The sequence below is a fragment of the Gorilla gorilla genome, chromosome 20 (genome assembly GCF_029281585.2).
Source record: "Gorilla gorilla gorilla isolate KB3781 chromosome 20, NHGRI_mGorGor1-v2.1_pri, whole genome shotgun sequence".
NCBI lineage: Eukaryota > Metazoa > Chordata > Mammalia > Primates > Hominidae > Gorilla > Gorilla gorilla.
Window position 1 is genome coordinate 29,218,503 of NC_073244.2, and position 72,089 is coordinate 29,290,591.

General features: G+C 40.4%; 1 protein-coding gene and 1 long non-coding RNA gene across 3 annotated transcripts; one reads left to right on the plus strand and one right to left on the minus strand.

Annotated features, from left to right (window-relative positions):
- The first annotated feature begins 13,938 nt into the window (after window positions 1-13,938).
- ZNF723 (zinc finger protein 723) lies at window positions 13,939-40,814 on the plus strand. Of its 2 annotated transcripts, none has more exons than XM_055372333.1 (4): window positions 13,939-14,030; window positions 29,943-30,069; window positions 30,858-30,953; window positions 38,809-40,814. In XM_055372333.1, the coding sequence occupies exons 1-4, from the start codon at window positions 14,028-14,030 to the stop codon at window positions 40,122-40,124; spliced, it is 1,542 nt and encodes a 513-aa protein (XP_055228308.1). In that variant the 5' UTR covers window positions 13,939-14,027; the 3' UTR covers window positions 40,125-40,814. The 2 variants fall into 2 exon arrangements, with proteins under 2 accessions (XP_055228308.1, XP_055228309.1); XM_055372334.1 differs by lacking the exon at window positions 13,939-14,030 and having other exon boundaries at window positions 29,941-30,069; window positions 38,809-40,085; window positions 40,562-40,645.
- A 2,073-nt stretch (window positions 40,815-42,887) lies between these two features.
- On the minus strand, window positions 42,888-47,879 carry LOC129528963 (uncharacterized). The gene is made up of 2 exons (XR_008674315.1): window positions 47,808-47,879; window positions 42,888-43,532 (listed from the first exon to the last, which is right to left on the minus strand). It is a non-coding gene; the product is annotated as an uncharacterized lncRNA (long non-coding RNA).
- Window positions 47,880-72,089: the final 24,210 nt, after the last annotated feature.

The window sequence follows — 72,089 nt, forward strand, 5'->3', positions numbered from 1 at the left end:
CTCTCATACATGGATCCAGTCCACAGGTGTGTTGATGACTAAGACCAAGATAGACACACCTTAGAGGCTGCAACTTCACCAAGGGGACACAGTTTGCAGGAGGGATTGAGTCTCCCATGCAAGGGTCCAGTCTACAATTGAGACTGTGACTCATGTAATTTTATCTGACATACAGGAGATGTTGATTCTCATATCTAAATCCAGGACATTTGGGAGACTGTTAGTCATATCTATGGACTTTCTTGCAGGTGTAATCGTGGCATATGTTTCTGCCCGGTACCTGAGTGATTTTACTTTCCTGTATGACCCAAGCCCACAGATGTGATTGTTACATATCAGTGGACCCAGCACCTAGGTGATGCAATTATATTTTTCTCCCTTGGTGCTGTTTGCAGTGGGGCTTTGTGATGTATCACTGAACCCAGCACCCAAGTAATGAGACTCTTCTGCCTGTGCCCTGCCCAGATATGCCACTGTGCTATATTGCTGCATCCAACACTATGGTCATGTAACCCACTTGCCTGGGCTCTGCCTACAGAGGGAATTGTGACATATCTCTGCACCTATTACTCAGGTGATGTGACTCTTCTCCTGCATAGTCCCTGCTCATCAGAGGGATTTTGACTAATTATTAGGCCCAGCACCTAGCTGATATGATTCTTCTTTCTAGGTCCTGCCTGTAGGGGAGATAGTGACATATCACTGGGCTCAACACCAAGATGATGTTTTTCTTCTGCTTTGGCCCTGCCCTCGAAAGCCATTGTGATGTAGTGCTGAGTCCGGCACCAAGGTGATGCCCGGTTCTTGCCTGAATCCTGCCCACAGGAGGCAATGTGACTTATCTCTGGGTCCATCAACAATTTGATGTAACTTTACTCTTTTGCCTGGGCTTTTAGCATAGGAGAGATTGTGATATATCTCCATGACCTAGGTTACATGACTGTCCTCTTCTGCCTGGGCCATGCCCACAAAAGGGAGAGTGACTTTTCACTGGGCCCAGCACATAGGTGATGTAATTCTTCCTCCTGGTCACTGCTCACAGGGTTTATTATGACATATCTTTAGGCCCATCACCTAGGTGATATGACTATAGTTTTCTTCCTAGGACCTTTTGACAGAGAGGACTGTGATATGTCACTTGGCCTAGCACCTATGTGATGTGACTCCTCTCATAACTGACCCCTACCATCTAGGGTGATTTTGACATACAGCTGATCCCAGTTTTTAAATTATGGCACTCTTTTTTACTTTGTGAGTCCTGACCACAGAAAGCATTGCAACATATCTCTTGGCCTCTGACGTACAATAGGTAACTATCCTGCCTAAAACCTATTTTCAGGGGGTGTTGTAACATATTGCTGGACCCACCATCTAGGTGATGTGACTGTCCCATACTGCATGGGCTCTGAGCAAAATGGGACTGTGATGTATCACTAGGGTCAGCACCTAAGTGAAGTGATTCTCCTCTTTTTCCCAGGCCCTGCATACATTGTGTATTGTGACATATGTGTGGGTCAAACACCTAGGTGATTCGACTCTTCTGCATGGAGCTTTCATACAGCGTACTATGACATGTCTTTTCATTTATTACCTGTGTTATGTGACTCTCCTTTTCTGCTTGGGCCATGCCAAAAGGGGGGATTGTAACATATCACTGGACCAAGCACCTAGGCGATGCAACTCTCCTATTTTATCCGGCCCCCACATATTTTTAGTATTCTGATACATGGCTGGGCCCAACACCTAGGGGTTGGAAATCTCCTTTCTCTGCCATGCTCACAGTGGACCTCGTGACATATCTCTGCACGTGTCACTTAAAAGATGTGACCCTTTTCTGCCTGCACGCTGCCCATAGGAAAAATTGTGAAATACTCATGGGCCCCCAGTCCAGGTGGTGTGTCTCTCCTGCCTAGGCCTTGTTCACAGGGAGAATTGTGACATATCACTGGACTCAGCACCCAAGTGATTTGACTCTGCTGCCTGTGCCCTGCTTTCATTAGAGGATATTCACATATCCCTGGCAGAAAACCAGATGATGTGACTCTTCTTCCGGGTCCCTTCTCTCAGAGAATATTATAATATATTCCTGACTCAAGACCCAGGTAATGTGACTCTCCTGCTTCCTTCCTATCCACAGGTGGGATTGTGACATATGTCTTTGTTCAGATCATAGATGCAATAATGACTCTAATACCTCAAACCGTCCAATAAGAGATATACTGTCTCTTCTAGCTAGGTTTAGAGAAACAGGTAAGATCCTGGGTCTCCTGTTTGCATAAAAATAATATCAAATTACCACTCTCTTGCTTATGGTATAAAGCAGTTGGATGGTACAGAAAGTGTCATCATATGGCCCGGCACGGCACACAAGTGATACGGTGTTTCTCATATGCACACCCTGTGAACCATTAGAATTGTCACCCTCACATATGAACAGAGCCCACTTTTGAGAACACAGGTAAAACTGTGACTCTCCTATGCACACTCAGCCAACAGTAAACATTGTCACCCTCCTAAATGGAAACCATCCACTGTTGAGGCTGTGAATCTCCCACGTGGAGGTAGTCAAAAGTTCGAATTGTGACTCTCATACATGGATCTGGTCCGTAGGTAGAATGGTAACTCAATGAACAGGATTCAGCACAGCTGTGAGGCTGTGATTCAGATATTGAGACTCAGTTTGCATTTGAAATTGTGTCTTCACACAGGAATACAGTCCACCATTAAGATTGTGATTCATGTACTTGGACCAAACATAAAGGAGGTCTTGACTTTCATACCTGGAGCCAGAAAATGTATGGAATTTTGAATCTCATTTCTGGACCTGCTTGCAGGCGTGATTGTGACATATACGTTGGTCCAGCACCTGAGTGATTTGACTATCCTGCCTGGGGAAAGCCTCAAAATGGAATTGTGACACATGCCTGGTGCAAGCATCTAAGGTATTTTACTCTCCTGCATAGACCCTGTCCTCAGGGAGAATTGTGACATCTTGCTGGACCCATCGCCTAGGTTATATATTCTCTCCTGCCTGGGCCCTTTACACAGGGTGGATTGTGACATATTGCTGTGTCCTGCATGCAGATAATGTGACTTTCCTGCCTGAACCCTGCCCACAGAAGGCACTGTGAAATACTCCTGGGCCCAGTACCCAGGTTATGTGACTTTACTGCCACAGCCCTGCCCACAGAGTGGACATTGACATATTTTTGGTCCAGCATTCAGGTGATCTGAATCTCTTGCCTGCTCCATTCACACAGCTTAAATTTAGACATATGCATTTTCAAGCTCTTAGACATTATAGTCAAGCTTATATGGGAACCCAGCCAATAAGAGTAATTTTGACTCTCTTAGCTAGATTTTGGACAGTGGGTAGAGTCCTCGATCACCTACGTTTAGAAAGGTCACAGAGGTTTATAAAATTTATGCATAACTGGTCAGGTGCGGTGGCTCATGCCTGTAATCCCAGTCCTCTGGGGGGCCAAGGCGGGTGGATCACCTGAGGTCAGGAGTTCAAGACCAGCCTGCCCAATATGGTGAAACCCCATCTCTACTAAAAATACAAAAAAATTAGCCAGTTGTGGTGGTGTGCGTCTGTAATCCCAGCTACTCAGGAGGCTGAGGCAGGAGAATCACTTGAACCCGGGTAGCAGAGGTTGCAGTGAGCTGATATCATGCCATTGTACTCCAGCCTGGGTGACAAGAGCAAGACTCCATCTCAAAAAAAATTATGCATAATTTAGAAATACTTTGTGTGCTACAGAGAATGTAATAATAGGGTCTACCACACAGGTAAGATTGTGACTTCTCGCAGGCATACCAAGCCAACAATTAGGATTGTCACTTCCAAACATGAAAGAAGCACACTGGTGATGTCCTGAACCTCACATGCAGATGCAGTTCACAGTTAAAATTCTGACTGTCATATCTAAATCGGGGAACAGGTTGAATAGTGACTGATTTCTGGACCCAGCTCAGAGGCACAGTGATTAGCTGCATACCTGGACCTAGCCAATAGGAGATATGTTGACTCTTATAGGTAGCCTTCAAGCAATGGGCAAGGTCCTGGGCTTTCTACTTGTATGAAGGTCACAGAAGATTGTAAAACTCATGCATATTGTATGATCCCTTCCAATGGTACAGAGAGTGTCATAACAGTTTCCAGCACACAGTTAAAATTGTGATTCTCAGCTGGGGGCAGTGGTGCACGCCTGTAATTCCATCAGTTTGGGAGGCCAAGGCAGGCGGATCACGAGGTCAGGAGATCGAGACCATCCTGGCTAACATGGTGAAACCCTGTCACTACTAAAAATACAAAAAATTAGCTGGGTGTGGTGGTGGGTGCCTGTAGTCCCAGCTACTCAGGAGGCTGAGGCAGGAGAATTGCATGAACCCGGGAGGCAAAGCTTGCAGTGAGCTGAGATTGCGCCACTGCACTCCAGACTGGACAACAGAGCGAGACTCCATCTCAAAAAAGAAAAAAATTGTGATTCTCATAGGCATACCCAGCCAACAATGAGGACTGTCATTCTCACAAATGGAAAAAGACTTCTGGTTTGGTCCTAAATATCACATGTGGATGCAGTCCACAGTTGAAATTGTGACTGTTTTATTTGGATCTGGCCACAGGTAAAATGGTGACTCACTTCTGTACCCAACTCACAGGCACAGTGAGAACTCTCACACCTGGATCTAGCCAATAAGAGAGATGTTAGCTCTCATTCCTGGGCTTAGGACAATGGGTAAGATTATGAGTTTATACCAGCACATAGATCCAAGAGTGGGTTGTGGCTCTCAGGCATACCGTACAAAGCCCTCAGGTGTCACCAAGAGTGTAGTAACAGGGCCCAGTGCACAGGTGAGATAGTGACTCTGGTATGCACGCCCAGTTCACAGTAAGAATTTTCACCTTCTTAAATAGCCACAGTCCACTGTTGAGGTTCTGAATCTCAAACTCAAAGGAGCTGAAAGTTAGAATTGTGACTCTCATATGAGGATCAGGTCCACAGACGAGATAGTGAATCTTGGACCAACATTCAACACACCAGTGAGGCTGTGACTCTTCTACCAGGACACAGTCTAAGAATTGAGGCTGTCATGCACAAATCCAGTCTACTACTGAGATTCTGACTCACATACTTAGACCAAACACTCAGAAGATCTTGACTATGATCTCTAGAGCTGGAAGTGTTTGGGATTGTTTATCTCATCCCTGAATCTTTCTGCAGGTGTGATTGTGGCATATGTCTTTGCCCATACCCTGAGTGATTTTAGTTTCCTGCCTGAGCCCAGCCCACAGATGGAATTGTGACATATACCAAGGCCAAGCACCAAGGTAATATGACTCTTCTCATCTGCCTGAACCTGTCACTTAGAAGTAATTGTGACATATTTCTGAATCCAGTACGTAGGTGATGTGACTCTCCTCTTGTGCCTAGGCCTTGCCTACAAGAAAGGTTGTGTCATATCACTGAGCCCAGCACCTATGTGATGTGCTTCTTCTGCCATAGTTCTCCCCACATAAGACATTGTGACATATTTCTGGGCCAATTACATAAGTTAAATGAGTCTTTGCTTATGCCTGGATCTCACCCTCAGAAGAACTTATGACATGTTGCTGGACCCAGCACCTAGGTAATTTGAGTCTTCTCTGCTGCCTGGCCCCTGCCAACATAAGGGATTTTAAACTATTGCTTAAACTAGCACATAAATTTTGTGACTCACTTCTTTTGCTAAGCCCTGCTAACCGTGGGAATTACAATATATTGCTGAAACCAGGATAATGCAACAATCCTCTCTTGCCTGGGCCTTGCCCACAGTGGGCATTGTTACATATTACTGGGCCCATCTTCTAAGTAATGTGACTGTCCTCTTCTGCTTGGGACCTGCAACATGAAAGATTGTGGAATATCGCTAGACCCAGAACCCAGCTGGTGTGACTCTCTTCTTTCTTGATCCTGCTCATAGTGCAGATTGAGATATTCCTGTCCTAGCATGCAAGTGATGTGACTCTTCTGCCTGGTTCCTAGCTACAGGTGGGATTGTGACATACGCCTGGGACGTGGTCACTGGTACAATGATGACAGTCATACTTCAACCCACAAACCAGGAGAAATATTGATTCTGTCTGCTAGGCTTTGGGCAACAGGTAAAGTCTTCGTCTGTTACTTGCATGAAAGGTCAGAGAAAATTACAATACTCATGCAAATTGTATAAAGCTTTCAGCTGGTGCAGAGAGTGTCATAACAAAGCCCAGCACACAGGTGAAATTTTGACTCTCAAATGCACACCCAGCCAATAGTTAGAAGTTTTACCCACACACATGTTTTTAGCCTACAGTTAAGGTCCCAAATCTCACATGTAAATGCTGTTCACAGTTGGAATTCTGACTGGTATATGTGGATCTAGCCACAGGTAGGATAGTAATTAACTTCTGAACCCAGCTGACAGGTGTAATGATGACTCTAATACCTGGATGCAGCAAATTAGAGAGAGGTTGACTCTAATACCTGTGCTTAGGGCTAGGGTACAATCATGGGTCATAACAGCACAAGAGTCTCAGAGCAGATTGTGACTCTCAGGAATATTATACAAAGCCTTTGAGTGGTACATGGAATGTCATAGCAGTACCAATCACGGAGGTGACGTTGTGATTCTTATATGCACACCCACCCAAATGTAAAAGTTGTTACCCTCCCACAGGGACACTGATCACCTTGAGGTTCTGAATCTGACACTAAGAGGCAATCGAAAGTTAAAATTGTGACTCTCATATGTGGATCCCATCCACAGGTGGGGTAGTGACTCTTGAGAAAGAATTCAACATGCCCATGAGCCTGTGACTTTCATACCAGGACACCGTCCTTGGGTGGGATTGGGACTCTCATTCACAGATCCGATATATCATTGAAATGGTGAGTCCTGTACTTGCACATAACTCACAGGAGGTGTTGACTCTCATAACTAAAGCTGAGACATGTGCAGAATTATAAATCTAACCACAGAAGCTTCATGAATGTGTGATTTTTACAGACCCATTTGCCTAGCATTTGAGTAATTCCACTCGTCTGTGTAGGCCAAGCCCTTAGATGGTGTTGTGACACGAACTGAGTCAAGAATCTAGGTGATGTAACTTTCTTTCCTGGGTGCTGCCCTTAAAGGAGATTTTGACATATTGCTGGGCCCAGCATATTAGTGATGTGATTCTTTTCTCCTGCCTGGTTCCTACACACTGGGAGCATTGTGGCATATCACTGAGCCCAACACCTAGGTGATATGACTCTCCTCCCATGTCTGGGCCCTGCCCACATTAGGGATTGTGACATATCACTGGGCCCAGCACCCAGGTGAAGTGAATATCCTCTCCTGTTTGGCTTCTGCATACAGGGGGCATGGTGACATACTGCAGTGCCCAACATTATGATAATGTGATTTTACTGCATGGGCAGTGTTCACAGGATGGTATTGTGACATGGAAGTGGACCCAGCACCTAGATAATGTGACTCTCCTCTCCTGCCCAGGCCCTGCTTATAGAGCAAATTACGACATATTGCTGAGTCTAGCACCTGGGTGATGTGACTCTCCTGCCTTAGCCTTGCTCACAGGGGACATTTTGACATATCTTTGGGTTCATCACCTAGATGATGTGACTCTCTTCTTCTGCCTGTGCTTTACCCACAGGAAAGCTTGGATCATATCACTGGGCTGAGCATCCAGGTAATGTGATTCTGTTTTTGAGCCTTGCCCACAGGGGGCATTGTGACATTTCACTAGGCCCAGCATTTAGGTGATGTGACTCTCTTGCCTGGGTCATGCCCATAGGGGAACTGTGACATATTTCTGGTCCAGTGCCCAGGGGATGTGATGCTCTAGCCTGGTCTCTGCTCCCAGGTGGAATTGTGACATATACCTATACCCGGCTAACAGGGATGAAGATGACTCTTGTACCTGGACTCAGCTAATAGGAGAGATTGTAACTTTCATAGCCAACATTAGGGCAACTAGTAATGTCCTGGGTTTCCTAATTGTATGAATATCAAAAAGGATTACATCACTTACTCATATTACATAAAGCAGTCGAGTGTACAGAGAGTATTATAACAGGGCTCAGCACAGAGGTGAGATTGTGACTTTCATATGCACACCCAGGCAACAGTTATAACTGTCACTCTCTCACATGGACACAGCCCACTGGCAAAATCCTGAATCTGACTCATGAACACAGTCCACAGTTGGAATTGTGACTATCATATGTGGATACAGCCACCAGTCAAATGCGGACTCGTGTATGAACTCAGCTCACAGGAATGGTGATAACTGTCATACCTGGATCCAGCCAATAAGAGTTCACAGTTTTCTAATGGCTCTACGAACAACAGAAATAAAAAAGATATCTCTTTATGGGGTATACTTATATGTAGAGACTTTTTCTGCCAACTTATATATAACAAAACTTTCACCTTGATAGGTAAAAGATGAAGGGCTAATGTGAGTGAGAAGTTTTAAAGAAACATTTGTTGCCTCATAATATCAGAAACAGAATATTGATCCACTGCTTTTAACCTACTTCATAAGTCAAAAATAACTTCTTCAGAATAGGTTAAAGAGCATTGCCAGCAGGCTATTACTCTTCTGAATGGGCGTCATTTGTTAGATCATTTTTTCCATGGCTTAGCATAAATGAAGCAATGGTTAGGAATTTATCCCCCAAAATAAGGCTGTATAGCAGATTCTAATGTAAAGGCTGTGGTTACACAATAGGTATTAAATGTTCTAACTAAAGTTGTGCTAAATAATAGAATTTATTTTGATTACTTACTGGATAAACAGAGAACTACTTGTGCAATTGCTAATACTTGTAGTTGCACATGGTAGAATACATTGTGTATTACAGAGATGCAGCTATAGGGGATTAATGAACAGGCTGCTTGGTTGAAATGAGTAGATCATTATCTAGCTAATTATTTAATCTATTGGATTTTAGTTGGTTGTTCATGGGGACCTTGGCTAAGAAGCATGGTTTCAACTTTTTTTTTTTTTTTTTGGTTTTTTGTTTGTTTGTTTGTTTGAGACAAAGTCTTGCTCTGTAGCTCAGGCTGGAGAGCAGTGGCATGATCTTGGCTTACCACAACCTCCACCTCCCGGGTTCAAGTGATTCTCCTGCCTCAGCCTCCAGAGTGGCTGGGATTATAGGTACGCATTACTGCACATGGTTAATTTTTAGTATTTTTAGTAGAGACAGAATTTCACCATGTTGGCCAGGCTGGTCTTGAACTCGTGACCTCAGGTAATCTGCCTGCCTCGGCCTCCCAAAGTGTTAGGATTATAGTTGTGAGCCACTGTGCCTGGCCTGTTTCAACTTTTGGCATTATTCTCCTGCTAGTCAAAATAGTAGTCTCCCAGGCCGGGCGTGGTGGCTCACACCTGTAATCCTAGCACTTTGGGAGGTTGAGGTGGGTGGATCACCTGAGGTCGTGAGTTCGAGACCAGCCTGACCAAAATGGAGAAACCCCATCTCTACTAAAAATACAAAAAAAAAATTAGCTGGGTGTGGTGGCACATGCCTGTAATCTCAGCTACTTGGGAGGCTGAGGCAGGAGAATCACTTGAACCCGGGAGGCGGATGTTGCAGTGAGCTGAGATTGCGACTTTGCACTCTAGCCAGGGCAACAAGAGTGAAACTCCATCTAAAAAAATAAATAAATAAAATTGTAGTATCCCTACTGCACCGTATTCTCTCAAAAATTATAAATGTTTGTATGCAGTCATCTCTAGAATGTCAAATAGTCTCTCGTTGACTGGCCTGACAGAAACTCAAAGACATATGTGACTATGAAGACACCATAACCTGTGAATAACATTATAAGGACAAAAACCCAAAATAATGGAAATTGAGAGTGGCACTAAGGCCTAGAGTTTTGGTCACACTCTGACCTACGTAAGAACTTTACCAAAAAGCCAGGGTTTTAAAAAACAAAGTTGGTGGGGGGTGGTGGCTCACGCCTGTAATCCCAGAACTTTGGGACGCCGGGGCGGGCACATCACAAGGTCAGGAGATGGAGACCATCATGGCCAACAAGGTGAAACCCCATGTCTACTAAAAATACAAAAATTAGCTGGGTTTGGTGGCACGTGCCTGTAATCCCAGCTACTCAGGGGGCTGTGGCACGAGAATCGCTTGAACCCAGGAGGCAGAGGTTGCTGTGAGCTGAGATTGCGCTATTCCACTCCAGCCTGGTGACAGAGCGAGACTCCCTCTCAAAAAAACAAAACAAAACAAAGTTATTGGAGGCCATCGTTCTAAACTGAGCTTGTACACTAGTTCCAAACAGACCAAACCAAACTGAGTCACCTGTGCTAAATGTGACATAATCCAACTGAAAATTTAAGAAAATAGGTAGATCCTAAAACAGGCCAGGTTTATATTTTTCTTCTGGAAACAGCAGATTTCAACACAAGGAAGCCCCTTCTAACCTTTTAAAAATAAATAATAGGCCAGACACGGTGGCTCACACCTGTAATACTAACACTTTGGGAGGCTGAGGTGGGTGGATCACTTGAGGTCAGGAGTTCGAGACCAGTCTGGCCAACATGGTGAAACTCCGTCTCTACTAAAAATACAAAAATTAGCCAGGCATGGTGGCAGGCGCCTGTAAACACAGCTACTTGGGAGGCTGAGGCAGGAGAATCGTTTGAACCTGGGAGGAGGAGGTTGCAGTGAGCTGAGATTGCGCCCTTGCACTCCAGCCTGGGTGACAGAGTGAAACTTCATCTCAGTAATAAACAAACAAACAAACAAACATAATAAAATAACCGGAAGCCCATGTTTCTACTTAAAAAAAAAAACACAGTTCTGCTATTTTACAGTAGGATTTGACACTACATAAGTACTCTTTTTTTTGTTTGAGATGCCATCTTGCTCTGTGGCCCAGACTGGAGTGCAGTGGTGAGATTTCCGTGCACTACAACATCTGCCTCCTGGGTTCAAGTGATTATCCTGCCTCAGCTTCTGGCGTAGCTGGGATTACAGGCACCTGCTATCGTGCCCGGCTAATTTTTGAATTTTTGTAGAGACAGAGTTTTACCATGTTGGCCAGGCTGGTCTTGAACTCCTGACCTCAGGTGATCTGTCTGCCTCGGCCTTCCAAAGTGCTGGGACTACAGGCGTGAACAACCACGCCCGGCCAATAAGTACATTTTTGATGACAACAGAGTGATATCAATATCTAAAGTTTTGATATATCTCTCAAAATTGAGAAGATGACCAAAAGGGAGAAATTGTTAAATTAATTATATTCGAATGCTGCCACTTTCATATTTAATTTTTTTAATAGGTTTTTTTTTCATACTAAACTGAAACCTAACTTGATAAATAAATAGACTGTACCCATTCTTGTACCAGCCACATTGTATTGGCAAATATAAGAATGTCAACTGTTCAAATCATGTTCAAATAAGGCAAATTCTAAGCTGTAATCAATCTGGCTCTTTCTGTGTACATCCTTGCATCTTCTGTATGCCACTTTGCTTTTTCCACCATGTAGCTATGCTGGAGTATCTCTGAGCCTACTCTGGATCCACAGGGTATCTGATTTGCAAATCATTTTTTGCTCAGTTTAAGCCTGTTAAATTTAATTTCTCTAAAGTTTTTTTTTCTTTTATAAGTTTTGAAATTATGTCTGTGATGAAAAATAAATAATATTCTTGGGCTTTGACTTTTTAAGCTTATCTCTCAGCTTTTCTTTCAAATTATCCTATGTCTGTTCAAAATGCTCCTGCAATTTTTTTTGAGACAGTGTCTCACTCTTTTATCCTGGCTAGAGTGTGGTGGTGTAACCAATTATTTCTCATTGTAGCCTTAATTGTCTTGGCTCACACAATCCTCCTGGTTCAGCAACCTGGGACTACAGGCAGGCAACATCATGCCTGGCTAATTTTTAAAAATTGTTTTCATAGACATAGGATCTTACTATGTTGCCCAGGCTGTACTTGAACTCCTGAACCCAAGTGATTCTTTCAACTCAGCCTCCCAAAGTGCTAGGATTACAAGTGTGAGGCACCGTGTGCTTCTGCAATTTCTTGACAGGACTATTCTCAATAATAAAGAGTACTACACAGGCACAAATCTAAAAAAAAAAAAATCCAGCTTCTAGTGTAAAAGTATAATTCTCCAGTATTTCATGGGTCTGCAGAAGCCCCATCTATGGGGGAGCATAGATCAACAAATTCAGTTTATTCTGAGTTTCAGCCCAGCCACTTAGTAGGTGTGGGTCTTTGGACAAGTTTCTTGATGTAAAAGAGTTGTATAAACCACATATGCAAAAAAGGCAGAATAATATTGATTGTAAAAATTGCAGCAATTTTTCTTTTTTTCTTTTTCTTTTTGAGATGGAGTCTCATTCTGTCGCCTAGGCTGGAGTGCAGTGGTGCGATCTTGGCTCACTGCAACCTCTGCCTCCTGGGTTGAAGCAATTCTCCTGCCTCAGCCTCCTGAGTAGCTGGGATTATAGGTGCGCACCACCATGTCCAGCTAATTTTTGTATTTTTCTTAGAGACAGGGTTTCGCCATGTTGGCCAGGCTGGTCTTGAACTCCTGACCTCAGGTGATTCACCTACCTCGGCCTCCCAGAGTGCTGGGATTACAGGCGTGAGCCACTATGCCCAGCCATAGCAATTTTTCACCCCTCCTATATCCATGCCCATTGCCAGATGCTTTTACAGCTGCTCCCATTGAGATACAGAATCTGTTTTACAAAGCTTAAATCTGGCTGACCTTGTTTGCTCAGGACAGTAGAAACCTGAGAACTGACAGTGTGCTAGTTTGGTGAAGGGCTGAAATGGTCTTGAATACTATCTTTTTCTTTTTAAAGTTTGGCAATGGCCGGGTGCTGTGACTCACTCCTGCAATCCCAGTATTTTGGGAGGCCGAGGCGGGCGGATCACCTGAGGTCAGGAGTTCGAGACCAGCGTGCCCAACATGGTGAAACCTTGTCTCTAATAGGAATATAAAAATTAGCTGGGTGTGGTGGCGGGTGCCTGTAATCCAAGCTACTCAGGAGGCTGAGGCAGGAGAATCACTTGAGACTGGGAGGCGGAGGTTGCAGTGAGGCGAGACTGTTTGAATGCACTCCAGCCTGGGCAACAGAGCGAGACTCCGTATCAAAAAAAAAAAAAATTAAAATTCACATGTGGCTCACATTTTATTTCAGAAGATTGCCTTTTTAAAAAAAATCTTGGCCGGGCGCGATGGCTCACTCCTGTAATCCCAGCACTTTGGGAAGCCGAGGCGGGCGGATCACCTGTCAGGAGTTTGAGACCAGTCTGGCCAACAGGGTGAAACCCCGTCTCTACTAAAAGTCCAAAAATTAGCCGGGCATGGTGGCAGGCGCCTGTAATTCCAGCTACTCAGGAGGCTGAGGCAGAAGAATCGCTTGAACCCGGAAGGCAGAGGTTGCAGTGAGCCGAGATTGTGCCACGGCACTCCATCCTGGGCGACAAGAGCGAGACTCTGTCTCAAAAAAAAATAATAATAAATAAATAAAATCTTAGGCTGCCTCTTTAAAGAACTGAAGCCAGGAAGGTCATAAAAGCCGAAATTTTAAAATAGCTGTTATTATATTCTTTTCCTTTGTGAATAGCCATATAGTATATTATTTATAAATGCATATGACCTTATACACAAAGTTAATGGCAAATCCCCTCTGAGGTGGGCCTGGCTCATTTCAGGGAGGAAGCCCTGCCTGAAAACGCCACAGCTTAGGCTGTCACTCTTTCTTCATTGAACCCAGCATCTGATCGCATCTGATCACTTCTTCTGTCACTCCAGGCCTGAATGGGCGGGGCCTTAAATGGCATCCAATCAGGGATGCTTGACTAAGAGCCGTCCAATCAGACCCGCAGCTAGAGCGGACAGGGCGGCTTCCGGGATTTGGCGCGGCCTTTTGAGTTCCTGGTCTCTGTGGCCTCCTGACCTACATGCGTTGGGAGATCCACAGCTAAGACGCCAGGACTCCCTGGAAGCCTAGAAATGGTGAGAGTACCGGGTCCGACATCCCGAGAGAGGGGAAGGGCTGGTTGGAACCGGTGGGAAGTGGCTGTGGCGGGACTCAGGCCTCCCTGCAGTCAGCCCCACAATCTGCGTTCGGAGTTCTAGCCTGGCCCGGCCTCAGACACGTTCAGCGATAAGATGGCGGCTGTACTGACAGCCGGGCCCGAGCGTCTTGTCTCTTCCCTGGCAGTGACCGTGCCCTGGCCTCTCTGGGCAGCTCTGCACCCGCAGCGCCGAGTCTCTCCCAGATTGTGCAGGGACCAGGGGAGGGTCGTCAGGGGAGAATCCTGACTCGGGTGAGGAGTTCCTGAATGGGAACAGCTTTGGTCCGTGGGGTTCCTAGTTCATCTTTTCTCTGAAATATTTATGGGAGTCATCGCAAAAATATTAAAGAATTTAAAGAGTTGTTCAAAAATTATAGAGCACCCCTATGGGTTGTAGTTTGTGGTCCATTAGAGGGGCTTGAAGAAAAGACTTTTATAAGATGCATGATGAAAAAACCCAAATCCTGTAATCAGGCACAGTTACGTAGTTTCCTAATTTCCACCTTGAGCCTACAAATTTCCTGATTATGTAATCAGAGCTTAATTAGCTGTTTATATTTGGTTAAGACTGAATTTCGTTTCCTCTAATGTAGTAATTTTTTTAAAATAAATAAATGCATTTGAGTTAGATTTTTTTTTTAAGTAGGAATCCAGAGAGTAGATTTCCACCTCAGCCTAATTCCATATCACTTAACTATTTTCTTTTTTTTTTTTTTTTTTTTTGAGACGGAGTTTCACTCTTTCGCCCAGACTGGAGTGCAGTGGCGCAATCTCGGCTCACTGCAGTCTCCGCCTTCCTGTTTCAAGCGATTCTCCTGTCTCAGCTTCTTGAGTAGCTGGGATTACAGGCGCCTGCCACCATGCGCGGCTAATTTTTGTATTTTTGGTAGAGACGGGGTTTCACCATGTTGGCCAGGATGGTTTCAAACTCCTGACCTTGTGATCCGCCCGCCTCGGCCTCCCAAAGTGCTGGGAGTACAGGCGTGAGCCACCGCTTCTGGCTATGCCCTGCATTTTTCACATGTTTTTCAAGAAGGGTCTCAGATGTACCCCCCAATCCTCCTTTACTCTAGCCTAACTGTGGCTTAAAGTAAAATACTAAATTTCCAGCTCCTTCTGACAATTCCAAACGCTAACTTTTCCTCCGTAATTCAGATTATTAACTTTTTTTTTTTTTTTTTTTGAAACTGAGTCTCACTCTGTTGCCCAGGCTGGAGTGCAATGGCATGATCTCGGCTCACTGCAACCTCCACCTCCCGGGTTCAAGCGATTCTCCTGCCTCAGCCTCCCGAGTAGCCGGATTATAGGCGCGTGCCACCACGCCTGGCTATTTTTTGTAGAGACCATGTTGGGCAGGTTGGTCTTGAACTCCTGACCTCAGGTGATCCACCCGCCTCGACCTCCCAAAGTGCTGGGATTACAGGCGTGAGACACCGCGCCCGGCCGCTATTTGTTTTTTAGCGTACTTTTTTTTTTTTTATTTCGAGTCTACTTCTGTTGCTCAGGCTGGAGTACTGTGGCTCACCGCAACCTCCGCCTCCCAGGCTCAAGTGATTTTCCTGCCTCAGCCTCCCAGGTAGCTGGGATTAGAAGCATACACCACCACGCCCGGCTAATTTTTGTATTTTTAGTGGAGACGGGGTTTCACCTTGTTGGCCAGGCTGGTATCGAACACCTGACTTCAGGTGATCTGCCTGCCTTAGCCTCCCAAAGTGCTGAGATTGCAGGCATGAGCCACTGCGCCCAGCCTGGTGTACATTCTTGATAATGTATTTTAATTAATCTTTTTTTTTTTTTTTTTACAGCGCATTGGATGGAACATTTAAAGAGATTCGTTTTCTATTTTTAAGTCTTTTCCTTTAGAAGAAAGCAAAGAATAATCCCCTTGCAATGTACTGTAAATAAATCTTTGTGTGTCTTTCTCTTTATCTTCCCTAGGCACAGAGATCTTATGAGAACGTTTTGGGGTAATTTTTTTTTTTTTGGAAACTTTATGGGGTTTTGTGTCCGCAGTCACCATTTAGTGTTTTTCTCCTCCTGGATTTTAGTACTGTCTGTGAATAAACGAAGATACTGTGTCTATGTCTGCTAGAGTGTCTAGGTAATATCAGCTCCTGGGTCGTTTTCTGCCATAGGACAACCTGAGGTATGGAGTGTAGCCTCTCCAGGGAGGAGGTTGATGCCCTGGGGCTGAGAGGCATCTCCTGGCATATTCTTCCTTTGAAAAGCTGACATTTAGACATTAAGATTGTCTTCACCTAACCCATCTTCCATTTCTTGGAGACACATTGCTGGTCAGCCAATCAGATGCTGGTACTGAGAGCAAAACAGAAATAATTTCTGCCACCTGGATTCTCTAAGATTTGTGAAAAAAAATAGTATCCCCAAAGACAGGAAAAAAACCTGACCCCAGTGAGAAAGTGCAAGAATTTGCAAAGTAAATTGCACTTGAGGCACTCACTGGGGCATAGTGCAGTGTCTCCTCAGAGGGGGTCATTGAGCATTTAACTGAGCAGGGTGGGTTGGGAAACTCTAAGTGATTGTTGGATGACCTGACTTGACACATGACTGAGACACATCTGTGTGTGTGGTTTTTTTTGTTTGTTGGTTGTTTTTTTTTTTTTTTTTTTTTTGAGATGGAGTTTCTCTCTTATCACCCAGGCTGGAGTGCAATGGCAAGATCTCGGCTTACTGTATCCTCTGCCTTCCGGGTTCAAGCAGTTATCCTTTCTAAGCCTCCGGAGTAGCTGGGATTACAGGCGCCTGCCACCACACCCAGCTAATTTTTGTATTTTTTAGCAGAGACGGGGTTTCACCACGTTGGCCAGGCTGGTCCTGAACTCCTGACCTCAGGTAATCCACCCGCTTCAGCCTCCCAAAGTGTTGGGATTACAGGCGTGAGCCACCACGCCTGTAATCCCTGGGTTTGCCACCTTGAAAAGATTTGTTCGCTTATATTGACTTCAGTTTCTTAACTGAAAATTGCATTTTATTAGTAGAGCTTGAAAGGTTAAAAAGAAAATGTTTACAAAGGGCATAAAAGAGGTGAGTTTCAAAATATATTCCATTTGTTAAGAGTTCTCATTTACCGTTTTTTTTGTTTGTTTGTTTTTGTTTGTTTTTCCCAGAATGAGTTTAGGAAACTTCTCAGGTGTGTTTTTATGGGTAATTTCAAACAGAATTCCAAGGCTTAGATTTTGTAATGCTATCAAGGAAAATAATAGGGAAATCTCTCTTTTATTTTGGCTGTAGAAAATAAATACATTTCCATAAGAAAATGTGGTAGATAATTGGTGAGTTGCATAGATTCATGAAAACAACAGTTTTTCTTTCTGTATGGTAAATTTCTGACAGTGAATATTTTTGTTCTATAGCCTGTGATCTTGATTTCTGATTTTAATGCTAAATATTACAAGATGAAACTTGGTACCTCTTAGGAATGTTCACATATGACTAATTGTTTAGTACATAATTTTTAATGCAAATAATAAAATAATACATTTATTGTCTGAAAGGAATAGATACTTTGGGTTTTCTTGTTGAGGTATGAAATGTAAGCACCTTAAAATTTTTTTCCTTCATATGAACACTGTGTTTCAGTAATTTTGCTAGATGTTTAGTTTTAAAAACTGAGTAAATAACTCTGACATAAAAATTGAAGCTTGAGCCCAGGGACTCCAAGCTAAGGCTAATATTGAGCCTGCAAAAGGAGGTTATTAAAGGCACTGTTAGTTCTACCTGGGGAGCCTCCGCTGCAGATTTCCCAGCCTGCTCACCCTAGCCATGGAAGAAGCTTTTATTCCGAGAGAAGCTACACAGCCCTGGAAAGCTGGGGACCCTCAGGCAGACGCAGTTAAGGTTAAGATGGAATGGGACTGAAAGGATCTCACTGAAGATAAAGTTATTCTTGCTTTGAGGCAGTTTCTAGACTTTTAGAAATAAAACAAAGTCAGATTTATGTAAAAAAAATTAAATTCTAAAGGAGTATTGCAGCAGGAGGAAGTACCAACCATAAGATATTTAAGGATTGCAAAGGATAGGCAGACAAGGGCTTTCTTTCATAGGAAGGAGCAAATAAGATTAGAAAGAAGGTGGTAGGGGAATGGCAAATGGAGGGTGAAAAATCAGATTCTAGATCAGAGAATATTTTATCCTTAAGTCAGCATTTTCTTAGAAGGGACATAAAATTGGGTTTATATTGGCTCAGACTGAGAATAGCTCAAAGTTCAGGAGCTGTGGGAAGAAGATAAACTTAAGTGAAGTTTGATTAACAAGTATTCTATTTTGACCACTGAAGACAAATTTAGCCAATTTTTCTATGAGAAAAAGATTTGCAGAGTCTATGTCTGGCTGTGATAGGTAAGCACAAAAAGGATAGAGAATTTTATTTATTATAGCTATTTACCAGGATTATCTTTATGCTTCATCTTTCTTCCATTTGACATTTCCTGGGTTGTATCTTTTATTATAAACTGGTCACTACAGTGTTTTACTGAGGTCTGTGAGTAGCTCTATCAAGTTATTGAACTTGAGGGAGATTATGGAAGTCCCCAATTTTTAAACAGTAGCTCAGAAACACAGATGGGGATGGCACGATTGCTCATGCCTGTAATCCCAGCATTTTGGGAGGCTGAGGTGGGCAGATCCCTTGAAGTCAGGAATTCAAGACGAGCCTGGCCAACATGGTGAAACCCTGTCTCTACTAAAATTACAAAAATTAGCTGGGTGTGGTGGTGTGTGGCTGTAATCCCAGCTACTTGGGAAGCTGAGGCGGGAGAATCACTTGAACCCTGGAGGCAGAGGTTGCAGTGAGCCGAGATTGCGCCACTGCACTCCAGCCTGGGCTACAGAGCGAGACTCTGGCTTTAAAAAAAAAAAAGAAAAAGAAAAAAGAAAAGAAAGAAAGGAAGAAATGTAGATGGGCCCATGGAGTTTGTGACTGGCATCTGCAATAAGGACAATATTGTGGGACTGAGCCCTGAACCAAGGTCTGTGCTGACTCTGGGTGGTTTCAGAATTCAAATGTTAGACAGTGAGTTGGTGTTGAAGAATTGTTTGGTGTTAACAAACAATTTGGTGCCAGAAAAAATATCATGGAGGCCTGGCCTGGAATAAAACTCCGGGCGTGTGGGAAGGAGAGGCTCTGCTTTCCTGTACACAGGCCGTCACACTGCTGCTCATTGTTCTGTGATTCCAGATCTCCTCTTAGGGTGAGAGAGGACTGAAAACTTAGAGAAAAGGAGTTCTGATGACAGATTCCATTTTTCCACAGCTGCCACCACCGGATTCCCACCCACTCACAGTCATGCCCACTGGACATTGACATGTGCACAGCCCTTCCAGGACTAGGCACCACCCTCAAAAATTTAACCACAGCATTTTTGATCCTAGTGTTTTTTGCCAAAATCCCACAAAATTGTCTACAAATTTTTGGCATATCCCTACCCCCAGACACTGAATCTGCAGCAGTAACCTCTTTTCTCCACCAACTTGGGGTTCTGGGCCACCTGTTCATAATCTCGCCTGCCTGCATGGACCCAGAAATAAGTAGCGCAAGCCAGTCCTGCCTACACTGCACTCTTCTCCACCCATTGAGTTCCTTTCTCTTAACTCTTATTTTTGTTTTAGGGGTACACGTGCAGGTTTACTATATAGGTAAAATTGTGTCATGGAAGTTTGATGTAAATTATTTTGTCACTGAGGTACGAAGCATAACACCAAACAGATTTTTGTTTTTTAATCTTCTTTGTTCTCCCACTCTCCACCCCCAGGTAGGCCTCAGTGTCTGTTGTTTTCCCCTTTGTGTCCATGTGTTCTTATTATTTAGCTCTTACTTAGAAATGAGAACATGGAGCTGGGCACGGTGGCTCACACTTGTAATCCCAGCACTTTGGGAGGCCGAGGCAAGTGGATCACGAGGTCAGGAGTTCGAGCCCAGCCTGACCAACATGGTGAAACCCTGTCTTTACTAAAAACACAAAAATTAGCCGGGCGTGGTGGCACACGCCTGTAATCCCAGCTACTCAGGAGGCTGAGGCAGGAGAATTGCTTGGACCCGGGAGGCGGAGGTTGCGGTGAGCTGAGATCTGGCCATTGCATTCCAGCCTGGTCGACAAAGCTAGACTCTGTCTCAAAAAAAAAAAAAAAAAAAAAAAAAAAAGAACATGCATTTGCTTTTCTCTTTCAGCATTAGTTTTCTAAGGATAATGGGTCACAGTTTCATCCATGTTGCTGCAAAATACATGATCTTGTTCTTTTTTATGGCCACACAGTATTCCATGATATTTATATACTATATTTTTCTTTTTATATAAATATTCTACTTTATTTTCTTCTTATTTTATTATTATTATTTTTTGAGATGGAGTTTCACTCTTGTTGCCCAAGCTGGAGTGCAATGGCATGATCTCTGCTCACCACAACCTCTGCCTCCTGGGTTCAAGTGATTCTCTTGCCTCAGCCTCCTGAGTAGCTGGGCTTACAGGCATGCGCCACTATGCCTGGCTAATTTTGTATTTTTAGTAGAGACAGGGTTTCTCCATGTTGGCCAGGCTGGTCTCGAACTCCTTACCTTAGGTGATCTGCCCTCCTCGGCCTCCCAAAATGCTGGGATTACAGGCATGAGCCACCACGCCCGGCCTTCTAGAAATGGGGTTTCTTCATGTTGCCTTGGCTGTTCACAAACTCTTGAACTCAGGCAGTCTGCCTGCCTCGGCCTCTTAAATTGCTGTGATTACAGGCATGAGCCACCGCCCTTCTGTATTATATTTTCTTTATCCAGTTTACCATTGATAAGGATTCAGGTTGATTCCATGTCGTTGCTATTGTGAATAGTTCTGCAGTGACCATGAATGTGCATGTGTTTTTATGTCAGAATAACTTATATTTCTTTGGGCATATACCCATTTATGAGGGTGCTGGGTCAAATGCTAATTCTGTTTTTAGTTCTCTGAGGAATCACCAAACTGCTTTTCACAATGGCTGAACTAATTTACACTCCCACCAGCAGCGTATAAGTACTCCTTTATCTCCACAACCTTGCCAGCATCTGTTTTTTTTTTGTTTTTTTTTTTTGTTTTTTGAGACAGAGTCTCACTCTGTTGCCCAGGCTGGAGTGCAGTGGCACGATCTCAGCTGACTGCAGTCTCCACCTCCTGCTTCCCAGGTTCAAGCGATTCTCATATCTCAGCCTCCTGAACAGCTGGGATTACAGGCATTTGCCACCATGCCCGGCTAATATTTTTTATTTTTAGTAGAGATGGGGTTTCACCATGTTGGCCAGGCTGCTCTCGAACTCCTGGCCTCAAGTGATCCACCCATCTCGGCCTCCCAAAGTGCTAGGATTACAGGCATGAGCCACCGCGCTTGGCCCTGCATCTGTAATTTTTTGATGTTTTAATTATAGCCATTTTGGCTTGTGTGAGAAGGTATCTCATTGTGTATTTTCTTTTCATTTCTCTAATTAATGATGAGTATTTTTTTCATATGCTTGTTAGCCACACGTATGCCTCCTTTTGAAAAGCATCCGTTCATCTTCTTTGCTTCCTTTTTAATAAGGTTGTTTGTTTTTCCTTGTAAATTTATTTAAGTATTTTATGGATTGTGGATATTAGTTGTTTGTCAGCAGCATAGTTTGCAAATATATTATTCTATTCTGTAGGTTGTCTGTTTACTCTGTTGATAGTTTCCTTTGCTGTGAAGAAGCTCTTTGGTTTAGTTAGGTCTCATTTGTCAATTTTTGCTTTTGTTGCAATTGTTTTTAATATTTTCTTTTTTCTTTTTTTTTTGAGACGGAGTTTCGCTCGTTGCCCAGGCTGGAGTGCAATGGCATGATCTGGGCTCACTGCAACCTCCACCTCCTGGGTTTAAGTGATTCTCCTGCCTCAGCCTCCCAAGAAGCTGGGATAACAGGCATGCACCACCATGCCTGGCTAATTTTGTATTTTTAGGATAGGCAGGGTTTCACCATGTTGGTCAGACTGGTCTCGAACTCCTAACCTCAGGTGATCCACCTGCCTCAGCATCCCAAAGTGCTGAGATTACAGGTATGAGCCACTGCACCTGGCCTGTCCCGTTTCTTTATAACGCTCATGTTTCTCACGCTGAGAATAGTTGTGCACTTTGGGTATTTAAAGAGAAATTTTTTTTTAGAGGAATATTTTCTGGTGGAATTGATCAATATTATATCTAATCTGAGTTTTGTTTTTAAAGATGCTTTTAACTTTTTATTTTCTCTTGATATAATCTTGCTCAGATGGAGAGCTGTTTTTTGCTCGAATCCTTTGGGTTTCTGTTTCAGAAGCCCTATTAGCATCGCATGATATCTGTGAATGAGGTGGGCTGTCACAGGGAGAACTTAGACCTATCTCTATCCAGACTCATGCTGGAAATCCAGCAGTATTTTTTTCATGTCACCATTTTAAATAGAAGCTGAGGCTGAAACACTGCTCCCATTCCCATTACTGTGAAGGTGCAATTTCACCCAGGAGGCCTGCAGGCTCTCCTCCTGCAGCTCAGGCTTCATTGTCTGATGTGACACTGGAGTGCTGCTGTGGCAATTGGGGTTCATGTAAGATGTGAGCTGCCAGCTATCAGCTTTGTGTTGTGAGCTGTGTGTCAATGGCAGATAGTAGGCATCAAGAGAGGACATGGCCATCAGGAGAGGGCAAGCAGGGTGCTCTAGCCCAGTGCTAAAGGAGTTAAAGAGCCATTGCTTTAAAATATAAACAGCCAACAAGGTAATACCCTATTCAACCATTTCTGTAGGAGAGTGGGAGCCTACCTTCAGCAGGCACCTGGCTTCATGTTGCATAACCTCCTGTTATGAAGATGTGAAAAGTTTATTTTGTCATTGAATATAACCAATAAGCTTACACCGATGGCCTTGCCAATTGCCAGGTGAATTTAGGATGAACTACATATGACATGGTCCTGTAAATTTTTCCACTTGTGGACTAACTGTGGTGACTGTGTTTCTGTCTTGACGATCTCTTGAGCAGATTGACTGTGATGCGTGTCACATTCAGGTTAAATTGTGTAATAAAACAGTTTTCTTTCTGTTCTATCATTTTGGAGTTTTTCTGGGGCTGGAGAAAATTTTTCTTTTAATTATATTTTCCACACACTGTCTAGAATTACCAGACATTATATAAACTCATAAGATGCCAACCAAGCTTTACTCTAGAGGAGACTTCCTCTCAGGCTTCCAGTCAACTCACAGATTTCTACAAACTTCACAGGGTAGCAATCAACCATTTCACCTCTTTCAGTGACTGTTGTGTCTTCAGACCTGAAACTGATTCAGAGACCAGGGGGACCAGAAACCCAATCAGAGTAACATGTGAGTGTTGAGTAGACATGTAGACATGAGAATCTCCGCTTTCCCCTTCCTCCTATTGCTAAAATACCCACAAATATGCAAGTAACACCTGCTGCAGATCTAAATTCTGAATCTAGGTCTTGAGATCTGGGAACCAAAAAAAAAAAAAAAAAACAAACCTTTCATCTGAGGAATGCAAGTCCTTTTAGTTGTCAAACTCAGAGAGACATTAAAATGAGAACACAATTTTGTCTTTCTCCCACCTTTGAACTATGTTTTTTGTTGTTGTTGTTGTTTTGAGACAGAGTCTTGCTCTGTCCCCAAGGCCGGAGTGCAGTGACGCAATCTTTGCTCCCTGGGACCTCCACCTCCTGGGTTCAAGCGATTCTCCTGCCTCAGCTTCCCAGGTAGCTGGGATTACAGGCATGTGCCATAACAGCTGGCTAATTTTTGTATTTTTAGTAAAGAAGGGGTTTCACCGTGTTGGCCAGGCTGGTGTTGAACTCCTGACCTCAGGTGATCGACCCTCCTTGGCCTTCCAAAGTGCTGGAAAATTACAGGCATGAGCCACTGCGCCTGGTCCTGAACTAAGAGTTTTTTTTTAATCTCTTAAAACTGTTAACTGTTGCCACTAGTAGCTATAAATTAATAATGCCACACTGGACACTATAACCCATACTCTAAATTTTAATGATGTATATCCAATCAATAATCAATGTCATTTCTGTAAATATAATAAAAATTTCTGGTAAACAACTTTGCATCAGCCATCTCTCTCTCCCTCTCTTTTTGCCTTTTCAGATCAACTTGTAACTGCTCCTAATCAAAGTGTAGATGACAGGCAACTTGAAGGTTTGCTCCCAGGTTACAATCCTCAAGCTTTGCCCAAATAAACGGTCTACTTACATTCATGTTGCCTTAGCTTTTTTTCTTTTAGGTAGACATATCTTTCAGAACGTGCTAAAGCAGCCTCTATAAGGGGATCTTTCCTTTGATTGTACTCTGCTTGCTGTAACACCCAAGAATGAAGAGCCAGGTTGATCCCACCTAGAATCTGCAAATAAGGTCTGTTCTCTTCCTGGAATTTACAAGATAAGGCCAGACTTTGAATTGAGAATGTAGAGAAAACTAACAAGAGACATTTTCTGCATTGTCAGATGTCAGCATAGACATCTTAAAGTTCCTCTTTGAGAATGTGATTCTTTCAGCTTCTCAGATCTTGTCCAGTGACCTGCTACAGTTATGTGAGGGGCACCAGGTATAAATAGAATCTGATGGCAGAATACGTAAGTGTGAACAAGCATCTTCAGAGTTATAGAAAGGTGATAATGTATCCAGAGCCATAACCACAACTACACCTGTCTCTAAAATGTGGGACTGGAGTAGAATATTCCTGTTCTTCCTCTTACCTAAGAGCTGGATAATCAGGACAGGCGATCCAGGTTCTGGAGCTTCTCCAGGGCAGTTTAATTTTTTGTTTAGAATTAGCCTGAGTCTCTCCTGTCTGTTTTATCATTGGGCCATCAGCCCAGGGTCACTGGGAACTCTCACAATCAGCTGGGTGTCTTTGAGACATTTGAGGATGTCCAGAGCAGAATTGTGCCAGGGTAGCAAAAGTGGTTAATTCTGCTTCTATCTCAGTGTAAAAAATTGAGTCATCTTGTGTTTGCTCCTCCCCTCACACAAGAAATGACTTTGGTGGGTACCCAGATGAATGTTTCTCCAGTTTTCAGATACTTGGGTGAAAAACAACCAGGATGTCTGGAGACTCAAACAAATAAACGAATTGCTTTTATTTTATATGGCGATTAGAAAAATAGATGAAGCAGTCATCCAGGAACCATCCAGGAACTTTTAGACTTGACTAGCAACTGAATAAAGGGTTGAATTAAGCATCATATGGTTGATTCATTGAACAGATGTGTGCAAAAAATTTTGCCTTTATTTGGGCCCCTTTCTTTATATTGTAGTGACTTCTTCTGTCATCACCTGAAGGGATATTTATGAACAGAAGAGTTGTTATTATTATATACGTTTCTATTACCTGCTAAGAATACATATTTATCTTCTAATAATTACCCTAGAGAACCTTAAGACATTTATTTAAATTGCTTATTAGTATGCATTATATAATGGACAGGGCAGTGGCTAAAAAAAATTATACAAACTCTGAGATTTAAGTTTCTCTTAGGCAAGTTTAGGAAAGCAGAACTGGAAATACCCCCGTGGCACAGAGAACAGAATTCTACATAAGGTCCACTCCCTGCCCCAGTTCTGTTCAGATTCACTCTATTTGGGGTCTTGTTTAGATCTGGCCCCACTCTGGAGTCTTGCCTCACAGAACTGATTGGAAGAGATGAGAGTTTTGGCTGGTGAATCCTGCTGCCTTTCTAAAGCTGGTGCTTACAATTTTCTGAACCCCAAAGGAGATAAAGGGAAAAATAAAGTATGTATTTTAAGGTCTTAATTTTTAAATTTTCTATTAAATCAGTGCTTGCAGATTCCATTTAGCATCTTGTTTTCTATTCCTGCAGATTCAGTAGTTGCTCCACTAGTCACACAAAAAAAATATAAACACAATAAAAGTTTCTCTAAACTGCATTAAACTTTTCTCTATTCAGGTAATTTGTCTACATTTAGCTTTTATTGTATACATTTTCTTTAAAAAACCAAGAACAGAAACAGAAGATGAAATACATGTGCTGGGCCCTTAACCTAATGCTGGGAATTATTAAATACTTAGTACCAAATCGCAGTGTGTTATGAGGATTAAATCACATAATGTATTATTCGTATTAGTGCTCTGCAACATACTCTTGAGCACATAGTACCTGCTTAAACATTGCATTAGTACATGTGTATATGTTGTTTTCCAAATGTAGGCTTATTCAGGCACTCCTACCTTTTATTGCCTCTGTAAACTTTAAAGAACCAGCAAAGAATTTGATGCTTTAGGATGGAGATTAGTTATCTTCATTTGTGCCAGAAGTAATTGTGTTGTGACAAGAGTACGGAGTTTAAGGGACTCTGTGCTGTGCCTGCTTTCTCTAATGCTAATAATGAGCCCAGGGGGAGCATCATAAGCATTGACAGGGGACTTAGTTAAAACACACATTCATGGCCGGGCGTGGGGGCTCATGCCTGTAATCCCATTTGGGAGGCCGAGGCGGGCGGATCATGAGGTCAGGAGATCGAGACCATCCTGGCTAACGGTGAAACCCCATCTCTACTAAAAATAGAAAAAAAATTAGCCGGACATGGTGGCAGGCGCCTGTAGTCCCAGCTACTTGGGAGGCTGAGGCAGGAGCATGGCATGAACCCAGGAGGCGGAGGTTGCAGTGAGCCAAGATCACGCCACTGCACTCCAGCCTGGGTGACAGAGCGAGACTCTGTCTCAAAAACAAAACAAAACAAAAACACTCATGTACCCTTTGAAAACCTGCAGAATCACATTACATAAAGAGGGACTAAAATTACTGAGTGGTTTATACGCTCGTTAAAGCTTGAGAGACAATGCTTAGCTAAGTAGTTATAAACCCAGGGTTCTATTAGTTTGGTGCAAAAGTTATTACAGTTTCTGCCATTGTAATTAATGTGGATTACTTAGATGTGGATACTCAGATTACATGGCCAATTCACAGAAATATCTTTGCTCGTGCCCTTTCCACGGGTTCTTTTTATTATTGGACACATCCATGTTGTTTTAATTAAGAGCCTCATGTGATTCTAAGGTGAGGCCAGAATCACTTATGAGGGGTTGAAGATACACTCATGAAGAGTTCAGTTTCACCTGTTTACTACAGGGTGATTATAGGGCCTGTTCTGTTTGGGTTTGGTATGGACAGGGCAGTGTGGCCCATATTTTTATTACTGTAGCAGAGATTGTTGGTGTCTGTAGCAGGGGAGGGCACCTAAAGAGAGGAAAGGAGAAACTTATATTTCTTCTTCATGGGGAAACTCATTGTTCCTGAATTTTTCATGTTATAAAGGACAGAAATGGGTGGACTTTTTCAGCGGGTCTTGGTACTTCTGCCTGTGGGTGTGGTGGTAGCAGGTAAACAGGTGGTGCTGACACCTTTAAAGGCATATTCTCAAGATGCAGGTGTAATTTGTCCAGAGAATCTCAACTGAAAAGGAATCCCAGAGAAGGAGGAGATAGGGAAAAAAATATGCCTTTTTTTTTTTTTTTTAGCTAAACACATCTGAGATCAAGAACTGTGTCCACTCTGCCTCGTGGATTTCCATGCATTTAGTACTTGCAAACCTTTACTTCTCTTGCGTTTTTCCTCCCTAATGAGTTTGTTTTAACTACTTTTGAAAATTTTATTGATAGTCAAGGGTCTCTGAAAAATATTTCTTTTTAGAGCCTTTTCTAAGTTCTCCACATCATGGCTTTTTATATGCCATGGAGGAGTCTCACCATTAATTTATGATCTGCAGTATTAAAAATGTTTCCTTTGTGGCTGTTGAACATGGGAGGGTGAGGATACTCAAGATTCCTGTTGGGGAAAAGCTGGAATCCTTAGTAAAGATGGAGAACAGGTACTGTTGAGGCTCCATTTGTGTTCCCCATTAGCACTATGCAGAACGGGATTAAGGAAATGCTTACTTAAACAAGATGAGGGCCGGGTGCGGTGGCTCCCACCTGTAATCCCAGCAGTTTGGGAGGCTGAGCAGGTTGGATCACCTGAGGTCAGGAGTTCAAGAGCAGCCTGGCCAACATGGAGAAACCTCATCTCTACTAAAAATACAAAAATTAGCCAGGCATGGTGGCGCATGCCTGTAATCCCAGCTACTTGATAGGCCGAGGCAGGAGAATCGCTTGAACCCGGGAGGCGGGGTTTGCACTGAGGCAAGATTGCGCCACTGCCCTCCAGCCTGGGTGACACAATGAGACTCTGTCTCAAGAAAAAACGATGAGATTTATTACCCAGAAAGTTTGAAAGATAATTATCAGGAGATAACTGCTCTCTAGGGTGCTCAAAAAAGACTCCTTAAAATCACTACTAAAAATTACAGAAAATGGGAAATATCTGTATCTTGAATTTTGCATAAAACTGATGTTTCTGTATGGTTGCATTCAGCCTATAATTTCCTTTTTTTTTTTTTTTTGAGATGGAGTTTTGCTCTTGATGCCGTGCTGGGATTACAGGCATGAGCCACTGCCCCCAGCCAGCCTATAATTTACTTTTTGGGAACAATATTTCAGCAGTGATGCTGTGTTATGTGTGTATCAGCACATCATAAACATTTTTCCTACTGCTGTTGATGTTTATGATTCACTTGGATAAGCACTCTCTGACAGATTTTTTTTTTTTTACTATAGAATTATTTTTTTTCTTTGTTATTTTATTTTATTATTGTTTTTGAGACAGGGCCTCACTCTGTTGCCCAGCTTGGAATGTAGTGGCGTGATCTCGACTCACTGCAACCTTCGCCTCCTAGGTTCAAGCAATTCTCCTGCCTCAGCCTTGCAAGTTGCTGGGACTACAGGTGCCCACCGCCATGCCAGACTAATTTTTGTAAAGGCCTTTTTTTTTTTTTAATTAAGTATCTTTATGCAGCTGATGTGTGTAAACTATCAAATTTAATTTGGCAGCTGCTCTTTCTTAGAGTTTCTTTGCATATATCTGTCCTTGGAAAATGAAGAGTTTCATCTTTTATAGTCCAGAAAAACTGGAAAAAACACAGGTTCTTCCGTATACTGGATGTTTGATAAAATATTCTTCTTAGGCCAAAATCATTGGCATTATTGGTGAGCTTGTTAGAAATTCAGAAACTCAGACTTTATTCCAGATGTTCTGGAAAAAAAAAACTCCATTACAAGATCTCCAGTTTATTTTACACATTAAAATTTGCTAGGTACCTTCTAACTCAACATGTCTTTTCCATCTCAAAAATACACAGAACTCATTCTCTATGATGTTAATATAGCACTCAAAAATATACATGCTTGTGTTAATGCCTTTAATTTTATACTTTATTATCCAGAAAAGTATCATATATACACTGATGTTGTGGATCTTATTCCACTCTTTTTTTCAGAGTTAGAGAATACATAAGAGAATATTTCTGTGTTGAAAATTATTTTCGGCCAGGCATGGTGTCTCACACCTGTAATCCCAGCACTTTGGGAGGCCAAGGCGGATGGATCATCCGAGGTCAGGAGTTCGAGACCAGCCTGGCCAATATGATGAAACCCCGTCTCTACTAAAAATACAAAAATTAGCTGGGCGTGGTGGCGGGTGTCTTGTAATCCCAGCTACTTGGGAGACTGAGGCAAGAGAATCACTTGAACCCAGGAGGCAGAGGTTGCAGTGAGCCGAAATCGCACCATTGTACTCCAGCCTGGGCAACAAGTGCAAGACTCTGTCTTAAAAAAGAAAAAAAAATTATTGGAGGATTTCAGTCATTCCTATAAGTCAGAACCTGTTCTCTTTACTCTCTCATTTCACCTTCAGTCAAATTAAAAATTCTGCCGTTGGCCACCCGGTAAATGTGTGTGTATGTGTGTGTGTGTTTTTTTTTCAGGGACCATTGACATTCACAGATGTGGCAATAAAATTTTCTCTGGAGGAGTGGCAATTCCTGGACACTGCACAGCAGAATTTATATAGGGATGTGATGTTAGAGAACTACAGAAACCTGGTCTTCCTGGGTGAGAATAACTTCAATACACAATCCTCAGATACTGTAAATTTCTTTTTTTGGTGTTGTAGAATGTTTTTTGGTAATTGATGCTTTGCATAAATGAGCTTCACATCACTGTTTTGAAGAAAATCTTGGGAATTTGTCAGTGTAGAAAAGAATTTCTTCAAGATAAACATCTTGAAGTTCACCTTGATCTGAACTTTCCACATTCCTGAGCAGACCTGTAGTTTTTACTCACCATTAGCGATCATTTCAAAATTTAGTGACATAAAATATTGTTGCCCACACCTTAACATCTAAGTGTCACCACCAGCTTTTGATTCAGTGGTACTGGGTAGAGAAATTATTTTATTTATTTATTTATTTATTTATGAGATGGAATGTTGCTGTTGCCCAGGCTGGAGTACAATGGTGCAATTTTGGCTCACTGCAATCCTCACCTCCCAGGTTCAAGAGATTCTCCAGCCTCAGCTTTCTGAGTCGCTGGGAGTAGAGGCATGTGCCACCAAGCCCAGCTAATTTTTGTATTTTTAGTAGAGATGGGGTTTCACCATGTTGGCCAGGCTGGTCTCGAACTTCTGACCTCAAGTGATCCACCCTCCTTGGCCTCCCAAAGTGCTGGGATTACAGGCATGAGTCACCGCACCCAGCCCATTTTCTAAATATTTAGAAATTACTGTTATAAATTAGTGTTTTGGGATGAATATACTAGAATATTCTATTATGTTCTCTTTACTGAGTACATTATTTGAAGAATATGAGGAACATTCATGTTATTTATTTTTAATAAAACAGGTGTTGGTGTCTCTAAGCCAGATTTAATCACCTGTCTGGAGCAAGGAAAAGAGCCCTGGAATATGAAGAGACACAAGATGGTAGCCAAGCCCCCAGGTAGGTGAGAGTGAACACAATGGACAACACAGATAAGACGTCCAAAGGTCAAGGAGAAAGCCAGTCCTTAAAATAGATTTTGGGAAGCTGTGTTCCAAAGAAAATAGTTTCCGGAAAGCCTGAGAGTTTAAAAAATTTTACTCTCACATAGGGGCATCTTCTGCATTGTGCTATTAAATTTTCTAAGGATTCTACTTTCCCTTTTGTGATCTTCCTTGAAGTTTACAGTGACAGCCAAAGTCTTCTTCATGGCATATAAGAGACTGCACAATCTACTTTTTCATATTTTCAAGGGAACCATAAATATCTGCATAATTTTATAAAACTCTGTTAGGCTGGGCAAATGTCTCATGCCAGTAAACCCACACTTTGGGAGGCCGAGTCGGGTGGATCACCTGAGGTCAGGAGTTCGAGACCAGCCTGGCCAACATGGTGAAACCCCTTCTCTACCAAAAATACAAAAATTTGTTGCTCATGGTGTCGCACTTCTGTAATCCCAGCTATTTGGGAGGCTGAGTCAGGAGAATCGCTTGAATTAAGGAAGCAGAGGTTGCAGTGAGCTGATGTCGTGCCATTGCACTCCAGCTTGTGTGAGAAGAGTGAAAGTCCGTCTCAAAAGTAAAAAAAAAACAAAAACCTATGTTAAACTGTTTTTCATGTTTTCTTGTTTTATCATGTTTAAAATATGTGAGAGTAGTGGTTTCTGTTCCATTTGTTTTTTCATTTTTCTGCATAATTCATCCTGTTTTTATTAGTATAGTCTTGAAATACAGTTTGGAATTATTATATTAAGTATGACATCCTCCTGGTTTGTTTTTTTTTGTCAAGATTGCTTTGGCTATTCAAAGTTTATTGAAGTTTTATGTAAATTTTAGGATTGTGTTTTACATTATTATATAAAAGATAGCACTGGAGGCTTCTTTTGAGATGGAGTTTTGCTCTTGTTGCCCAGGCTGGAGTGTAATGGCACCCTCTTGGCTCACTGTAACCTCCACCTCCCGGATTCAAGTGATTCTGCTGCCTCAGCCTCCCAAGTAGCTGGGATTACAGGCACGTGCCACCATGCCCAGCTAATTTTTGTATTTTTAGTAGAGACGGGGTTTCACCATGTAGGCCAGGCTAGTCTCAAACTCCTGACTCCAGGTGATCGGCCCACCTTGGCCTCCCAAAGTGCTGGGATCACAGGCGCTCGGTCTTTTTTTTTTCTTTTTACTGAGATGGAGTTTTGCACTTGCCGCCCAGGCTGGAGTGCAATGGCACGATCTTGGCTCACTGCAACCTCCACTTCCTGGGTTCAAGTGGTTCTCCTGTCTCAGCTTCCCCAGTAGCTGGGATTATAGGCATGAGCCACCGTGCCCAGCTACATTTCTTTTTATTAAGTTGTTTAATTTATATTTAAAATAATTGCTTAAAGATATGAAGTTACTATTAAGAGTTTATTATTTTTTTGATACGTTTTTTCTCATTTCCTGTTTTACTGCCTTAATTTTTGTTTAATTTTGTTGTGACATGCCTTGCTTATTTTTTATTCTGTTTCACATGCTTTCTACAAATGCAGTGCAGTCATCCTGAAATATAATGTGATCATGTTGAAAAATGGAGATTACATAAAGCATCTTAAAGTTAAAACAATACATTTTAATATCATAACTTCAATTGAATACAAAACCTATATCTTTATATTTTCCAGTTTGTTATTGATATTATAAATATTATCTTGTGTATCTATTAATAAATGTAGGCAGATTTAAGTCTTGTTTTTTCTGTTTACAGAAGAAGTTTAAGGGTTTTATGCACCATCATTATAATAGAATTCTATATGTATCTCTATATTTACATTTAACAGAGAGCTATTTATTTATTTATTTATTTTATTACTATTTTTTTTGAGATGGAGTCTTGCTCTGTTGCCTAGGCTGGAGCGCGGTGGCACGATCTTGGCTCACTGCAACCACCGCCTCATGGGTTCAAGCAATTCTCCTGCCTCAGCCTCTTGAGTAGCTGAGATTACAGGCACGAGCCACCACACCCAACTAATTTTTCTATTTTTAGTAGAGACAGGGTTTCAGCATGTTGGTCAGGCTGGTCTTGAATTCCTGATGTCAGGTGATCTGCCTGCCTTGACCTCCTAAAGTGCTGGGATTACAGGCGTGAGCCACCGCGCCCAGCCTATATACATTTTCATGATGCTGTCCAGCATGATTTTATTTTTCAACATAATGCACTCATTTTAGGATCTCTTTTTATTTATGTGCAGTCTCACTGTATTGCTCAGACTAATCTTGAACTCCTGGTCTCAAGTGATCTGACTGTCTTTGCCTCCTAATGCTATCGGATTACAGGCATGAGCCACTGTGCCTGGCCACCATGTAGCATTTGTTATAGGACTGTGTTAGTGGTGATGAATTCCCTCACTTTTCATTTGGGAAAGTCTTTATTTTTGTCTTGTTTTTGAAGTAAAATAATTTTGAATGAAGTATTACTTGTTAGAACTTTTTTTTTGAGACGGAGTTTTGCTCTTGTTGCCCAGGCTGGAGGGCAATGGCGCGATCTGGGCTCACCGCTACTTCCGCCTCTTGGGTTCAAGCGATTCTCCTGCCTCAGCCTCCGGAGTAGCTGGGATTACAGGCATGTGCCACCACGCCTGGCTAATTTTTTTGTATTTTTAGTAGAGACAGGGTTTCTGCATGTTGGTCAGACTGGTCTCAAACTCCCAACCTCAGGAGATCTGCCCCCTTCGGCCTCCCAAAGTGCTGGGATTACAGGTGTGAGCCACTGCGCCCAGCTAGAATCTTTTTTATAAAATCAAAATTGGTAAAGTTCTCAGTTTTTGTTTCGTCAAGTAATCTCTGTACTACTTTTTCTTTTATAGTCTTCTTTTAAGATTTCTTTCATAAATATATTGATCTACTTTATAGTGTCCAATAAGCTTTACATTGCATGTTTAGTGTTTTACAATTTTGTTTCTGTGTTATATATTTTAGAATATGCCACCTCATAGCAGTTAATTGTGTTTTGATGTTTTAGTTTATATTATCATTTTATATGACAATATTAAAGTCTGTACAATTTAAGAATGGATAGAGCAAAATCAAATATTAGTCTTTCATTCATATATCTATTTCCAATATAGTTATGTTTGTTTCCCTGTATAAATATTATCTCTGTATCTTTTATGACTGTATATTTTTTGTGTAGGTTTGTTGTGAATGGTTGTTTAATCTTTTCTAGGTAAGCAGTCATAAACATTTTACTAGTTTTAGCATCTATTTGTGAATCTATATTATTTTTGTGTGGGGAAAAATTTTGGACTTGACAATAATTTTAAAACTTATCAGAACATTATTAGGTATTATTATTCATTTTTACTCGTCAAAAACACATAATCTTTACAGTCAAATGTTTTTAAATATTTGGTTTAGTCATATTAATGGTATTGACAATGCTACGCAACATATCCCTAGAATGTTTTTATCTCACAAAACTAAATCTCGACACATTGAACAGCTACCAGTTTTTTTTATTTCTTGGTGCTTTTCAAATGCCACTATGTTTTCTGTTTTTAACAGTGTAACTGCTAGATGTATCTCATTCTATCTCTGACTTTTTGTGACTGGCTCGTTTCATTTTGCATAATATCATCAAGCTTTATCTTTATAGTTGTTAAGAATATTTTCTGCTTATAAATCCTGAGTGATATTCCAGTATTTTTATATTTCAAATTATTTCTACTGAATGAGTTGGTGACAGAAATTTGCATTGCTTTTAGTTATTGGCTTTCAGTAAAAACAGTATAATAATTATAGATATGCAAATAGCTCTTTATATAACTATATATATGACAGTTTATATATGTGCTGCATTCTCTTTTATTATTCTACTTTTTAACTTTTATATTCATAGTAAATTGTTTTAATTCTGTAGCTCGTAATGTGTTTTGAAATCAGGAACTGTAATGCCTTCAACATTGTTTCTTTTTTTGAAGATTGTTGAGTATTTTATTTTCTCTTGAGATTCCATATACTTTTGGTATTGCTGTTTACATTTTTTCAAAAATGAAGTTAGAAATTTAGTTAAATATCATTAAATCTGTAGATTACATTGAGCAGCATGGACATCTTCAAAATATTAATTATTTCAGTTTTTGAATAGATGCATTCTCCAGAGTGTGCTGTTTAATTTTTATATATTTATAAATTTTTCAGGTTTTTTTCTATTATTGTTTTATACCCTCATTCCATTTTGGTCATACAAAGTAATGCATAAAAATTTTGTTTTACGAAATTTGTTAAGACTTTTTTCAAGGAGAATCTTGTAAGATTGTATGAGTATTTATTTATTTATTTGAGACGGAGCCTTGCTCTGTCACCCAGGCTGGAGTGCAATGGCCTGATCTTGGCTCAGTGCAACCTCCTCCTCCCAGGTGAACCTGCCTCAGCCTTCCAAGTAGCTGGAATTACAGGCACCTGAACCATGCCCAGCTAATTTTTGTATTTTTAGTAGAGACAGGGTTTCACCATGTTGGCCAGGCTGGTCTCGAACTCCTAACCTCAGGTGATCTGCCTGCCTTGGCCTCCCAAAGTGCTAGGATTATAGGCTTGAGTCATCGCAACCGGCCGTATGAGTTATTGAGAAGGGTGTGTATCCTGATGTTGTTGAGGAGTGTTCTCTATACTTCTTTTAGAAATAAATGTTTTATACTCTCTTCAAATTTTCTCTTTCCTTATTAATATTCTATCTTGTTTTATTTTTATTACAGAAAGTGGCGTATTAAAATATCCTATTATAATTATATTGCTCTCTATGTGTTTCTTTAATTCTGTCAATATTTGCTTTATATATTTGAAAGCCAAGTGTGAGATACACACACACACACACACACACACATTTGTTATATTTACAGTAAATGACTGTATTTACAGTCATTTACAATGACTGTAAATTACAGTATTGTTAATTTCCTTCTTTGTCTCCATATAGTTTTGACTTAGAATACATTTTATAAAATATGACACTTTTTGACTTCAGATATAGCTTATGTAATATTATTTTGATCTCTTCTTCTCTCATTTGATTAATATCTGCATAGAATGTCTATGTCCGTCTTGCCACTTTCCGTCTTTTTATCATTAAATCTCAGCTGACTCTTGCAGGAAAGTAAGTTGGATTTTGGGTTTTAAGATTTTTTAAATAAATCCTTTTATTGAAAATATGTCTCTTGATTGGAAAATTAATTGTATATATATTTAAATAATTTTCTGAAACAAAAAATAATGTTTTATTGTTTTATTTGATTCTTGTATCTTTGTCCCTCATTTTCTCCCTTTCTGCCCTCTTTTGTGTCTGTTTCACTTTTGTATTAATATGCTTTTACTTCTTGTTTCGTTCATCTAAACATATATTCTTTATGGTACCTTGGGGATTACACAAAACCTCTAAAAGATATGAGAATATATTTTAATCTAGTAAAAAGTGAACTTCAGCTGAATACGAAAATGTTTCTTTGGCTGTGATTGGTGGTTTACACCTGTAATCCCATCACTTTGGGAGGCTGAGGTGGGCAGATCACTTGAGGTCGGGAGTTCGAGTCCAGCCTGACCAACATGGAGAAACCCTGTCTCTACTAAAAATATGAAAGTTCCCAGGCGTAGTGGCACATGCCTGTAATCCCAGCTACTCTGTAAGCTGAGGCAAGAGAATCGCTTGAACCCAGAAGGCGGAGGTCACAGTGAGCTGAGATTGTGCCATTGCACTCCAGCCTGGGCAACAAGATTGAAACTCCATCTCAAAAAAAAAAATATTCTTCCTCAAATTTTTTATTTTTATATTCTCTAGAATTCTTTAAATTTTATAGAATAATTACAAATGTTTTCCGCACCGTTATAACAATGGTAGGAAATTTCATTTTTATGTAAGTATGTGCATATCTTTCCTAGAAAATAATGTATTTTTATATGATTATGTGTTTTCTTTCTTTTTTTTTTTTTTTTGAGATGGATTCTCTCTCTGTCACCCAGGCTGGAGTACAGTGGTGCAGTCTTGGCTCACTGCAACCTCCACCTCCTGGGTTCAAGTGATTCTCCTTCATCAGACTCCTGAATAGCTGGGATTATAGACACACACCACCACACATGTCTAATTTTTGTATTTTTAGTGGAGATGGGGTTTTGCCATGTTGGCCAGGCTGATCTTGAACTCCTGACCTAAGGTGATCCATCTGCCGTGGCCTCCCAAAGTGCTGGTACTACAGGTGTGAGTCACCACACCTGGCCTGTCATTTTCTTGAATCATATTATTTTCAATGGAAGAAACTGCTTTCAGTATCTTTTATGCATAGGGCACATGCAGTGCCAATATACTTTTTCAGAATTTGATTACTTCGGAAGGTTTTTTTATTTTTGGCAGGACAGATTTGCTGATGGTATTATTCTCACTTGATAAGTATTTTTCCAGGACTTTGACTATATCACACAGTTCCCTTCTGGCCTCCAAAATTTTTGTTGACAGTTCAGTGGTTATGTGAAAGCCTGCTTGTAAGTGATACATCACTTTTTTCTTGCAGTTTCCAAGATTCTCTTTTTGTCTATGACTTTTAAAAGTGTGCTTATATATGTGTTTGTTATAAGTATCTTTGTGTGTTTCCTAGTTTGTTTGTTGAGCTTCTTCATTTTTATTTTATCTTTCTTTTAGAATTTTTTTGTTTGTTTTTGTTTTTTGAGACAGAGTCTTGCTCTTGTCTCCCAGGCTGGAGTGCAATGGCGTGGTCTTGGCTCACTGCAACTTCCACCTCCCAGGTTCAAGCAATTCTCCTGCCTCAGCCTCCTGAGTAGCTGGGACTACAGGTGCTTGCCACCACACCCAGCTAATTTTTTGTATTTTTAGTAGAGATGAGGTTTCACCATGTTAGCCAGTATGGTCTTTATCTCCTGACCTCATGATCTGCCCACCTTGGCCTCCCGAAGTGCTGGGATTATAGACATGAGCCACTGTGCCTGGCCAGAATTTTTTAGTTATAATTTCTTTTTGTATTTTTTACCTCCACAATTTCTGTTTTTTTGATATTTCATACTTTTGTTACCCTCATTTTTCTGTTTTTCTGTAGTTGTCTGTGTTTCCATTTCACTCATTGAGTATTATTCAATTTAGGACATTATTAAAAGCTACCTGTTACATAATTTATGGCATAGTCTGAAAACAATTGTCTTGGTTAGAGATTTTGGGAGTCTATCAAACAGGTTCTTATGATGTCTTGTCTGAATTTAGTTTTTACTTTCTAGTTAAAGGAGTTTATTCATGTTTCTTTATATTCATCACTTGCTACACCTGTTCCCTGCCTGTGGTACTGCAGTTTCTCTGCTGCTGTAACATTTACGTTTAGTCTCAGCAAACTCAAAGTGTCACTTCAAAGTATATGACCAGTTCTTTTAGCACTTTATGTCATTGGAAACAGAAACCAAGTGTCTGGAAAAGCCCCTCAATGACAGAAATAAAGATGTATGTGCCAGTATTTTACTTGTCTTTTAAAAAAGAATTCAGGAGCTTACAATTTACTTGTAAAGGCTCTTTGCTATATTGGGGAGCAGAAAGAGCTGTTTTGGGTAGATGCAATAAACTTTTCTCTTCTATGAGGCTCTTTGTGGTACTGCACATACTTAACTCATTTATACATTTTCCACAAATGTATTTTGGTCTGTATGTTTTTGTTACATTTATGTCTATGAAGTAATTATGGCCTATGGTATTTTGCTATGCCATCTTGCTTATGTAGTTTGTATAATTTTATAGCTTAGATTTGTAAAGTGTATCCATCTGAGTCTAGTAAGATGAAGTAATTTGTTATTTCTATTTTTTTCAGTTGTGTGTTCTCATTTTGCCCAAGACCTTTGGCCAGAGCAGGGCATAAAAGATTCTTTCCAAAAAGTAATACTGAGAAGCTATGGAAAATATGGACATGACAATTTACAATTAAGAAAAGGCTGTGAAAGTGTGGATGAGTGTAAGATGCACAAAGGAGGTTATGATGAACTTAAGCAATGTTTGACAACTACCCCAAGCAAAATATTTCAATGTGATAAATATGTAAAAGTCTTTCATAAATTTTCAAGTTCAAATAGCCATAAGATAAGACATACTGGAAATAATTCTTTCAAATGTAAAGAATGTGGCAAATCATTTTGCATGCTTTCACACCTAACTAAACATGAAAGAAATCATACTAGAGTGAATTGTTACAAATGTGAAGAATGTGGCAAAGCCTTTAATGTGCCCTCAAAGCTTAATAATCATAAGAGAATTCATACTGGAGAGAAACCCTACAAATGTGAAGAATGTGGCAAAGCCTTTAATGTGTCCTCAAGCCTTAATAATCATAAGAGAATTCATACCGGAGAGAAACCCTACAAATGTGAAGAATGTGGCAAAACCTTTAATATGTTCTCAAGCCTTAATAATCATAAGAGAATTCATACTGGAGAGAAACCCTACAAATGTAAAGAATGTGGCAAAGCCTTTAATGTGTTCTCAAGCCTTAATAATCATAAGAGAATTCATACTGGAGAGAAACCCTACAAATGTGAAGAATGTGGCAAAGCCTTTAACCAGCCCTCACACCTTGCTACACATAAGAGAATTCATACTGGAGAGAAACTCTACAAATGTGAAGAATGTGGCAAAGCATTCAGCCAGTCCTCACACATTACTACACATAAGAGAATTCACACTGGAGAGAAACCCTACAAATGTGAAGAATGTGGCAAAGCTTTTAAAGTATCTGTACACCTTACTACACATAAGAGAATTCATACTGGAGAGAAACCTTACAAATGTGAAGAATGTGGCAAAGCCTTTAACCAATCCTCAGCCCTTACTACACATAAGATAATTCATACTGGAGAAAGACCTTACAAATGTAAACAATGTGGTAAAGGTTTTAGCCAATCCTCAACCCTTACTAAACATAAGATAATTCATACTAAAGAGAAACCCTACAAATGTGAAGAATGTGGCAAAGCTTTTAACCAATATTCAACCCTTAATAAACATAAGATAATTCATGCTAGAGAGAAGCCTTACAAATGTGAAGAATGTGGCAAAGCCTTTAACAAGTCCTCAATTCTTAACAGACATAAGATAATTCATACTAAAGAGAAATCACAAACCTTAAAGATGTGACAATGCTTTTTATGAAATCCCAAACTTTTTTAAACATAAAAGAAATGCTGGTGGCCAGGCACAGTGGCTTACGCCTGTAATCCCAGCACTCTGGGAGGCCGAGGCGGGCAGATCACCTGAGGTCAGGAGTTCGAGACCAACCTAACATGGTGAAACAACGTCTCTACTAAAAATACAAAAAAAATTAGCCAGGTGTAGTGGTGGGCGCCTGTAATCCCAGCTACTTGGGAGGCTGAGTCAGGAGAATTGCTTGAACCCGGGAGGTGGAGGTTGCAGTGATCCGAGATCACGCCATTGCACTCCAGCCTGGGCAATAGGACGAGACTCTGTCTCAAAAAAAACAAAAACAAAAAAAAGTGCTGGTGAGAACTCGTAGAAATGTGAAGAATATGAGAAAGCCTTTAAATGGTTGTCTCACTTGATTGTAGGTAAGATACTTTATACTGGAGAAAACTCCTACAAGTGTGAAGAATATGGCAAAACTTTTGACTAATGCTCACACCTTGGTGCACAGGAAATAATTTATATTTTAGACAACTTGTACAAATATAAAGAATGTGACGAAGCCATTAATAACTGCTCACATTTTAACATCAGAGAGCTAATACAAGCATTAAAGGTGCAATTACTGTCAAAAGATCTTCCAGAAAATGTAAGCCTTTAAAATGTATTAAATTTATTGCTGTAAATTCTTATGTCTTACAGTTCAGAATCTCTTCATGCAAATTCTGTTTTTACTTTTCTAGTACTCATACTAGACCCATAATTTTCTTGATTCTTATTTCATTTTGTTTTATAGGTTATAAAGTATTCATTATATTAGCTGGTCAGTGATTATAGTAATTGTTTTTATGAAATTTAGTAGTGCACACAAAATAATTTTCAAAGGTAATTCCATTAGTGTATTAAGTTTTATTTAGTGTTAGAACATTCCATTTTGTTCTTTTAAGTGCAGAAACTTATATAAGCCTACTTTTTTTTTTTTTAAGATGGAGTTTCACTCTTATCACCCAGGCTGGAGTGCAATGGTGCAATCTTGGCTCGTTGCAGCCTCCACCTCCTGGGTTCAAGTGATTCTCCTCCCTCAGCCTCCTGAGTAGCTGGGATTACAGGCATCTGTCACCACGCCTGGCTAATTTTTTTATTTTTAGTAGAGACAGGGTTTCATCATGTTGGCAAGGCTGGTCTCGAGCTCCTGACCTTAAATGATCTGCCCACCTCGGCCTCCCAAAGTGCTGGGATTATAGGCATGAGTCACCGCATCCAGCCAAGCCAACCTTTAGTTATTTTAAAAAAAAATTTTTAATAATTGACATAAGTACATTTATTTATTGAGTCAATTTGTTCGGGTAAGTACTAGGGAAGCTTCGTAAGTTTTGAGGATATTTTTATACATAAATATATCAAACATGACAGTGCTTGCTGTATAACAGATGCTCCGTAATGCAGAAATATTTGTGTTAAAATTAGTTTGTAACTTTGGGAAATAAAAAATACCATTGGGCCAGGTGCGATGGCTCACACCTATAATCCCAGCACTTTGGAGGTTCGAGGCGGGCAGATCACAAGATCAGGAGATCAAGACCATCCTGGCTAACATGGTGAAACCCCATCTCCACTAAAAATACAAAAAAATTAGCCAGGTGTGGTAGTGGATGCCTGTAGTCCCAGCTACTCAAGATGCTGAGGCAGGAGAATGGTGTGAATCCAGGAGGCAGAGCTTGCAGTAAGCCCATATGGCACCTCTGCACTCCAGCCTGGGTGACAGAGCGAGACTCCGTCTCAAAGAAAAAAAAAAAGAAAAAATATTGGCTGGGCATGGTGGCTCATGCCTGTAATCCCAACACTTTGGGAGGCCATGGTGGGTAGATCGCCTGAGGTCAGGAGTTCAAGACCAGCCTGGCTAACATGGTGAAACCCCAGCACTACAAAAATACAAAAATTAGCCAGGCATGATGGCAGGTGCCTGTAACTCCAGCTACTTGGAAGGCTGAGACATGAGAATTGCTTGAATGAGGGAGGCAGAGGTTGCAGTGAGCCGAGATCACGCCATTGCACTCCAGCCTGGGCAACAGAGTGAGACTTTTGTCTCAAAAAAAAAAAAAAAATACAAAATAAAATATCAATGCTGAAGATAACATTGATTTTTTTCATGTGGAGATGACACTTTTTCAGGCTGCAAAGCTGAATCTTGCTGAATTTAAAGAAATTCTGCTTTAATTTCCTAATTATCTTGATTTTTTTTTCACTTTATGTGTATTCTAACTATGTATGCATCACAGCCCTTTTTCTTCTTGCTCTGTTATGGCTACAGTTTTCTCTCTGTTATCTCCATGCCATGTCATTTCACATGGTACTTTGTAGGTTCTGATGAGAAAGTTGGTACTTTTTAATGCATTGAAAAATTGGTTTTAACTAGAGAGTTTGCTTATCAATATAACTTTCAGATTAATTAAAAGACATACACTTTCCACAAGAATGTATCAGCATAGAATATATCATATATCAGTGAGAAGAATATATCAGTTAGCATGGTTTTGTTTGTTTATAAAAGAAAAACCTTATTAGATTCTCACACAGAGTGAAAAATATAGTGTGCTAAAATATATATCTTAGAAATTTTATTTTTGAGCAAGTTGATTGCAAGTGAACAATTTCGAATTTAATTTTTATAATATACTTACAGCATAACTTATGTTTCTATACAGTATCTTCAACTTTTAAGTGTGAATGTTAAAGTTGGCAAAATAATAAAATGATCTCTGGATTTGAAATTTGATGTAATTTTTTTTCATGTTGCTATTACAATTTGGAGGAATTTCTCACTTTTTTTCCTAGATTGCAGTTTTTACTCTTTGTCACCTAACTGTAGTCAACTCCCTGGTCATTTTCTCTGGAAAACTTTTGGAGAACATGGCTGCTTTTGGATTAAAATATTTCCCATTATTTTGCATAAAAAACGAGTTTCCTGTGTTCACAGAGTGGCTAGTCATGGGACCATAAGCAACAGCTCCACCTTTTAGTGTTTTTCATACTGTTACCATCAACAACAGAAACTCCAGGTACCCCATGCTCGAAGTAAAAGCCCTAACATACATTGGCTCTTCCCATACACTCTGCTGGGTCCAGAAAATGCTGTTAAATACTAGAGTTTCTAAGCTGGGCATGGTGGCTTATGCCTGTAATCCCAGCACTTTGGAAGGCTGAAGTGGGTGGATCACCTGAGGTCAGGAGTTTGAGACCAGCCTGGCCAACATGGCAAAACCTCATCTTTACCAAAAATAGAAAAATTAACTGGGTATGGTGGTGGGCACCTGTACTTGGGAGGCCGAGGCAGAAGAATCCCTTGAATCCGGGAGGCAGAGGTTGCGTTGAGCCAAGATCGTGCCATTGTACTCCACTCTGTCTCTAAATAAATAAATAAAATAAATAAGTATCAGAGTTCCTATGGTCATGGCTGACAAACTAAGTGACAAAAACTATTTTTGATACTATTCAGCTGTTTATGACAAAGACAGTATTTGAAACATTGTTATATGTGTGTATATATATATATACGTATATATATAACATATATATAATTTTTAGACAAGAGTCCTGCTCTGTCACCCAGGCTGAAGTGCAGTGGCATAGTCTCAGCTTACTAAAACTTCCACATTTCAGGTTCAAGCAATTCTCATGCCTCAACCTCTTGAGTAGCTGGGATTACAGGTTGGTGGCACCATGCCCGGCTACTTTTTCTATTTTTCATAGAGATGGGGTTTCTTCATGTTGGCCAGGCTGGTCTTGAACTCTTGATCTCAAGCGATTCACCCACCTTGGCCTCCCAAATTGCTGGAATTATAGGTGTGAGCCACTGCACCCATTTAATTATATATATATATAAAATATATATATAAATATATTTTATTTAATATAAATATATATAATATATATATATTTTTTGAGATGATTTCAATCTGTCCCCCAGGCTGGAGTGCAGTGCAGCCTCCACCTCTTAGGTTTAAGTGATTCTCCTGCCTCAGTCTTCTGAGTAGCTGGGACTACAGGCATGCACCACCACTCCTTGCTAATTTTTTGTATTTTTGGTAGAGACAGTTTCACCCTGTTAGCCAGGCTGCTCTTGAACTCCTGACCTCAAGTGATCTGCCCACTTTGGCCTCTCAAAGCACTGGGATTACAGGCATGAGTCACCATGCCAAGCTAAAAATATATTTTTCCAGTTGACAGATAAAATGTGTATTCTGCAATACAATATTTTTAAGTACATATACATTGTCACATGCTTAATTCTAGGTAGTTAATGCTTTACCTCATGTAGTTAACATTTTTGTTGTGAGATCACGTAGCATTGTCTTAACATTTTTCAAAACTAGAAATACATTATAATGAACTATAGTCACTGTGCTGTACAATAAATCTTCTGGACTTATTCCTCCTATTCAAGTATAATTATATATTTTCTTTCCAACTCCCCATTTCTTCTAAACACGTTGGCATCTGGTATTCACCATTTTATTCTCTACAGCAATGAGATTGTTTTTTAGAATTCTTGTGTAAGTGAGGCTGGGCATTGTGTCTCACGCTTGTAATCCCAGCACACTGGGAAGCCGAGGCAGGTGAATCACTTGAGGACAGGAGTTTGACACCAGCCCGGCCAACATGGTGAAACCCCGTCTCTACTAAAAATACAAAAAAATTAGCCAGGCATGGTGGTGGGCGCCTATAATCCCAGCTACTTGGGAGGCTGAGGCAGGAGAATTGCTTGAACCCAGCAGGTGGAGGTTGCAGTGAGCCAAGATCACACCATTGCAATCCAGCCTGGAAAAAGAGCAAAACTCTGTCTTAAAAAAAAAAAAAAAGAATTAATGTGTAAGTGATATCATAAGATAGTATTCATTCTGTGCCTGGCTTATTTAATATAATGTTCTCCAGGTTAATCCATGTCACTGAAAGAATTTTCTTTTTTAAAAGATGAATAGTATTCAATTGTGTATGCATACCACATTATTTTTATTTACTCATTAGATGTCAAACTGTTGACTCTATTTTGGCTATTGTGAGGAGTACTACAAACAACATAGAAGTGCAAATGTTTCTTCATCCTGATTTTATTTGTTGTGGATATATGTCCAGTATTGAAATTCTTGTATTATATAATAGTTTTGATCTTATTTTTTTTGTGAGATCTCTTGTTTTTCATAATGGCTGTCCTCATTTACATTAAAACCAACAGTGTGCAAGCATCCCCTTTTCTTCACTTCTATGCCAACACTTTATTTTTATTTTTATTTTTTTGAGACGGAGTCTCGCACTTGTTGCCCAGGCTGGAGTGCAATGGCACAATCTTGGCTCACTGCAAGCTCCGCCTCCCAGGTTCAAGTGATTGTCCTGCCTCAGCCTCCCGAGTAGCTGGGATTACAGGCATGCGCCACCACGCCTGGCTAATTTTGTATTTTTAGTAGAGACAGGGTTTCTCCATGTTGGTCAGGCTGGTCTTGAACTCCTGACCTTAGGTGATCCACCCGCCTCGGCCTCCCAAAGTGTTGGGATTACAGGCATGAGCCACTGCACTTGGTCACTTTTATTTTTAATAAAAATCATTTTAACAGTAGTGAGCTGATATCTTGTAGTTTTTTGGGGGGGGCATGCCTTTCTCTGATAATAATTGACATTGAGCATTTTTTAATATATTTGTTGGAGATGTATATGTCTTGAAATATATTTAAGGTTTTTGCTCATTTTTAGTAGTTATTTGTTTTTGTTGTATAGTTATTTGAGGTTTTTTGTTTTTTTTTTTTGAGATGGAGTCTTGCTCTGTTGCCAGGCTGGAGTGCAGTGGCGCGATCTTGGCTTACTGTAACCTCTGACACCCTAGTTCAAGCGATTCTCCTGCCTCAGCCTCCCAAGTAGCTGGGATTACAGGCACGCACCACCATGCCCAGCTAATTTTTGTATATTTGGTAGAGACAGGGTTTCACCATGTCCTCGGCCTCTCAAAGTGCTGGGATTACAGGCATGAGCCACTGTGCCCGGTCTTGAGTTTCTTACATATTTTTTATATTAAGCTCTTGTGTATGATTTGCAAATATTTTGTCTGTTTTTTAGTTGTTTCATTCTGTTTTATCAGATTCCGTGCAGCAGCTTTTTAATTAAAAGTAATCTGAGTAATCCATTTTTCCTTTGGTTATCTGGGATTTTGATGTTAAATAAAAAAATTCACTGCCCAAATCAATGTTATTATGCTTTCACTCTATATTTTTTGTACTAATTTTAGAGTTTCAGGCCTTACATTTAAGAACCTAATTTATTTTGAGTTGATTTTTATATATGGTGTGAGATTAGGGTCTCATTGTTCTGTATGTGGGTGTAAAGTTTCCTTAACCATTTATTGAAAATACTGTTCTTTCCCTAAGAAATTGTCACCATTACATTTGTGTAAAATGTATTTCGTTTCTTCCTTTAATGTTCTTTAGATTATAATGTACAGGTCTTTCAACTTTTTGGTTAAATGTATTTCAAAGTATAGTTACTAGATTATTTGTAGATGGGATTGTTTTTAAATTTCATTTTGATATATTTATTACTGTATAGAAATGCTACTGAATTTTAGATATTGCTTTTGTATTCTGTGAGTTTAATGAATTTGTTTATTATAATAGCTTTTGGTAAAGCTTTTCTATACTTAAGATTACGTATAGAAATAAAAGGTTATTAAACAGGGATAATTTAACTTATTTTTTCCAATTTGGATGCCTTTGGTTTTATTCCCTTCTCTGTTATATTTAGTAAGACTAAAAAAAGTGCACATTCTTGCCTTGTTCTAGCTCTTAGAATAAAATCTTAAACTTTTTTTGTTTATTTAGTATGTTGTTAGCTGTGCATTTTTTTGTTACATATAGCATTTATCAGCTTGAGGTGCAATGCTGCTATACCTAATTTTTTCAGAGATATATTATGAGGGAATGTTGAATTTTGTCAAACTTTTATTCTGCATCTATTAGTAGAGTTGTGAAATCACAACTAATTCTACATAAATACCAAACATTCTCAGAGACTTGTACAAACATCTCTGTGCATTCAAAGTACAAAATTTAGAGAAAATAGATAAACTGAATACATACAACTTCCAAGTTTGAATCAGGAATAAACAGAAGTCTTGAGAGTAAAAATGCATAAAATTGTATAATGAATTAGTAATTAAAAAAACCCTACCAACCACAAAAAGCCCTGGATCAGATGAATCCGCAGAAAATTTTACCACGTATGCAAAGATGAGCTGGTCCTAATCATACTGATTGTATTCCAAAAAAAATCATGGTGGGATTCCACCCTTATTACATAAAATTAGTATCATGTTGCTCTCAAAATCTAGTGAAGACAGAACAACAAAAACAACTACAGGCCTATATTCCTGGTGAACATAGAAACAAAAATCCTCCATGAAATACTAGGAAGCTGAGTTCATAAGGAAATAAAGTTACTTTGCCACAGTCATATGAGCTTTATTCTATGAATGCAATAATGTTTCGTAATATGCAAGTCAATAAGTGTAATTCACCATGTGAAGGTAATTTTAAGCAAAAAAGTATATATCACAATATATGCAGAAATAGCATTCAAGAAAATTAAATATTGACTCATGAACATATTCGTAAAAAACCAGGCATTCAAGAAACATACCTCAAAATAATGAGAGGCATCTATGACAAATCCTCAGCCAACATCATACCGAACAGGAAAAAGCTGGATGCATTCTCTCTAAAAATAAAAATAATACAAGAATATTCACTCTAAACCGTCCTATTCAACATGATTCTGGAAGTCCTAGCAAGAGCAATCCAAAAAGAAAGAAAAGGAATCCAAATTTTCTGCACTGATGATATAATTCTTTTTCTAGAACCTTTAAAGATTAGACCAGAAGACCCCTCTGCCTAAAAAAAAACTAAAGCAAAGTCTTAGGATACAAAATTAATATACAGAAATGAGTAGCATTTCTGTACACCAGTAACATTCAAGCTGAGAAAAAAAAATCAAGAAAAGTTCCATTTACAGTAGCCACAAATAAAAAACAATATACATAGAAATGCATTAAAGAAGTAAAATATCTCTACAAGGAGAATGTAAAACACTGCTGAAAAAAACAGAGACAAAGCAAATAAATGGAAAAGCATTTCATGCTCATGAATTTGAAGAATCAACACTTAAAATGTTCATGCTGCATAAAGCAAGCTACAGATTAAGTGCTTTTTCTATCAAACTATCAATGACTTTTTTTAAATAGAATTAAGAAAAGAAGGCTGCATGCAGTGGCTCACGCCTGTAATCCCAGCACTTTGGGAGGCTGAGGTTGGCGGATCACTTGAGGTAGGAATTTGAGACCAGCCTGGCCAACATGGGGAAACCCTATCTCTAAGAGTTACAAAAAAAAGAGGTGTGGTGGTGCATGCCTGTAATCCTAGCTACTCCGGAGGCTGATGGGAGGATTACTTGAACCCGGGAGATGGAGGTTGCAATAAGCTGAGAACGCCACTGCACACTCCAGACTGGATGACAGAGTGAGACTCCTTCTAAAAAAAAAAATTAAAATATATATGGAAGAATAAAAGAATTCAAATAGTCAAAGCAACTTTAGATAAAAAGGACAAACCTGGAGACCTTACATTACTTATCTTTAAACTGTACTATAAGCTACAGTAATCAGTATAACATGGTTCTGGTACAAAAATATACATATAGAGCAATGGAAAAGATGAGAGAGCCCTGAAATAAAGCTACACTACTCCAACTTATTATTGAAAAAGTGTACAGAAAGAAAGGAAAAATAACTTCCTATGCAATAAATGGTAGTGGGAAAACTGGCTAGTCATATGCAGAAGAAAATTGAATCCCTACCTCATATCATAAGAAATATAACAAGATAGATTAATAACTGTGAGTCTTCAAGCTACAAAAATCCTAGAAGAACATCTAGAAAGTACATTTCTAGACACTGGCCTCTAGGAATAATTTATGACTAACACCTTAAAAGTGAATGCAACAAAAATAAAAATTTTTAAATGGCACCTAAGTAAACTAAGGAGCTTTTGCACAGTAAAAAGCTATCAACAAAGTAAACATAGAGCCTACAGTGTGGAATAAATTATTTGTATACTGCATACCACAAAGGATTAATACATGGAATCTATAAGAAATTTAATAAGAAAGTAGACAAGCGGTGTAAATACTTCTCAAAGGAAGACATAAAAGCTGCCAATAAACATGCAGAAAATTGCACAAGATCTCTAATCAGAGAGATGGAAAATTTTGGAGAGAAGAAAATCTTTATAAACTGTTGGTGAAAGTGCAAATTCAGCCCCTGTGAAAGTTTCTAGATTTTTCAAATAACTAAAGATAGAATTGCCATTTGACCCATTAACCCCTTTTTTGGGTATCTACCCAAAGGAAAATATTTTACTAAAATGACACCTGTACTTACATGTTGATTGCAGCACTATTTACAGTGGCAAAAACCTTGAAAAACTATAGGGTATGATGTACACTATGTGGGCAATGGAATTATTAAATGTGCAAGCCTCAACATCCTGATGTATACAGGTTACAAATCTGCACATGTACCACCTGAATCTAAGATAAAAATAATAAAATGTTTTGTGGTATAATGGCATGTTACATTTCTCCAGTTCTGAATTAGTAGCTGGAATTAGGGGTGAGAGAATTATTTGCCCCTTAGGGCATAAGGGTAAATGTTTTTATACCAGGTCTCCCCACACTCTATAAGCTAGCCTCCCTGAAAGCTCTTGGGCTATAGCTCAAGAAGTGTTTTATTCCCAAGTATGCAGATAAAATAAAAGACCCTACATCTTTATTTTTTATGTATCAACTGTACATTAGACTATAGAGTTAATTTGTTAGTCTACTCTTTTGGGGGAAAATGGTAAGTGGTTTAATCACATTAAAAAATTTTTTAGAAAATGTGAGGTTGTGAAAATCATGGCTAATTCCTTAATTAGGAAAATAAAACATTTTTCTAAAAAAATGCATAAAAGTCTAACGTCCATAGCCTAAGAATAATGAAACAGAGACTGTGGTTTATTTAAGACCACACTGCTGCAAATGCTTATTCCATCACAAGAAATAGAAATAATGGGTCAGAAGGTGTTTTCAGAGTACTTTTCTTAATCTATTGCAGTGTTTAAAGTTTTGTCTTTATTATCTCCTATATAAGTTTGTACTTAAAAAGCCATGAATTTTATGTTAATATGCTCACACAAATATTTTTCCTAGAAAAGTACTAGTGTGTTTGCAATGAATGTGTAGCATTTCTGGCCTACCTTGTGCTGCTGTGTTTGTGTGAAATTAGAAGACAGGAAATAAAGCAGAGTTGACCATGACATTTCTAGTTTCTACAACCACACCATCTGAAATGTAGTGTCATGTCAACAATAAATAATGACAGTATTTCAAAATATAGAAACAAATTGATACTTTATATATTTAGTTTTTTATAGTTTATAAAAATTTGTAGTTTCTGAATTATTATAAATTAAACAACTTGAACATGAAGATACCTAAAAGTTTTATCTAAATGATAGTATTAAAATTGTAATAGCTTATGATTGTGAGTCACAATTGCCCTATTGGGTTTACTGGAAAGTAGTTATTTATCTTCTAATAGTAGATAGAGAATAGGTTTTTATAATCCTAAGGATACAGACTTTTTTTTTTTGAGACAAAGTTTCATTCTTGTTACCCAAGTTGGAGTGCAATGAAACAAATCTTGGCTCACTGCAACCTCTACCTCGCAGCTTCAAGCGATTCTCCTACCTCAGCCTCCCAAGCAGCTGGGATTACAGGCATGTGCCACCACACCCAGATAATTTTTGTATTTTTACTAGAGACGGGGTTTCACCATGTTGGCCAGGCTGGTCTCAAACTCCTGACCTCAGGTGATCTGCCCGCCTTGGCCTCCCAAAGTGCTGGGATGACAGGTGTGAGCCACCGTGCCCAGCCCAGATCTTTTAAAATTAGTACTGCTTAGATTTGTACAAAATTCATAGGCTTGCAGAAGCAGAAATTTTAATTTTTTTTCTAATAGAAGAGAAAAAGTGGCTGGGCATGATGGCTCACGCCTGTAATTCCAGCACTTTGGGAGGCCGAGGCAGGTGGATCCCCTGAGGTCAGGAGTTCGAGACCAGCCTGACTAACATAGTGAAACCCTGTCTCTACTAACAATACAAAAATTAGCCGGATGTAGTGGCGGGTGCCTGTAATCCCAGCTACTTAGGAGGCTGAGGCAGGAGAATCACTGGAACCCAGGAGGCGGAGGTTGCAGTGAGCCGAGATTGTGCCATTGCACTCCAGCCTGGGTGAAAGAGCAAGACTCAGTCTCAAAAAAAAAAAAAAAAAAAGAAAATCAATAAAATTAATTTTTTAAAATAAGTTTAAAAGAAACTTCACATTTGTTCATTAAATAAGATTTAAAACCTCATTTTAAGTGACTGATCAGTAATTCCAATCTATTTCATTTTAGTCACTGAAAAAACCCTAATATCCTTTAATTATTCAAAAAATATTCAAAAAAAGTATTCTTATATTTGTGTTTCTGAAACTTTCAGAAACTGTGGACCACTTAATGGATGATGACGTACATGGAGACAACAAATTTTCTATATGATAATAGGCTCATCCTAGCTTTTATTTATTTATTTATTTTAAATTTTTTTGAGACAGAGTTTTGCTTTTATTGCCCAGGCTGGAGTGCAATGGCGCAATCTTGACTCACTGCAAACTCCACCTCCCGGGTTCAGGCAATTCTTCTGCCTCAGCCTCCTGAGTAGCTGGGATTACAGGCATGTGCCACCATGCCTGGCTAATTTGTATTTTTAGTAGAGATGAGGTTTCTCCATGTTGGTCAGGCTGGTCTTGAACTCCCGACCTTAGGTGATCTGCTCACCTTGGCCTCCCAAAGTGCTGGGATTACAGGCGTGGGCCACCTCACCCGGCCTCATCCTAGCTTTTAATTTAAAAATTCAAATTATTTCAAAAGTAAAATTAATGGCTCTTTTAAGTCATGAGAGGGATAGATATCATTGTTAGAATCCATTTACCAAAGTGTCTATCTTAGGCTTCGTAATGAGTACTTTAAACCAAAAATCAAGTTCTACATACTATCTAAGTGTAAAAAGAAGTGGTTTGTAAATTCCTCTTTATTTCTACTAAGTTAGAAAATTCAAAGCCAAAATGTTAAGTTAGGAATAAAAACAAGCATTGGATAAGAGTGTGTTGGGTATAATGATTAAGAGTCAAACTCGACATCAAGTGGTTCCTGATTGCATCTCAGTTCTGCTATTTATGGGCTGTACGACCTGAATACAGTTTCTTCACCGCTATGTGCTTGATTCTTCAGCTGTACAGTGAGAATAATGGTGCCTAAATCCTAAGGTTTTGTTAAAATTAGAGCAAGTGATACAAATAATGTCCCAGAAGAGCATCCAACATATAGCAAGTGTACAGAAATTTTAGCTCTTATTTGTCAATTCTGTTAGATTGTGATCAATGTTAAGCCTAAAAACCAGGTGACCACATCAGTGGACTGTAACCTATGTTCATTCTACTCAGTCTGAGGCTATATAGTAGTCGAATGTTTCTAATACTATCCTTGGCAAATTCTTATATATTCACATATGTGTGTGTATGTGTTTCCTGAAAATTTTAAGATGAACAAGCACTTTCTTCTCTGGCCGAATTTCTTAAAGCTTTTTTCTCTCTTTTGTTTTAAAAAAGTGTTAATATTTTTGATTGGCAAATCAGAGTTGTATACATTTATGGGGAACAATATGAAGTTTTATATATGTATATAATATGGAATCAAAAAGTCGAGTTAAATAACATATCAACTCAACTATCATTTTTGTGGTGAGATATTTGAAATTTAGTCATTTTGAAATACACAATACATTATAGTTTACTATAGTCACACTGCTGTACAATAGGTCTCAAAAGCTATTTAACCTGCTGTCTATTTGAAATTTTGTGCCCTTTGATCAACTCCCTCTTTCCTTCCTTCCTTCCTTCCTTTCTTTCTCTTTCTTTCTTTTCTTTTCTTCTTTCCTTCTTTCTTTTTTTCTTCCTTTCTTTTCTTTTTTTTTTTTTTGAGATGGATTCTTGCTCTGTTGCCCAGGCTGGAGTGCATTGGTGCAATCTCGGCTCACTGCAACCTCCCTCTTCCGTGTTCAACTGATTATCCTGCCCCAGCCTCCCAGATAGCTGGGATTATAAGCATGCACCACCAAGCCTGGCCAACGACTCCCTATTTTCTTCCCACCACACCACTGGAACAACTGGTAACCGTTGTTCCACTTTCTACTTTTGTGAGTTAAAATTTATTATTAGATTCTACATATAAATGAGGTCATGCAGTATTATTCTTTCTGTATCAGGTTTCTTCCATCTAGCATAATGTCTTCTGAATTTATCTATATGTTTTTGAAGAATAGGATTTTCCTCTTTTTTTTTTTTTTTGAGTCAAAGTCTCACTTTGTCACCCAGGCTGGAGTGCAGTGGCATGGTCTTGGCTCACTGCAACCTCCGCCTCCTGGGTTCAAGCAATTCCCCTGCCTTGGCGTCCCAAGTAGCTGGGATTTACAGGTGCCCACCACCATGCCTGGCTAATTTTTTGTATTTTTTGTAGAGACGGCGTTTCACCGTGTTAGCCGGGCTGGAACTCCTGACCTCATGATCCGCCTGCCTCGGCCTCCCGAAGTGCTAGAATTACAGGCATGAGCCACCACACCTGGCCAGGATTTTCCTATCTTTAAGGCTGGATAGTATTCCATTGTGTATCTATGTCAAATTTTTTAAAAAATTAATTTAAATATATATTTATTATTGGTTGAAAAACTTGTGTTATGAAAGGATATTTCTGTGTTAAGCATGTATTAATGTAATTCAGCACTAAATATTAATAATAGCTGGTTTGTACTGAGCACTAACCATAACACTATATATGTATTAATGAGTTTGATTCTCCCAGTAACTTAATACCATAGGTATTATAATTATTCTCATTTTACAGAGGAACAAAAAGAGCCACTGAGAAAAACAACTTGCTGACAATAGCCCAGGCTGGAGTTTAGTGGTTTGATCTTGGGTCACTGCAACCTCTACCTCCAGGGTTCAAACTATTCTCATGCCTCAGCCTCCCAAATATCTGGGATTACAGACGTGGAATACCATGCCTGGCTAATTTTTGTATTTTTAGTAGAAACGGAGTTTTTACATTTTTGCCAGGCTGGTCACAAGCTCCTGACTTTATGTGATCCTCCCACCTTGGCCTCCCAAATTGCTGAGATTACAGGCGCGAGCCACCATGCCCAGCCTAATATGAATGTTTCTTGAATCCAGAAAAGTTATGCAGGTAGTTTCTTGTAGATTAACATAAAAGAACAATTAGCAAAAACATATGAAATGGGGTAAAATTAATCAAAACCACATCTTTCCAATAAGTGGTAATAATTGCTGTGCTTTTTTAAATGGCTAGATTACTAACAATATGCAAACACAAGACTTTGGCTTTGCTCAATTATTAAGTTTTTGAACATTTTGATATCTGAAATCTTGGCTAAAGTTCTTTTTTTTTTTTTTTTTTTTGAGATGGAGTTTCGCTCTTGTTGCCCAGGCTGGAGCGCAATGGTGCGATCTTGGCTCACCGCAACCTCTGCCTCCTGGGTTCAAGCGATTCTCCTGCCTCAGCTTCCTGAGTAGCTGGGATTACAAGCATGTGCCACTACGCCTGGCTAATTTTTTGTATTTTTAGTAGAGGTAGGGTTTCTCCATGTTGGTCAGGCTTGTCTCGAACTCTCAACCTCAGGTGATCCGCCCGTCTCGGCCTCCCAAACTGCTGGGATTACAGGCGTGAGCCACTGCGCCTGGCCAAAGATTTTAAAAAGAATATTTTTGAGGTGGCTTTTTAGGGTTTCCAAGGTAATACAAGAAGAATTTTAATAGGCAGGAAAATGCATTCTACATACACACATTGCACTTCTCTGATTTGCTTTAACTTTGAAAGATTAAAGATTGCAAATCTAGTTTCTCAATTTAGAGTAAATTAACGAAAGATTTATTTTTCAGCTGGCAAATAATTGTATAAAACTAATGGATAATAGATGCCATTAGCTGTCAAAAAATAGCATGACTAGATTCAGTAAGTATCTAGCCATGCAAATGACAATCCAATAAAATTAAAACCCTAATTGGTTCATGTGGAAAGCATTGATGTGCAGTGTCGTGCACCTCCACTCAGCACCTCCTTGGGCCTGTTTACAGAGATACCAATTTCTCCTTTGTGACTAAGGGTAGATACTGGAAACAGAGTGCTGTGTTCAGAGTTATTACTGGGAACATGGTTAACACATTTCTTTCATATTATAAAGACATTTTATGAATGTTACTCTGCATCACAAAACCTTTTAGTAAAAGATTGTTTATTTAAAGTATTTAATTTGGATTTATAAAAAATGTCAATATTCTGGGTAAGTCACAAACACTTAAATCTCAATCAAATTTTATAAAACATATTTGAATAAGATAAAGTTTTCTTATACAAGAATTGTATTTTATTACTAAATTTAGAGACAAATAGAAAACCAGTACTTTGGGCCAAATAACAGTGTTGGCACAGAAGTACTCCCAAACAAGTGCTCTTCATCATCACCATTAGAGTAGCAATGGCACCACGTGCTTTCCTGAAACCAGCTGGACTGTTTTCCACTGATAAAAAGTGGAGAGGACATTGAAATAATGAAGGAAGCTGATATAAATGGAATACTTATATAAAATAAAAGTAAATACAAGTGAAATACTTATATGAAATACTTTTAAAATAAAAAGTAGCATTTGATGTTGTATGACTGTAGATGAAACTATTAGTATGAGATCCTCATATTTTTACTTCTCTTGACAGGATAACTTGATTCACAATGTTCTTATTTCAAATAATATTTTTTCTGCTAGATATTTGCAAGCTTTCAGTCACATAGTACCTGAGCTCAATAGAAATCAACAAGAGAAATATTTTACCACAAGCATTTTATTATTGATGCACATGCTTATTTTACTTAAAATACACTAGCTTTTGGTGAAAGATTTATACTTTTTTTTCAGTGTGTTTTTTATTGTCCTTCCAGGAAACTGCTATTCTCAGCTCTACCTGCATTGACTAACAGTGAGTAAAAGTTATGTTTGGGTAAGAAGCAAATGTGTCTTGTCTGCATCTCTTTTTTCATTTGTTGGCTGAAGAAAGTATAATGCAGATAGAAGATTAAAGAAAATAAAATCCCTGAAAGATTATTTAGAAGTCCTCTTAACCGGAAAAAAAAAACCCTCAAGGAATTGTGATATGAGCAGAAAATATGTTATCTTGCTAAGCCTCTAAAATTTCAGCATAAAAGGCCAGGCGCAGTGGCTCACACCTGTAATCCTAGCACTTTGTGAGGCTGAGGCGGGTGAATCACGAGGTCCGGAGATCAAGACCATCCTGGCTAACACGGTGAAACCCCGTCTCTACTAAAAATATAAAAAGTTAGTCGGGTGTGGTGGCGGGCGCCTGTAGTCCCAGCTACTCGGGAGGCTGAGGCAAGAGAATGGCGTGAACCTGGGAGGCAGAGGTTGCAGTGAGCAGAGATCTCTCCACTGCACTCCAGCCTGGGTGACACAGCAAGATTCCGTCTCAAAAAAAAAAAAAAATTTTCAGTATAAAACCTGTATTGCTTTAACAAATATATTATTCCTTCAGTTTTTATTTTTCAGAATATGATTCAATTTCTTGGTGAATCAAAACTGAGAGGAGAATAACTTATTTGTTAAGGTAAAAAATGTAGGGAATACTCACTGCTTATGGCCAACATCTTCTCCACCCCCAGGCACAGGCAATCATCATTCTATGCTCTGCTGTTATTGATACAGGAGCACAAAAGAAATTATTTAGGCAAATTGTGAGGATAAGAGAGCCCTTGGCAAAGCTTCCCTTTTAACAAGAAGCAGCCCCCAATTGATTTTTTTTCAACAAAGAGCAGCGTGTAAAATCCAGCTGCAAATATAGATAAGCAAGCTAGAAGCTTGCATGGGTGAATGTCAGCAGCTGTGCCAATGGGAAAAGGCTACCTGAGGCCAAGCATTTTCAACATGGAGGCACCATATTCCCTTTTTTGTGAATCACGTGTATAAAGGAACAGGAAACATGGCACTGGCCAGGTAAAACACCCATCTGTATAGTAGAAAATTAAAGTGGGGTGGCCAGCTTCTTCATGCACTATGTAAATGGTACACTTTGTCTGACCAATCTTTTGGGCCCTATGTATATCAAACATCACCTCCTCAAGCTCATCTGTAAAACTCCATGCATTTCACCACAGAACTGGAAGACCTGCTCGAGAGCCCCTCTCTCTCTGCAGGAGACAGAGGTTTTATTTTTCTTTTGCCTGTTAAACCTCTGCTCTTAAACTCACTCCTCATGTGTTTGCATTCTTAATTTTATTGCTGTGAGTCAATGAACCTCAGGTATTACCCCAGGCGAATGACACCGCTTCATTGTGGGGGCTTGTCCAGGATTATAGGAAGGGTAAGTATAAAAGCAAATGCTGGCCAGGTGCACTGGCTCACATCTGTAATTTCAGCACTTTAGGAGGCCGAGGTGGGCGGATCTCTTGAGGTCAGGAGTTTGAGACTAGCCTGGCCAACATGGTGAAACCCTGTCTCTACTAAAAATACTAAATAGCCAAGCGTGGTGGTCCATGCCTGTAATCCTAGCTACCCAGGAGGCTGAGGCAGGAGAATTGCTTGAACCCAGGAGGCAGAGTTGCAGTGAGCCGAGATCACGCCATTGCACTCCAGCCTGGGCGACGGAGCAAGACTCTGTCTAAAAGCAAAACAAAACACAACAAAAAAACAAAAAAAAAAAACCAGACCCCAACTCTGTCCTTTTATTTTGAGGCTCTCGCACTCCATTTTAAAATCAAATAAAACCAGAAATACCAGGTGTCCTATGGCCAGCTGAATACCTTTAGGGTGAGCTGCCATTCTCAAATCTCACATGACAGACTTGCTGGGGAGAACATAATGAATTCCCCAGTGCCCTCAGGTTGCTGCGAATGTTGGCTATTTTTCAAACTGCTTTTCATTTATGGAGGACCTAGCCATCACATGGGGCTGGAAGAGGTCCTAAAGTAATTGAGGATTTCTTTTCTGGGCCATACCCTGGTTTTACCTGAAGGCTTCTGGACTGATCCCAGCCTCTGACTGCTCGATTGGATGTTGGCAACAGGATTTCCAAGCTTTCCCTATCACAATTTTTCTCCCTTTCCTATCTGTGACCACCATGTCTTCTAGCCTCTTTTCGTACGTAATGCCACAGGAATTTTTACAGTTCAAGAAAGTAATCCTGTTAGGCAAGATCAGAAAATACCAATAGTAACTGGAAATATAGCTCACAGGGTTGCTGGTTTTGTGAATTTTTTAGGAGCAAGCGTCCCACCACAGTCAAAACCACTGTCTTTCTCTCCACCTTGGGCCACTTCAAGGGAAAGGAGGGAGACTAAAAGGATGCCTTTCTCTCACCTTTCTTTCTAGGTGGGTAACAAGCCATCTTTGGTCTGCACTCCTCTTGAGTGCATTCAGAAGCATTGGCATTCCTGTAACCCCATGAGTTTGGGAAAAAAAAAAAAGTGGCTTATTGCACAAGGGCCTGACATTTTTACTAGACCTTTGCAAGCACTGCAAAATCAACCCAGCTCTATTAGCAGTCATATCAAGCAGGTCTATAGGAATGATTCTCCAAAATTAGAGAAGCAACTTCCAGGAGAACCATCTGAGGATGCCCCTTATTCAGGATCCACTCAAGTTCCCATGTCATGAAAGAACCTTAGTCAAAAAAGAAAATAGTGAATGAAAAAATAGGAGAAACATTATTCTCAATGGAAAGAGAGACAGTGCCTCTTGAGAATCCTGATTGGAACCCCAATGATGCCACAGATAAATGGAAAATCAAACACTTTTTAATGTGCGTATTGAAGGGCCTATGGAGAACTAAGGCCAATCCTCTTAGTTACTCTAAACTGTCCATGATAGACCAGAAGCTAGATGAGAATCCTGCAGCCTTTATGAAAAGGCTGAGAGAGGCTCTAATAAAACACACCTCTTTATCCCCTGATTCAGTTAAAGGACAGCTAATCCTAAAGAACAAGTTTATTACACCGGCACCTCCTGATATTAGGAGAAAACTGCAGAAGCAGGCTATAGGAGCAGATAGCACCTTGGAGAACCTCCTGAGGGTGGCCAACTTAGTCTTTTATAATAGAGACCAGAAGGAGGCCCCCTAAAAAGAAAGAGAGCACAAAAGAAGGACAAACCTTTAGTAGCTGCTTTGCATGCTTGCAAATTCCAGGATCCCGAAGGTGCCTTCACTAATTGCTACCCACGTGGCAAGCCAGGGCACTTTGAGAAGGGGTGCCCAGGCACCAAGAGGAATCCACCTCAACCCTGTCGAGCCTGTGGCATGGTCCACTGGAATCAAACTGCCCCCAGAGGTGGAGGTCATCAGCTTCAGAACCAGTCTCACAGATGGTCCAGAACGACTTACGGGTCCTGGCGCTCAAACTCCTGGCTCCAGTGGCTCAAACTGCCATTACAGCACAGGATCCCCAGGTGATTCTGAAAATTGAAAGAAGGAAGGTAGATCTCCTTCAGGAAACTGGAGTCAGCCTCTCTCTTCTTCTCTCTATTCTTCTACCCTTTTCCCGTAGCGTGACTATGAGAGACATCTCAGGAAAAACTCTAATCCAATATTTTTCTCAACCCCTTAGTTGCAGTTAAAAGGACCTATTATTTACACATGGCTTTTAAATCATGCCTGAAAGTTACACTCCTTTATTAGGTAGAGACATTCTATCTCACATGGGGACCAGCATCCTTATAGGCCCAGGACAAATTCTTTGTCTCTATCTGGTAGAAGATAATGTTTATCCAGAAGTGTGGGCAATTCAAAGGAGAATAGGTCAAGCTGTAAACATGAGGCCAGTCTGGATCCAACTTAAGGATTCCACTTTCTTTTTTTCTTTTTATTTCTTTCTTTTTTTTTGATAGAGTTTTCACTCTTGTTGCCCAGACTGGAGTGTGCAGTGGTGTGATATTGGCTCACTGCAGCCTCCGCCTCCTGGGTTCAAGCCATTTTTCTGCCTCAGTCTCCCAAGTAGCTGGGACTACAGGTGCACGCCGCCACATGCAGCAAATTTTTGCATTTTTAGTAGAGACAGAGTTTTACCATATTGGCCAGGCTGGTCTCAAACTCCTGACCTCGTGATCTGCCCGCCTTGGCCTCCCAAAGTGCTGGGATTACAGGCGTGAGCCACCACGCCCAGCAACATATCTGTACTTTACCAATATTGAGACAAAGATAAATACATCTGGACATAAATTTGCATAGGTATTTAGATAAATGAACACACACATACTAGATTATATGAGTACATCTATGTAAATATTTATGTATATACAGGATGTTCACCAACAGACATTTTAGTACCCCACTACGTACTAAAAATGCAGATGTGGACTTACTCCCCAATCTCTGGCACAATAGCAATTTAGAATGGAACACAGCCATACAATGTTTGTATAAACATTTTCAAAGCTTCGTCTCTAAAGGCAAGGTCTGGAAGGTGAGCTAACCGTAAAGCTATGTAAATCTTTATGTCCAGGTTAGCATTTCAGAGTCCTGCTTTGCTTCTCAGTGTATGAACGTGCTAATCTTGTTCACCATTTTGGGCCTGCCTTGAAGTATTCATCGTCACCATTTTGATAATTTGCTGATTGGGTCTAACTGGCCTATGCTAATTGGCTGATTGGAATTACCTGAACTCAGCTACTTGGACAATTGAGTTCACCTGAGCTAAACTAACTGATTAAAAATCACCTGGGCTTAAGCCTGGGTGCAGTGACTCATGCCTGTAAACCCACCACTTTAGGAGGCCGAGGCAGGTGGATCTTTTTGAGTGCAGAAGTTAGAGACAAAAAAAAGAAGAAGTTCAAGACCAGGAGACCAGCCTAGGTAACATGGGATAACCCCATCTCTACAAGAAATACAAAAATTAGTCACACATGGTGGCACACGCCTGTGGTCTCAGCTACTCAGGAGGCTGAGGCTGGAGATCGCTAGAACCTGGGAGGCAGACATTGCAGTGAGCCAAGATTGCACAACTGCACTCCAGCCTGGGGGACAGAGTGAGACCCTGTCTCAGAAAAAGTTCACCTAGGCTGAGTTAATTGGCTGACTGAAATGACCAGGGCTTAGCTAATTGGCTAATTAGAATCAACTGGTGTGTCATAAGTGACTGATAAGACTCACCCAGGCTCAGCTAATTAATAGATTGCCATCACCTTTGCTGAACTAATTAATTGACTGATTAGAATCATTTTGGCTGACCTAATCAGCTAATATGAATCACCTGGGCTGAGCTAATTGGCTGATTGTATTCACGTGTGTTGAGAAGCATGAGTAGGGTAATGACTTCTGACATACTTTTATTTTTTTTCCAAGACATACTCATAAATGGTCATTGGATACACATATTTATATAACCCTGTGTGTTATATAAGCTACAGAAGAATGTGTCCAAGGAAAACTAAAATTCACTGTCAGTACAGCAGTGTATCTTCAAGTTACAGACCTCGACTATTCATTCTCTACCAAATAAAGTTGCTTCTCCAGCCAACAAAACAAAAGACAAGAATTTACTTTTTTTTGTCATATGTTCAAAAAGAAAAAAAGAATCACCTGAATTGGTGGAAGCTTTAAAGAAAAGTTTTCAGCATTTGCACATTTGGGTTAGGGCTTTTCAGCAGAGGCTAGTTTATTTTTGGTTCTGTGTTCACTAGAATAAAAAGGGTTATCCTTGATTTGGCGTGAATGACTCTCATGGCCTTAGTGAATTTTCATCTCCCAGAAGTCAGCAACAAGGACTAATGCTTACTTTGTATAAGTTAAATGCAGATGGATGGACGTTATAGCATGCCTCCATTTGTGTACTACTCTCTAGACAGAGTTTATAGGCCAGAACGTTGTATACATCTATGGAATTATCTTTATATATCACTATCAGTATCAATACCTATCAACCCTTCCACCTTCTACATCTTTAATTTTTTATGAATAAAAATACAAAATAAATATATCTGGATATAGATATTCATAGGTAGATAAACACACATACTGAATTATATAAGTACATCTATGTAAATATTTAGGTGTACACAGGATGTTCACAAAAAGACATTTTCAATACCTTAGTATATAATCAGGATGTGGATACGAACTTACTACCCTACTCTATGCCACAATACAAACCCAGAATTGTACATTGTCATACAATGTTGTTTACATAAACATAAAGCTTCACTTTCAAAGGTGAGGTCTTTGAAGTAAGCTGACAGCATAGCAATTTAATGCTTTATGACCAGATTAGCATTTCAGGAACCTGCCTACCTTCTCAGTGTAGGAATGTGCTGTCACGTCCACTATTTTGGGCCTGATTTGATGAATCTGCAGTCGCTATTTAGATAACTGTCTGATTGAATCCAAGTTTGCTGAGCTAATTGGCTGATTCTTTTGCCTGGGCCCTGCCTGCAGAAGTCATTTTGACATATCTATGGTCCCATCAGAGATGTGACTGTCCTCTTATGCCCAGACCCTGTTCACAGTGAAGATTGTGACATATGGCTTGGCTCAGCACCTAAGTGATGTGACTCTCCTATTATGCCTGGGCCCTGCCTACAGGGGTTATTGTGACATAAAGCTGAGCCCAGCTCCTATGTTATGTGACTCTCTTCTTCCTGAGCCCAACCTACAGGGGGAATGTTTACATATCTCTGGGCTAAACATATCTCTCTGCCAGTTAAACAGTTTTCTTCTGTTCACCTCTAATGGAAGTTTGTAAATGGCACTAATTAGTGAATGGAATAGGTTTCTAAAAGCTCAGGTGCTACTGAGAAGCTGACACAGGATTTCAGTGCACTTAATTCTAATCAAGCAACAGGACTCAACCTAGGAAGAAGCAGCTGGGGAAAAGAACCTGGGCAATGTGACACTCCATCCTGGGCACTCCCATTAGGGGGGATTGTGACATATCTTTAAACCTATCAACTATTTGATGTGACTCTCCTGTCTCACCTGGGCTTTGCCCATGGGCAAGATTGTGACATATGTATTGGGCCATAACCCAGGTGTTGTGACTCATTTCTCCTGCCTGATAACTGCTCCCAGAGTGGATTGTGGCATATGGTTGGGTTCAACACCAAGTTGGTGTTGCTCTTTTGCCTTGGCCCTGCACTCAGGAGGCACTGTGCCATTTTACTGGGCTCAGCACCGAGGTGATGTGAATCTCCTGCCTTGACTCTGTTCAGGGGGACATTGTGACATATCTCAGGGCTCATCAACTTACAACATATTTGAGATGCCTCTTTTATCTGATGTGGGCTTTGCCCATTAAAGTAACAGTGACATATCTCTGGGCCCAGCACCTAGGTGACATGACTCTACTCTCCTGCCTGGGCTTTGTCCACAGAAGAGAGAGTGATTATCACTGAGCCCAGCACACTCGTCATTTAACACTTCTGCGTTGGCCCTGTCCACATGTTCATTGTGATATAACTCTGGGCCCATGCCCTAGGCAATGTCACTCTCCTCTTTCGCCTGGGCCCTCTCCTTAGTGGGGATTGTGACATATTGCTTCTCCCAGCACCTAGGCGATGGAACTTCCTCTCATGCCCAGGCCCTGCCTACGTGAGTGATTGAATAGATAGCTAGACGCAGCCTCTATATTATGCCACTCTCTTCTTCCTGAGCTCTAACCACAAAGGTATTGTAACATCTCTGAGCCCCTCTCCTAGGTGATTTGACACTTCTTTCTGAACCCTTTCCTCAGGGGGTATTGTGACCTATTACTAAACACAGCACCTAGGTGATCTGACTTTTCTACACTGCTTGGGTTCTGCCCACAATATAGATTGTAATTTATAGCTGAGAGCCACACCTAGGTGATGTTACTCTCCTATCCTGCCTGATCCCTGGATACATTGTGTATTGTGACATATCACTGGGTCCAACAGTTAGGTGATGTGACCCTCCTGCATGGGCCCTGACACCAGGAGTATTATGGGATATCTTTGATTCATCACCTTAGTGATGTGACCTTCCTCTTCTGCCTGGGACATGCTAAAAAAGGGGATTGTGACACATCCCTGTACCAGCACCTAGGCGATGTGACCGTTCTTTTGCCTGGGCCCCATATACTTTGAGTATTTTAACATATTGCTGGGCTCAACATCCATGGGATAGTACACTCCTGCCTGGGCCTTGCCCACAGGGAGACTTGTGATATATCTCTGCATGTACCACCTAGAATGTTGTGACTCTTCTTTTCTACCTGCACCCTGCCAACAGGAAGGATTGTGACATATCGCTGGGCTTAGCAACTAGGTAATGTGTCTGTCCTGCGTGGCCTTTTCCACAGGGGTCATTGTGACCTATCGCTGGGCCCAGCACCCAGGTAATGTGATTCTTTTTGCCTGTGCCCTGCTCACAGAGTAAATTGGGACATATCACTGTGCCCAACACCCAGGTGACATGACTCTGCTGCTTGTGCCCTGCTTTCAGGAGAAGATTGTGACATATCTTTGGCCAAGCACCCAGGTGTTGTGACTTTTTTTTCCTGCCTGCATCCTGCCACAGTGAAAATTGTGACATATCACTGGACCAAGACTCGGGATTTGACGCCCCTTCTCACTCTCTATGCACAGGTGGTGGTGTGACGTATAGTTTGGCCTAGTTCACAGGTGTGATGATTACTCTCATACTTTGAACCAGCTAGTAGGAGAGATACTGTCTTTTGTAGCTTGACTTAGCAAAACAAGAGTCTGGGTTATTTCCTTTCACAAAAATCACAGGGGATTATCATGCTCTTGCCTATCACATAAAGCCCTTGGGTGGTACAGAGTGTCATAAAGGGGCCCAGCATAGAGGTGAGATTGTGTCTCTCATATGCAAACTTTGCCAACCGTTAAGATGGTCACCCTTGCATGTGGACAGAGGCCACCCATGAGGTCCTAAATCTCAAGAAAAGATGCAGTCCACAGTTAGAATTGTGAGAGTCACATGGGAATATCCAGATAGAATTGGGATGGTGACTCATTTCTAAACTAAGCTTGTAGGTTCATTGAGCACTCTCACATCTGGACCCAGCCAATTGGAGAGATGTTGACCTGGGCTTATGGCCACAGGTAAGATCATGGGCCCATACCAGCCTGAAGGTATCAGAGCAGATTGTGACTCTCACGCATACCATAAAAAGCTCTAAACTGGTACAGAGAGTATCCTAACAGGACCCAGCACACAGGTGAGATTGCGCCTGCTGTACGCACACCCAGATGACAGTAAAGATTGTCATCCATTAACACTAACACAGCCCATTGCTGAGGTCCTGAATCTCACACCCAGAAGCAGTTGAAAGTTGGAAAATTGACTCTCATATGTGAATCCGGTCCACAGGTGCTCTTGCTCTCAGAGCAAGACTCAGCACACTCGTGAGGCTGTGACTCCGCTAAGGAGACAGGCTGCAGGACGGATTGAGGCTTTCATGCATGGCTCCGGTCCACTGTTGAGACTGTGAATCACGTACTTAGACTCAACATACAGGAAGTGTTTCCTCTCATACCTGTAATTGAGAAATGTGCAGGATTGTTAATCTCATCCCTGGCCTTTCATGCAGGTGTGATTGTGCCCTCAAAAGGCATTGTGAAATATTGGCGGGCCCAGCTCAAAGGTGATATGATATGAAATATGCCTCTCCAGCATTTGAGTTATTTTACTTTTCTGTGAGAGCCCAGTCCACAGATGGGATTGTGACATTGCTAGACCCAACAACTAGGTAATGTGACTCTATTCTCCTGCATTGGCATTGTCCAAAGAAGGCAAATAACACATTACTTGTCTTCGCACTCAGGTGATGACTCTTCTCCTGCCTTGGCACTGTGCACAGGGGGCATTGTGACATATCACTGGGCTCTACACCCAGGTTATGTAACTCCCATGCCTGGGCCCTGTGCATAGTGGCCATTGTGACATATTTCTTGCTCTATAACTCAGATTGTAACTCTTCTGCCTTGCCCCCTGCCTGCAAAGGGCATTGTGACACACCTCTGTGAACATCACAAAGGTGATGTGACTCTCTTCCAAAATGGGATTGTGGCCAGGTGCAGTGGCTCATGCCTGTAATCCCAGCACTTTGGGAGGCTGAGTCGAGGGGATCATCTGAGGTCAGGAGTTCGAGGCCAGCCTGGCCAACATGGTGAAATCCCGTCTCTATTAAAAATACAAAAATTAGCCAGGTGTGGTGGTGCACACTTGTAATCCCAGCTACTTGGGAGGCTGAGGCAGGAGAATCACTTGAACCCTTGAGGCAGAGGTTGCAGTGAGCTGAGATCACGCCATTGCACTCCAGCCTGGGCAACGAGAGTGAAACTCTGTCTCAAAAACAAAAAACAAAAAAAGCTCCAAAAAACCAAAATGAGATTGTGACATATCACTGGACCGAGCACCTTGGTGATGTGACTATCCTCTCTTGCTTGAGTTTCACATATTATTGTTATTGTGACATACCTCTGTGACAAACAGCTATGGGTAGGAAAACTTCTGCCTGGACTCAGCCCAAGGGGGCCTCATGACTTTTTAAAAAGATATGTGACTTTAAAAATGTGACTGTCATTTTCTGCCTATGCTTTGCCCTCAGGAAAGATTGTGGCATATTACTGAACTAAGCAACCTAGTGACGTGTCTCTTCTGACTGGGGTTTGCCCACAGAGACAATTGTGACATAGCACTGAGCCCAGGACCCAGGTGATGTGACTCTGCTGCCTGTTTCCAACATTCATGAGAGCATGGTAACGTATCCCTTGCCAAGAACTCAGGTGATTTGACTCTCCTGCCTTGTCCCTGCCCTCAGAGAAGATTCTGATATATCTTCAGCCCCAAACCCAGGTCATGTGACTTCCCTGCTTACTCCCTATTCAGGGGAGAAATTATTACATATAACCTGGCCCAGCTCACAGGTTTGATGACAATTCTCATACCTCAAACAAGCCAATAGAAGAGATACTGTCTCTCTCAGCGAGGCTTAGGAAAACTGGTAAAATACCTGTCTCCTCTTTGTATGAAGGTCATAGAGAACTACCACGTGCTTTGTATATGGCATAAAGCTCTTGAGTGGTACAGTGGTACAGAGAGTGTCCACATGTCCCAAAACAAAGGGGATATTGTGTTTCTTGTATACACACCCAGACACCTGTTAGGATTGTCACCCTAACACCTGGATACAGACCATTGGTGAGGTCTTGTGTCTCACATGCAGATGCAATCCACAGTTGGATTCCTGACTATCAAATGTAAACACCTGTCCAAAGTTGGGATGGTGACTCATTTCTAAACCCAGCTCATAGACAAGTGAGGACTCGTCTGTCTGGCCCAGTTAATCCGAGAAATATTAACTTTTCTACCTGGGCTTAGGGAGCAGCATAAAGGTCTCAGGGCAAATTGTGGCTCTCATTCCTAGTCTACAATGATCTTGGGTAGTATAGAGAATGTCCTAATGGGGTTCAGCATACAGGTGAGATTGTGACAGTGATATCCACACCCAGCTGACAGTAAAACTTGCCATCTTTCCTCATGAATACAGCCCACTGTTGAGGTGTTGAATCTCATAACCAAAGGCAGTTGAAAATTAAAACATTGTCTCTCATTGGTAGACCCAGTCCACAGTGGGGTTGGTGACTCTCAGACCAAAATTCAGCACAGTTATGAGGCCATCACTCCACTAAGAAAACGGAATTCACAGAACAAATTGAGACTGTCATGTACAAATTCAGCCCACCACTGAGATTGTGACTCATTTACTTAGACCCAACATATAGGAAGTGTTGACTCTTATACCTAGAATTGGGACATGTGTAAGATTGTTCGTCTTTTCCTTAGACTTTCCTGCAGGAGTGATGCTGACATGTTCCTCTATTTGGCATCTGAGTGATATGACTCTTGCCATGGTCTAGCCCACAGATGGAATTGTGATGTGTTGCTCTACCCAGCACCTAGGTGATGTGACTCCATTTTTCTGCCTTGGCATTGCTCACAAAAGGTATTTTGACATATCTCTGGGGTATGTACCCAGGTTTCATGACTCTCTTGCCTGTGCCCTGTCCACAAATTGTCATGAAATATTGCTGGGTCCAACACCCAGGGATGTAACTCTCATGCCTAGGCCCTGCCAACAGGGGGAATTGTGACAAATCTCTGTGTCAATAACCCAGGTTATGTGACTCTCTTTTTTGCCTGGTCCCTGCTCACAGGGGGCATTATGACATATTGCTGAACTCAGCACCTAACTGATGTGATTCTCCTTTCTAGTTTTTGCCCACAGTGGAGATTGTGACATATCACTGGGCCTCAAACTAAGGTGATGTTACACTTTCATTTTTGAACTGTACTCAGAAGGCATCGTGACATATTCCTGGGCCCAGCACCAAGGTAATGTGAGTCTCCTGCCTGCACTTTGCCCACAAATGGCATTGTAACATATCTTTAGACCTATCAACTACTTGATATGACTTATTTTTTAAAGTGAAAGCAAGTTTATTAGGGAAGTAAATAAACAAAAGAATGGCTGCTCCATAGACAGAGAAGCCCTGAGGGCTGCTCATTGGCTCTTTTCATGGTTATTTCTTGATTACATACTAAACAAGGGATGGATTATTTGTGAGTTTTCCAGGGAAGGGATGGGCAATTTCCAGAACTCAGGATGCCTTCCCTTTTTAGACCATATAGGATACCTTCCTAACATTGCCAAGACATTTGTAAAGTGTCGTGGTGCTGTTGGGAGTGTCTTTTAGCATACTGATGCATTACATTTAGTGTATAATGAGCAGTGAGGACTACAAGAGGTCACTTTTATTGCCATTTTTCTTTTGGTGGGTTTTTGCTGTCTTTTGTACTGCATCCTCTTTTATCAGCAAGGTGTTTGTGAATGGTACCCTGTGCTGACCTCTTGTCTTATCCTGTGACATAGAATGCCTAATCTTCTGAGAGCACAGGAATTGGGTTAATTCCTTTCTTTTTGAGGTCTCCAGATAACTTGGAGCTCTTGGGCCTGTCAGAAAGTGACACTCCTTACTTGCACAGGTCAGGAACCCTGCACAGGGACTGTGTAGACAAGGAAGAAGGCCAATTTTCCCAAAGGGCTTCTACTGGCTCTACAAATCAAGTATGATTTCTCAAAGACCATGATTCCAGTCAAAGCCTTGGTAAAATAACCTGTGTCTCCCATTGTGTCCTGTTGCAAATGAAAACATGCTTATTGTACTTATGCAAATAACTATATTGCCATAAATTAAGAATATTCACCAATATCTTTGCACATTCTGGACAAATCAGGGAGAGAGAAACAAAATACTCCAAATTATGTTTACAGGAGTATATGTTACTCAATTGTTAAAAGCTGTAAATAACTCAAAAGTGCTCTTGACTCTGAAAAACAAAGGATACACAACATTTTAAGCAAAAAGCCAAAAAATATTACTTCCATCTTTTATTAGTTCAGTTCATGCAGTAAACTCTTGTTCTGCTTAATATTTATTAATATTTCAGCTTTCCATGAGAGTCTTGAAAGTTTTTCCCCTGTTCTAATTTTGCAGTCTTCAAAGTTATCAGAAATTTGCATTTGAAAGCACCCATCAATGTTCCAGAGCAGACTATAAATTATCTTTTGAAAAGGATTAAAACAAGACAACAATTGTCTGTGGGTGACAAAAAAAGTCCTAGGACAGCCATTATTAAAGACACAGTTAACTAGAAATATTTACTCTTGTGGAATAAACAATTTTACATAACAATTATAACTATTAACAACATACTATACACTAAGTTATATCAGACTTACAGGAGTTTTCCATAATTTCAGAACACTCACCAATGACATATTTATACAAATACAACCCCAAGAAAGCCAAATACCGTTTCATATTTGACAATACATTCTGTATAATTTTATACCAAATAAATCGAATGTATTATTTTTGGACTTTGGGTGACCTAATAGCTAAAAGATTAATTAGGTCAGAAAAGATGAAATTTAAAATTTAATTTTGGAAAGTTTTTCAAATAACAAAGGTTTAAAACATTTTACATTATAAAATCAAATCCCAGGTCACCCTATGTCATTCATTTAGCCAAAACAGTAACTTTTCTTTTTAAAATTTTTTTAAAAGCCAAAAACTTTTACTTATTAATAAAGGAAAGACATAGCTTTCCAAACAGTCTGTCTCTTGTCTTTTTTCCTGTACTTTATTCAAAAGACAAACAAAAGTCTTTCATTTTTTAAATACAACATGAAAATCTTGTTCAAGAGTGGAAGCCTATATTTCACCTTTGTGTTAGTATAGTAATGATGCCAAAGTTCTTAATAAAATCTTATATACAACATATCAAATCTTAATTAGTTTGACTAAAAGGTAAGATTCTCAGAAATCTTTTACAACACTTTAAAATTTTTGTTAAACGGCAAATCTGTGCTCTAAAAAAAACCTGTTGCGCTTTTATTCCAATGTTCAATTTATGGAAAAACTGAATAATATCTATTTAACTTTAGCCAGTATGCTCACACACAGAAATTTTTTATGAGATTAAATTTTTAAAAACCTTCCACAACTAGCTCAAACCTTCAGGTTTATTCTAACTTAAAACAACCCTTTAGATCTCTAACCAAGGCCCCAATATTAACATTCTTAGGCCTTTTTATAATCTTATACTGAAGGCACATTCTACTTTTCTTACACACCTTGCACGTAAAGCCATTTTTATTTCCCAAAGATTACTTATGTCACATGAACTAAAAAGCATTCACACATGGACACAGTGCACTGGTGAGGTCTTCAACCTCATATGTGGATGGAGTTCAGTTGGAATTGTGACTGTCATATGTGAACATCCAGCCACAATTGGGATGGTGACTCATTTCTAAACACAGCACATAGACAGTTGAGAAACTTCTATCTGGACCAAATCTACTGAAGAGATGTTGACTCTCATGAATGAGCTTAGGGTCACAGGTACAATCAAGGGTGCATGCTGGCACGAAGGTCTCAGAGCAGATTTTGACTCTCATGCATACCATATAAATACCTTGAATGGTAGAGAGAATGTCCCCACAAGGCCCAACACACAGGTAACATTGTGATTATCCCATGCACAGGTGGCTAATAGTAAAGACTGTCATTCTTCCACATGAATACAGCCCACTGTTGAGGTTCTGAATCTCCCACCCAGAGGCAGTGGAAGGTTGGAGAATTAACTCATACATGGATCTGATCCATAGACGAGTTGGTGACTCTCAGACTAAGACTCCCAACAACAGTGAGGTTGTGACTTCACTAAGGGAACACAGTTTTCAGGAGAGATTTAGTCTCTTGTGTACAAATTCAGTCCCCTGTTGAGATTGTGACTCACATGCTTAGCCCAAACCTACAGGTGTTGACTCTCATACCTGGAACTGGAAAGTGTGTGGGATTAATCTCATCCCTGGACCTTCCTATAGGCGTGAATCTGATGTATGCCTCTGCCCAGAATCTAAGTGATTCTCCTGCCTGGGTCCAGCCTTCAGCAGAGATCATGACATATCACGTGGTCCAGCACTTAGCTGATGTAACCTATTCTCCTGCCTTGGCTCTGCCCATAGAAGGCATTGTGATGTATTGCCAGGCCCTGCACCCAGGTTATGTGATTTCTGCCTGTGCCCTGACCACATTGGCTATTTTGACATATTGCACTGTCCAATACCCAGGTGATGTTACTTTTCCACCTGCGCCCTTCCAACA

Excerpts from the sequence above, each read along its gene's own strand:
- ZNF723 (XM_055372333.1), top strand. Across the intron at positions 30,070-30,857 it reads CAGAAACCTGGTCTTCCTGG|GTGTTGGTGTCTCTAAGCCA; the intron begins GTGAGAATAACT and ends TTAATAAAACAG. Across the intron at positions 30,954-38,808 it reads GATGGTAGCCAAGCCCCCAG|TTGTGTGTTCTCATTTTGCC; the intron begins GTAGGTGAGAGT and ends TATTTTTTTCAG.